This window comes from Patagioenas fasciata, chromosome 8 (genome assembly GCF_037038585.1).
Source record: "Patagioenas fasciata isolate bPatFas1 chromosome 8, bPatFas1.hap1, whole genome shotgun sequence".
NCBI classification, from domain to species: Eukaryota; Metazoa; Chordata; class Aves; order Columbiformes; family Columbidae; genus Patagioenas; species Patagioenas fasciata.
Window position 1 is genome coordinate 38,341,507 of NC_092527.1, and position 71,648 is coordinate 38,413,154.

Genomic DNA, 71,648 nt, shown 5'->3' on the forward strand with positions numbered 1-71,648 from the left:
AGCAGCTTCTGAATTAAATTCTCTGCTTATATGTGCAGGGATTTTAATGCTTCTGCTTCTTTCCTGCCCTGGGGAGGTGTGGAGGGATGAGCTTTCTCTGCGTTGCCCTCAAGGTGCCCATCACATGCAGTTTGGCTGTAAGGCAATGACTGCAGGGAAACCTCCTTCATCAGTGCTAATTGCCTGCAACTATCCAGGGGACATTTTTCCTTTTTCCATTGGCTGGTGATAAGTCAGGGATCGATGCTGTGATCTTCTCAAGCTTCAGAAAATGTCCATTGCAGGAGGTGAGCAAGGGTGCGCTCCCGAGGTGGAGAAGACACCCTTGTTTCTTAGAGTTCAACTTGCTCATGTGTTTGAAGTCCCAGCGACTGGAAAGCCTGGGGTTCTTCCCCAGGTCACACTTACAGGAACCTTGGAGAACATTCACTTATCTCTACATTACAGTAAATAATCCAAGTAGCTAATAAATATCACCTAATCAATCCCGTGTCATTGCAGACAACTCAGACGCTCATCCTCTGGGATAAAGTTTAATCATGGAAAAGCTCGTCTTGCTCGCTAACACGGGAGGTGTCAGCAGAGTAACGACCCCACCTGATCATGACCTCTAAGAAAAGTTGTCCTGCTAAGTTCAGTAACATCCCCCTTAAAATAGCACACAGGAGACATTCTGCATGTGGGTGGAATTTGCAATATTGAACCCATAAAAAAATAGTGAAAGCATTTTGGTCTACACTTAGTAATTGACTGTCCAGGCTTTTTCCTGTTCTAAACTGCAACATAACTGTTGGTTTTAACAAAACCGTCTTGTCTAAGGCAGAATTAATTTCTTTAGAGCAATGAAGTGGGGTTTTGTTCGTAGGGTTTTATTTCTGTGTGTGTATAAAGTTGCTGAGCTTCCTTTGCTCAGTAAAATTATCCATCATGAAAATGCAATTAGAAAAGTTAGGAATTGAGATCTTTTGGAATTGTTGAATATTTCTGCTTCATTGCCAGGAGATGCAAGCTGTGTATTTATATATGGGGGGGTATATATATGATAAGCATATTTATATCTGTATATTCCTATATATATAGACACATATTACTCATTTTGGTACTACTGTTATACACATGTGTTCTACTGGCAATTTCCATTCCTTGTAAAATAAACACCTGTTCTTAAAGGTGCGTATTGCCACAGGTCACCCACCAAATGTTATTTATTATAGCCCGTATTTTGAATAACTGGAATCCCAGCAGGAATTGATGTCCAAACCCTCTTAACCATTTCAGCGATGAGAATCACAAGCAGCTCCTGAGTAAAGGATTGGTCCAGAGGGGCCCACCAATGTTTTTTTCCCAGGCACGAAGACTGCTGTGAGAATACCTGCTTTTGAAAACTATGAATAGGGATAGCTGGAGGGGAAATACGTGCCTGTCTCATAATTCTGCTGGAATACACTGGGCTCCGGGCCAATTTCTAAACTGAAGGCAGTGGCATTGCATGGAGACTTTATTATTACAAATTTTAGACATTGCAGGGTAAACAAAAAAATAGATTATATCCTTTGTAATCCTTGCACTCCTCCTTTGTATTGCAGAAGAATAGGAAGTAACCGTGTGATCTAATCACTTCAGATCTGAAATTTACCAGCTTGTCGCCACAATTTTTTTCATTTATCACATTTGCACACTCCACAGAAAGGAATACTGAAAATATTGAATTGCTTCAAAGACAGTGAGCTCAGCTGAGATTTAAGTAGCCTCTGTACAATAATACAAGAACTATGATCAGCCTTCTACTTTAAATAAGTTTGGCTTTAAAATGATGTATTAGAGTCAACTTTATTTATGTTTCCACACACATAAGTTTGTCTTGGACATGAAAGACGGACACCTAAATGGTTTAGCGTGGAGACATGTAGCCCATTGGACTCATTTCCACTGTCTGCATAATTTTTGGGGGAAAAGCTACATCAGTGGCATCTGAGTTCTCCATCTCACACTGATCAATGGACACGCTCTGCATGTTTTGTTTCCCCACATGCATATTTCATGTGACTATTTCATGCTTTTGTGAACAGTGCAACTTACGGAATTTGGCTATTTTGAAAAGTTTCTATCTCAGCTTAAGCAAAGACACTTTTTTATATATCTGATTGTCTTCTCACTAAATTGCAAACATGGGAAGAATTAGGACATCTCACAAGGGAGAAAATCCAAAAAACTACAATATGAGGTTTGCTACCCGATTGCAGTATAATATATTCCCCCTTTTAAATGCAATCATCTTGAGTCTTGTTATCACAACGCATGGTTATTCAAACCTCATTTGGGAGGCTGGAGAAAGTACTTGCAGAATGGTTTTCATTCTGCACATGCATTATGAAACGCCTTTTAATTGCACGGCTTTTTGGTGGCAAAAAGGGCACAATGGTTTTGCAAAAGGGCTGTTCCCCGCTCGGTGCAATGTCAGGCCACATCCTGCCGTCATTTAACGAGCCGTCATGGTAGTTCTGTCAGCATGAGAAATGTCACATCACGGGGAGGGAGGCAGTGCTGGCCACTGTTAATTGTCTTACATTGACTTCAGTAAAACAACTGTTAAGTGAAAATCATTTAAAAAAAAAAAAAAGTATGAATAATTGTGAATGGAGTCCAGATTGAAAAGGTTGTGGCCGGTGCAGCTGTGGCCGGGCTGGGGTTTGGGAGGAAAAAGTTGCCATGGGGATAGTGCAGCATTGTGTGCGCTGACTGCAGCCTTATTGTTGTTGTGCTCCCGTCACAGCTTTGTTTCACCCTTGAGCACGGCTGTTAAATGCCAACTCAAAACAAAAATGTTATTTACACGCAGCGGCGCAGTTCAAATGATTTCTATTTTTAGGGATATCACGGCTTTAAGCTAGGAAAAAAAAAAATCTGTATTGCTATTTTGGAAAACACTAAGCATTTTTGTGTAAATGTAGTACATGCTTAGAAGAGAATTACTGTTAAAATTGGTTAAATATAATTTCTGGAAATGACCATTAGAACCACAGTGACCAGAGGCTTCGGAACAGTCTGAGGCAGCACCTGAGCCAGGGAGGAGTGTGGGGGAAAGAACCTCCACACGTCCAAACCGCTAATTCCTTTTAGCTGCACCCTCTGCATTAAATTTAATATCAAAACCGTGTGAGATGTATCGGTGTAAGGGCTGGGGGGTGACTTTCCCCCCTGTCAAGTCCAGGCACGCCACGGCCCGGACTACAACTCCCGTCATGCATTGCGGCGCAGCGCCTCGCCCCGCCGGCACCTCCCCCGCCGCACTACAAATCCCAGAAGGCACCGCGGCGCCCGTGCCCGCTCGCCCGGCAGGCGGTGCTGCCGCGCATGCGCACGGCGGGGCGGGGGCCTCGGCGGTGTCGCCGAGCTCGGTGGCGGCGGGAGGCGGCGAAGTTTCCTCGGAGGGAGCAGCGGGCGGGACGGGAAAGGGACGAGCCCGGCCGGGCCGGGAGGGGAGCGCGGCAGGAGGCGGCGGGTCCCGGCTCTCCTCACGGGGGCTCCCGGACTGCCCTGAACTCCAGTAAGTGGCGCGGGCCGGGGCGGGGGCGCTGAGGCGGGGCCGGGGGCTGAGGCGGCGGGGCCGGCCCGGCGCGGCACAGGCGCCTGGTTGATGCTCTTCCTTCCGTGCCGGCTCGGTGTTTGCGGGGCAGGGCGCTGTCCTGAGCCCTGACGCTTCTGCCTTTGTGCAGCTGCAGCCGCTCCGCGCTTTTCCTCGCTCCTTTTCCTTCGTTTTTCCCGGGAAGCCACCGCCTTGGCGTGGAGGCTCTCCCCGTGTGTCACCTCCGGGTCGTAATTGCCCTGGTAGAGCAGTCAGGGCTCTGTCACATCCCCACAGGTAAGACGATGATCTCATTACTCGTCTCTTTTTTTTTTTCCTAATTTTATTATTATTATTATTTTTTTTCTTCTCTACCCTTCTCAACTTCGCTGTTTGAGCACGATGGGAAGCAGCGATGTTATCTGGGCAGAGCTCTGCAGTGATGGTGCCTGGGAGGGTGTGGGCTCCCCTAGCACCCGCCTGCCAAAGCCAGGCCTTGCTGGGCTGGGCTCGCCTTTGCTACTGAAACCTCCAGTTGCTGCCTCAAGGAGAGCCCAGTGTGATTGGGACAGCGAACAGTGGTTCTGTGGAACTATGTAACCTCATCTAGGTGTTTGTGCTCTGGCAGGGGGATTGGACTAGATGATCTTTCTAGGTCCCTTCCAATCCCTGACGTTCTGTGATTCTGTGATTTACCTTTGGAAGGCGCTGATTTTGGAGAAGGCTCTTTTTGGAAAGCTGTTGGCTGTGCCAGCGATACAAACCTGCAACTCTGAGTTGTGTTCGAGCTTAGTTCTAACCTGGGCTGGTTATTTGCTGATTCAAGTGTCTTTAAATGGATAACTTGACTATAAATGAACATTAAACGGTAACTAATATTGTCAAATTTGCAGGTTTTAGTACATGGAAAATTCCAGATAGGCATTTGTCACGCTGCTAACTTAACACACATTTAAATGCTTCATGTATTGTGCAGTTCTCTTAGGTGTAACTAATGCATAACCATCATAAAAGGCATTATGTTGTTGCATAAAATGTTTGCAAAGTAACATTAAGAGGACAATAATTTCTCTTGGGAACAAGTTCCTGTTTTGAGGCCTTTTCTAAAAAATTAATTTTCACTAATGAATGTGCTATGATAGTTTATAAACAAGCAAAAATACAGTTTTTCTTCAAGTGCGGAAACGTTTATTAATTTGTTAGGCTGAGCATTATGAATTAGGCATGTACAAAATGGTGTTCCTTACCTATGTAAAGCTGAGAGGGAGAATTACTTTTTTATTTTTTAAGATTCTTAGGAGCTTGATCTCTCCATGCTTCACCTTTTTATGGAAGCCTAGTACTACTACTAGACATTCCTGCATATAATAAGCTGAATCGCATCGGGCTTTTTGTTGCCTTCTGACAAATTGCTTGCTTTAGTAAAAGAGGCTGTAATGTCTGTAAAGTTACATTTTCTCTTCTCGTTACCCAGCCCCACACACGACACTGGAAGACAAAGCCATATTTGATCACGCAGTTTGGGCCCATGAGGTGCCAGGAATGGCTTCTCCCTGTTGAATCCAGCAGGGTTCATTTTGGTTTTGTGTTGAGGTTTTTTTGTGTTTTGTTTGTTTGGGCTTTTTTTGTTTTGTTGGGTCTTTTTATTTTTTTAATTTTTAATTTGGTTTGCCCACTTCCCTTTTACACTTGGGCTGTGTTCATTATGATGCAGCACAAACACAATTTTTCCTGAGATAGAGCTGTACATGGCAACTTTATCTGGTTGCTCTATGATGAGTTACTTTGTCTTAGTGAATTTACTATGCCACACTTTTAAGGATGTAGTTTTTTAATACTTCTGATTTGAAAGTAGTTATGAAGTGTGATGTCTTGTATCAGCTTATTTCACAACAGAGTTACAGGTGCAACTTTAAAGCAAATTGAGTAGTCCCTGAGAAGGTCTATACATCTAATTATATATAAAAAGACTTCCTGAAGTTTTATCACTTGTTCTCATGAAGCTCCATGTTGAATAAATTTGCAAGGTGCTCACTGCATTCTAGTAAATCTTAACAGTGGAGTTGACTTTTAGGTCCCTGCAGTCTTGTCTTCTACTTCTCGTTGTTATTTTTACATGAGAATGTCACACAAGTAACAATACATGAAACTGTCAGGTATGTAAAGCAGAGAAGTGTAGAAGTGGCATTTACCTGTTTGTCACATGAGTAAGTGTTAAAAATGGGCTGAAATCTCTCATGGTAGAGAGAGATTCTTAGCCTGGTGGATATTTGGAGAAGAACCTTTTAGTGTAGGGATAAATAACCACTGGTGCTGCAGAAAGTGATCGTTCAAGACATAATACGTGGTGGGATTTGTGTATCCTAGATATTACTGAACACTGGACCGCTGGAAACAGCCTTGCATAAAAAGTAAAACTTTGTGTGATTTTCTTGTGTTCTTTTCAGAGTTACTAAATGCTGTGATTTTATTTCTTTAGTGTAGAAAATTAGTAAATTCTAAAGATGAAATCTGTCTTCTTAAGCTGTTTCTGTTTGTTTTAACTACAGTTGGCCTTATGTTCCATTGTATAGCTGTGCGTTTCAAGGGTGCAAATCAGGAAAAAGATGCACAGTGGGTCTCTGTAGTGTTTAAATGTTTCAGCAAAGCAGATGCTTTTCTATAAATTAGAGAATAGATGAAGAAGAACCAGTGTATGAAGAAAGTAGGAAGCATCTTTATGCTTTTCCTCCTTTCCCCCTGTACTTATTCTTCCTCAGGAGTAGTAGCTGAGTGACAGAGGACAGAAACACGTGTGGGAAATGAGGAAAACACTTATTACATATGAGAAGACCTCAAGGCAGGAAAAGGCCTTGGTTTTTCCAGGTAGCTGTGGCTTATTTCAGAAGGCAAGGGAGCTGTATCAGCAGAAATAATGAAGGCTGACTGGATGTCAGAGGGTTGGTGTAGAAGAGAAGAAGTGCAAAAGTCAGTTTTTATTGACTGTAACAGATTAGAAAGATCTTGAGGACAACACTGAAATGTGAACAGCTCTCTACTTTTAACACAGTCTCCAGTGAAGCGTTGAACATGGCCCAAACGGCCAGGCCTGCAAGATTCTTAATCTATTTTAGTAGATTTAGAATTCCATCGGTGTCTTTATTACTAAATGTGCCTGGCAATTTAAACTGACAATTGTAATGGTAAATGTAGTTACTTCAAAATGCAGCAAACCAGCAGCATTGGGAGGTGAGCACATATTATAAGTGAGAAGTTTCCTTGCAAGCTGTGCTGTGCACTTGTACCCAGCTGTAGGTCAGTGTTTGGCTAAACAATGGCTTGTGATACAAGAGCGTGTATATTTCTTGCAAGATTTTTTTTCCCCTGATAATTATGAACAATAGAAACATTCTTAGAAAATATTTACCGGGGTTTGGAGCCAAATAAACCATTGTGCAGTTGTATAGTTACATGAAAATATAGGATAGTAACTCACTTCAGTGCCAAAATATGGAAATTTAGGTAACTGACTTTAGGATAAAGCATTTTTACAAAGTGGAGCAAGTGCTGTAGCTATCACCAGGAAACAAATGAGACAAAAAATACAACACTTGCTACATGTGTTCCTTTGGTTTTGAACCCAAGTGCAAGGAGACCTTTCTAGAAGCATTGCTCTCAGTGCTTTATAAAACTATATAAGAAACATAAATACCAACATTCTAGTGACCTTATCTGGCATATAGAAATAATGTAGCTGCTTTAAAAAAACTGCCAGTTGAAGAGGTCAGAGTAACAAGTAAGGTTCAAGTTCAGGTTTTGAAGTTACTCTTCGGTGCACAGAATGACTGAAATGAATTTGAATACAAGATATGGCCGAGGTGTTTCAAAATTTTTTTCTATTCTTACACTGATCTCAAATTAGGACTTTGAAAATTTGTAAATCTGAGGTCATCTGGATACACACTGTAGCCAAACTTTGAGAAACATTTAGATACATATTTGTATATGGCTCAGTTTTATAAATAACGCTTTCCTGTTAGTACAAGGTAAAACAGCAGGGTTTTGTTGCTGTTGAGGAAGGAAGCTTGGTTCATTGTCTCAGCACTAAGCAGCATTTTCTCCCTCCAGGGACTTGCAGAAGCATCTAGAATGTGTAGGTGTTTCTTTAATCTTGGAGAAGGAACTTATTAAGCTTTCTGGTGCAGAACTGTATAAGCCACTTTTAACAGATGTTATCTGCACGAGTAGGGAGTTGCAGGTCTGGTAGACATTTGTGGCATTCAACAGTTTAAACAGTTTTCAGGTTTGAACATATGCCTGTGCCTTGAAAATCTGAATAGTTCCAGGTATTTTATGTGGAAGAAAGGTGATTTGACGGTGAGGTTGCTGCTCTGGGATTTGGGAAACAGGTTCAGCTCAGTGTGTTGCCAAAATCTTCCTGTGCGGCCTGGGACAAGCTGCTTCTCTGTCCCTCTGTTCTTATAGTGAAACTGCGGAGCAGGAGCAGCTCTCGGCCTCGCAGAAGTGTTACAAGGGTACGTCAGTCAGGTTTGGATGTGTTCAGGGGCGGTAGTAACGTGGGGCACATAACTTGCTTGTGCAAGGAGGGAGAGCTGGGAGAGACTGGCCAGGGTAAAAGCTGGAGTAGGCTCCAGGCAGAAAGGGTAAAATCATAAAAAAGGCGGGGGGGAGGGGGAGTTTTGACTGGAAATCTCTTGGATCAGTTAAAAACAGAGAAAGCAAGTCTTAAAACTTGAAGGAGCACTGCATTGCTTTGTTTGTTTAACAAGCTATAAAAACAGTGCTTAAAATACTTGAATGAACCAGGCAAATCTCTTCTGTGATTCTGCCACACAGGGAACAATAGCAAAACTGCATTCCTCTGTCAACTGTGCTTTTCTTTGGAAAATGGTTTTAATTCTATCTAACCGTTACATCCAAATTTTGTGGCTGTTAATTTTGTTCATTTTTTCTGTGGCATGATAGGTGGAATCTCTTAAATTCAGTCTGATTTATTAACTTTTCATGTGAAAGAGATTGAGAAAAGATAGCTTCTCTACCTGCCCACTCCCACAAGGGGGAAAAGAATTTGCAGCCACCTCTAAAAAAACAGTGTCTTCAGTAATTTTATAGAGCTAAAAGCATTTTGGATTTAAAATCCTTCTAGTGTAAATATAAGATGGTATTGTCATTGTTATAATCTGAAAATGTAAACTAGACAGCAATTACAAGCTTTGCAAATGTGTTCTCATTGTTGAGAGTCAACACTCCCAGGAACAGTCTCTCTATACTGGTGATAAATATAGGTGATAAATTCATTAGTTTAATATGTAACTGTTTTGATGTGTATGCTCTCCATGGCTGCCTTGGTACCCACCACATTTACATCCCATGTCCAAGAAAATTTGTTTGAACTTGTTCAGACTAGTGACTTAATTAGATGTTTTTCTGTTAAGTGCTAAAACAGTTACATGTCAGGTTTGTTGTAAGAGCAAGCAGTCCTCTTAAAACTGCACTTCAAAAGATGTTGTTAAATATATTGGTTAACTCTTTAGGGAGGCGTATAGTAATAAATGGAAACTTAGGCTGTACTAATAATTCATCTGAGTGATTTCTATAGTAGACTCGATGCCTGTACGTGCATTAGTGCTGCAAAGGTATGTAGTGGTGCTTCAAGGATGTTCTTGCTTCAGAAGTGTTCCTGCTTATTCAGGACTTCAGGCTTTGGTTTTAGTTTCTTTTTTCTATTAACCTTTTTTTTTCCTTAAATCAGATTCCCTGTAGATGTTGTCATTTATACTGTCTTGCTAATTTGTCCTGGTTACCTGATTTTACCGGTGGAGGAGCAGGATTTCTTGGGGAGCTCCATTTGTTCCCTTCTTGTGGGACAGCATGTTGAAAACCGGTCTCTTGCTTACTCTGGTAAGTCCAGGATTTCCAGGCATGTTGTTGCACATACGCAGGCCTTGTAGTTCTTTTTTAGAGTATTTCCGCCTCGCTGCCTATAGCCAGGCAGCGATCCTGCAAAGTGCCAGGAGCCTGATGACTTCCTGGTAGAATTTGGATTACTCTGTAGGTGGAGCATTGTTATTCTCCATAATTTACCCTTGGAGAAACACCAGCGTGAATGCAGAGCAACAGCTGTGCAGTAAACTGGTATTTGTGTCGTTGCACAAATAAGAGGGTAAGGAAGAAGGTCAGCAGCAAGGGATGGGCTGTACCTGATGCAAGGAGCTCACAGCTTGCTTCCAAGGAGGAAGGCTGCTGGAAATGAATTTTGGGAGAAGTTATAGTGAAGTGTGTGCTTCAAGTGAAGTGTTAGCATGCTGGCACTGTGCTACAAAACCTATCAGAGCAGATAAACTTGTCTAATATAAAATATTAGATATTTTCTCTATGTGTCAGGTGAGACTTTTATTAAATATGCCGGAGTGGAATTCCATTTTCTTAATTTAAGGAGTGTAAAAAAGACAAGAGGGAGGTCATGACTTGAAAACCTCGCTGTTTGATGGGAGCTTAATTTTCTCCCCTCACATGGTAAACAGGAGCTGGTATATGTTCTGTAAATGAATATTGGTTCACTTACATAAGACAGACAAAACCTTGTTCGTTCTAAGGAACTTTGGCTAAACTTGTGCTTACTGAAGAGCTCCGAGATTAGTGCTAATAGCTTGGAATCCTTGTGTAGTGTGATTGATAAGTAAGGTAGATTCTGGAGGAGATATCACACACAGTAGCAGGTATTTTGGCCAACATGGTGGCTTATGCAATGAACTGAACATCATCTGCACAGGAAAGTCCCATAGTATTAAAATAACAGTGAAGTGAGATCTTAATGGCAACAATTTTTCCCTCCCAGAGTATTAATGTAGACGAACCATTGCATTTTTTTAGTCTGCATTGAGTTTGCTAAATTAGATCTATAAAATCAGATTGGGTAATCAGTTGCTGCTTTGTGTGCTTTGTTTTCATTTAATCCTTTTCTGTTTTTAAAAAGAGTCAAATTAAATATTTACCTGATAGTGTTCTTTTCATTATTTGATACTTTAAAAGAACTCAAAAATCATTTATTTACAGTCCTTGTTAGACTCCACACTTTGGTTGTGAGCATTAAAAAATATAATTGTAAACCAGATTGTTAAATGTTATCTTAAACTTGTGTTTAGCTGGCCTGTAATAAATACGCTGTGCTGCTAGTAGACATCTGTAATGTGAAATCACAGTTTCCAGGTGTTCAGCTATTCAGAGCTGGCTTTGTTGTGTCTTAAGTATATACAGTTTAATGGAATTAGTCTGAGTGTGATATTCTTACATTTAAATTTGGAACTCGCCTTTGGATCTTTTACTACCACAATGCTCTCAAGTTTCCCTCTGTTTGGCTTCTACCCAATGTTTTCAGCACAACGTTTTGGTGCTAGTGAGACAGATAAATTAATTTTGAATGTACTAAAAAAATAATTAACACACTCTTATGTGCATGCTGTTATTTCTTCAACAATGTAAGAGTACTCTGAGAAAACTGAGGAAGATATTTTCAACTTGTTGGTTTCCTAACCAGCTGGCTTCTTTTTGTGTGTGAGTATTTTGTGGGAAGAAAGTCTGTTTGTTTGTGCCAGGGAGTTTGTACCCAGGACTCAGAGTGACACTTGGCAACACTGGCTCAAAAAATGGCCAACCAGGTACTAGTAATTGAAATTAAACAATTATTTTACTAATGAGTAACTAGTAATAATAGATAATCCCAATAAGTAATGTGCTTATTCCCTGCTTAATTTTTAATTTGGTTTAGTTGTCATGAAAGGAACAGTTTTTATAGACTAGTGCATGTAAGCATTTTCAATAACTTGTCATATTTGGAGTTTTACATATTATTTAAAATTTTGAAAATGCCCGTAATAATGACATTCAAAATAATTGTCAATAATAATGAACTCTGAACCTTCATTATTAAGCATTTTAACTACCCTGTAACTGAAATTAATAAGCTTTTAATTTTTTTTTTTTTAGGATTGTGTGAGAGAACTCAAAGGGAATTAGTGTGCCTATGTTTTGCTTTCCTCTGTTCTACTCATCTCTGGTTATATCTCAGTTTGAGTAACTTTTATTGCCTGGACTTAATATGAAGTGATGAAAACTGTACTTCTGACTGTTGTGAAAACCTTGTGTTATTGAACATGTTCTTTTGCTCTTTAACTTTCTTTTGCTTTATTGCTTTTTAAGCTAGTTATCACTGAAGTTATTAATTGATACATTTCAAGAGTGTCTTTTATAATGACCTCATTGCACAAGATGCTTCCTTTTATTTGCTTTAGCTCAGTGCATTTTGAGGGTCAATTAAAATAGTATGGAATAAAGTTGAAGTTATTTGATTTACTGAGGTCTGCTGGAAAAGAGAGAATAGCTGGATCACCCTGATTTAACAAGTCTGCTAGAAAACAGGACATCAGATGTGTTTTGAAGACAGAAAGATGACTAAGACTTAAATGCAAGATAAGAGTGAAGGTTTTATTAGATGATTCATCAGCACAGATGATGATTCTTCTATATTGTGGCCTGGCTGGCAGTTGGATTAGGTACTGGGAGGAGGGTGTATTGTTTCGTATGCCTCATATTGTGATCAGGGATGGGAGAGGTAAATGCTACTGGTGGTTATTTCACGCTTTTTAATTTTGAAGATTAACTTCTTATGCTTAGGAATTCTCTTCCAGGTGAATAGAGGCCTTTTGCAGCTGCATTTTTCTTTCTTCTTGATCACTTTAGAGGGGGAATCTAAATCTAGGGGACAGCGTGTCCCTGAGGCTTCCAGTTCTCATTTGTATATGTGATTAAAATGCTGCTAATAGTTTCATAAGCTTCTAGCAAATCAAGTTTTCTGCGTTTAACAGAGGAATACAGTGTCTGTTGTGTGCTCCAGAACAAAAATGGATCAGTGAAGGATCGCTGGGAAATAGAAAAGCTCAGTATCTCATTTTGAGACAGCCAATCCTAAATTATCTTCGCCTGTCATGTCATCAGAATTGTACCCAAGTCATCTCCCCAGCTCCTCAATCAGTGTTTTTCTGTCCTGTTTTGGGTATTTACAAAATTGTGGCTTTAAGGAGTTTGCGAAAGATGAGCGGAGATGTTGTCTCTTGGCTTAAATTATCTATATGGTGATCTGCTTCTACTGGAAGGTTTTCAAGGGGTTGAAAATAAAGTTTGAACAACTGCCCTGGAAGATCTATGTGGCTTGTTTTCAGAGGCGGTTCTGAGCTGGTTGTCTCAGGGTTGAGTTTTTCTTCCCCCCTCTCTTCTTTATTCTCCTAGATGTGTGCGAGAAGGAAAGCTTTCCTTGCGGTGTTCTTCAAGGTCTAAGCAGGACAGTGTGAACTCATCCCTCACCCTTGGGAGTCAGTAAATGGAGTGAATAGCCAGTAAAAGAGATGACCAACTGGGGAACAGCTGATTTACAGCAAGATAGTAATTGCTTAGGCAAAAGCAAGAGCACTCGATAATTAAGCTGTGCTGGAACTGCAGGAAGGGCTGGAGGTTGCTGGGGATGCTGCTTAACTTCCCTTTGTGGTGATGGAGCTGGTGTAAATATAATAGTAGAGCTTAAAAAGGGATGTGGGGAGGAGGGCTGGGCATGACTCATGGCATCATTTTAAATTTATCAAGTGTATTCTTAGGAATGTTGTTCATCCTTTCATAGAGGTGAATCAGTAGTAATGTATGTTTCTTAATCTTAGCTAAGAGAAAAAGGACCCCAAAGTCATTTCCTGTGGTAAGTTAAATTCAAAGCTGAAAGTGTCCATATGCTAATAGAGCAGCAAGTAAAGTGTTAGTTTGAATTAAATAAATAAAAACAATAAAATTATATGCAGAGCTTGGGGAAAACACAGGTAAAATAAAGCTAGAAGGCAATAAGGAGCAGTGCTTGTCTTGCTGTTTTTCTTAAGCTTTCCTGTGGATAGTGCAAAGCCTGTTGCATGGTCTTTTTATTCATACAAAGTTCCACTTTCTCTGGTAGAGCCAGCAGTCTGTGGTTTGTGCCTGCTTGTGGCAATCAAATGAGAGAGTGGGCAGTAGAAATGTTACCTTGCGTGCCACTTTAATAGTCTGTATAGTACAGACTTTGTACTTGAAGATATAGAGCCTGCAACCGAACTACAGAGGAGGTGAACTCAGGAGCAGGTGCTGGTATGGAAATAAGAATATAAATTCATGTAGGAGAGTTTCAGCAGTGTGTTATAAATGGTGAAACAAGATCCTTGTGTGGCTCTGCAGGTTCTAGTTGTGCAGTCATGCATTTAACTGGGAGAAGGTGATGTGTGATTTTTATTTATAGTGGTGCCCAGGCGGCCTTCAGTTTGTGATATCAATGTTGAGGAATGTTGGTGTGTGCTACACCCAGGAGGAAGGAGCAGCGAGAGGGGAAATCTGAGAGAAGCTGGGCTGATGAGGTGTGTACCTACTTAAATTAGTACACCGCCACTGGAAAGAGGGATGTAAGGCTTCAAAAATAAGCAAGGTGTCCTGTTTGGATTAGAACACAGCCCTCCAAAAAGGAATTTTAGGGAGTTTTCTGAATTCTTACATATGAGTGTTAAAATATTCCACAGAATGGGTTTTCAAAAAGATTTGAGGTTTTGATGGATTATGGTGAGAACCAAGAGGAAATGGGTCACAGGGATATTTATTCTGAAGTAGCACTATGGCGTTGACCCACATCTCCTCCCTCCCCAGTCCTTCCATTCTGGGAAGGCAAAATAAAATGAAGTTTTATGTTATCTGTTACAGGTTTGATGCCTTCAGCTTTTCTCTGTAAGAACTCAATCTTTTTATAATATTTGATTCTAAAAGTGGGCAGAATTATTATTACACTGTTTCGTGCTGCAGATCCTGCTGCAGAAAATAAGTGGACATGTAATAAGGGCTGTAAAACAAACAGATCTGGAGATGTTTATTTTATAATTGCCTGAAACAATAATTTAATTAAAAATAAATCCTATCTATTTAAGACAGCATCCATATTCTGAAGACACTTTGAAATTGAAGTTGTGGTGAACTGTTAGGCTGGTGATATTCCAGCCACATTTCATATGCTGAGGAATTAGTGTTGGAGTTCTTTAATTCCTTTTATGAAGTTTTAGAAGTAATGTGGTCATTCTGTCTTTGTTGCTTTTTTGGTCTGTCTGGAGTTACCAGGAAGGGTGTTGTAAAGGTAGTTTTGTCATGTGTGTTCAGTTGCTTTAGTAACTAGAAGAAAGGCACAAATTGATTTTTGTGAGTGTGCTACAAATTGTGGTTGGTTAATGAATGCTGAATAGAGTTGGTATTAATTTACAGTGGAATCTTGCCAGGGTGTAATATAATGGAAGCAGACTTTTAACACCGGAAACAATCGCATGATTTCATGTTTGATTTCATTATTTGATTTTATTATTTTATCATAAAGTCTTCAAGAGCACCAGTCTGGTAGATGTCAGTAAACCCATGAGGAGTTTCCAACCAATCTGAAGAAAATAGCAGTTATACAACATGAAATTATAAATAAATGATAGTTCACCCTGTATTTTCATCAGAGGACGAAGGAACCACAAATAGTATCATTTTGTAGGCTAGAAATTAGGTAGCAGTACTTTGAGATAGAAAACCTGTATGAATTTAGGTTTTTTTTTCTGTGAAAATTGGTATATTGACGAATAAGAGAAAGTTTCTGAATTTTGTCTTTTGCCCTGTAAAAAATATTTTAAAAAATATTAAAGTATTGATTGTATGCTCATAATAAAGTATTATGGGTATCCTTTTTGGTTTTCATAAAGATTTATTTGAAATATAGATACTTTAACATTGGGTTGGTTTTATTCAAGGATTCTTAATCAATTTGTATCTTGTTTCACAAACGAGTTTTCCTGGTTTCGTTTTCTTCACATCTGCAGAGAACTCGGCTTAAACCTGCTCACACAGGAAACCAGCCACCAATACTTGCTTTTTTTAGGCACAAGGCATTTCTGCGCTTCAGAAACTGTTGGTATTAAGCTGAAATTGTGCCCTGGAAGTGCTGTGTATTTTGTTGAGGGACCACCTGGCCCAATTGAGGACGATAGTGGTAAATGGCACATTTTCAAATTAATTTAAATGAAAATGTGTTGCCACATTCTGTCTGCTTAGAGGTGTAATTTAGAGGATAAGTCACCCTTAAGCTTACCCGTAGCTACAGATGTGTTACTTCGCTGTAAAGTGATCCTGAGCAAATTACTGATGAATATTTGGTACTATTATGACGTCTCATAGTGTGTGCAAGTGTTTGTTTTTGCTGTTAATTACGATTCGGTTAAAGAAGTTGGCTTAAACCTGTGACCTTTAAATTGGGAGACGCACACTAATAAAATAGAGATTACCTTAGGAAATTTTGATACTTTATTGAAGAACAAACCTGTGCCTTTGAAGTTTTAAACCATCACTGCGTACCTGAAATGTGGAGAGTCTTTTACTTTTTGGAGGTGGAAAGAAGAAATCAGTCAAGCTCTTAACATAAGGCTTATACCCACTTCATGTCCTTGCAGCTGTATGGAAAATACCTTGCGTCTTAAACAAGTGTGTTAACTTTGTTAGATACAAAAATGAGTATCAACTTAAGAATTCAATAGTTTGTTGCTTTGGGGTTTTGATGTTGTTGTTTGGTTTGGGGTTTTCTATATTTTAGTTTTTATTTTTAATGTAAGCTAAAATCTTGAATAGTCTGTCATCGCTGTGATATTTCAGTCTCTTCAGCTTTTTGCAACTACTGCTGAATTGAGTTTGTTAGATCTGGTCCCTGATGCTGGAATTAGTGGATCGGACTTGAGTTGGCACCGGGAGGTTGGTTTGGTGTTGAGCAGAAGTCAGTTTGTTACTTTACAGATGGAATTAAATGACTTTAAACTGTTTACTAGAAATTCTTCTAGTATGATCTCAGAATAATGATAATAGGTTTTTTTAAAATGGTTTCTCAAAGTGGTTGAAGCAAAATCTGGCTAGTATTCTAATTAGTCATACACAAAGACAGCTGCAAATACAAACATATAGCTACATATTGGTATATCTGATCCCCCAAATAAACATAGGCTTGTCTGTATATCTGATTACCCAAAACAAACACTTTAAAATGTACTTACACCACAGTAAAACATGATATATGGTTATCAATAGCTAGATACAGATAGTTATCAAGTGTCTGTTTCATTGTGTGTGTGCAAGTGTATTTAAATCAACTAACTTTAAGCAAGGAAATGGTAAAGGGAAACAGTTTCAATCAATATTAAAAACAAATTCCCATATCGCATAGTGAAAGCTGGAAAACCTTAATGAAAACTGTGACGTACTTATACTTTCTGTGTCTCATGTTAACACTAATAATTTTGAATACGCAGTATTTCTGAGTTCTGTAACTAAATGTAAAGAAAACCGAAGTGTTTAGTTCCTCCTCTGGGAAAGATTGGTATCGACCTGATTTTTATCGTATTTAAATATTGCTTTATTGCCGTTTTTAGATGTGTATGCAAATGTATCTTTAGTCTTACAAGGCTGGCTCTTCAGGTACAATGACGGGCCCTAAAAACTTAAAAAGGAAGCAAAAAAGTGATGCAATAACCTGCAACAAGATGGAGCCATAAAAGGTGAAGCAGGCAAAAGGCAATAGGTGGTCAGCAGTACAGAGATTTTTGTTTTAAAGGGAAAAAAAGGTAAAATAAACACAACCACCATCAAAATAAAAAAAAAAGAAAGCCTACCATGCTCAAACTTAGTACCACGTGAATACTGAGGACTTCAATTTGGGGCTAGCAAGTGTGTTCACATCTCTGTGGTACATTACAACTTCTTTTTGACTGTTTAATACATAGGGATGCAAAGACGTCTGTTCGTAGACATTGTTAGACGTCAAGTTCTTTTGTAGGAAAAAAGAGAAACGTGAACAACATTTCTAAAAGACTTTGCTGAATTTGCCTAAGCAAAATATGAAAAATTCTGTTGGACATGCTGACGAAGATCCTTTCTTGACCATGAAAGGCAATGTCAAAGAAGGAAGTGGAAACTGAGCTTTATCTCAACTTTGTGCAGCTTGTGGAGAACAATCTTGGATTATTCTTTAGTGATCTCATTAAATCTTATCTTAATGTTCATCGGCTCTTTACCGCATGTATCTTTGCACCTAGGGGGTTAGATATCCTAAGGATATGCTTCAAAGTAGTAAGAAAGACCTATCTAAAATTTCAGTGGCAGTGGGCGAAACAGCTGCGCTTCGCTTATTCTTCTCTAGAAACCTCTTTAAGCGATGGGCTGAAACTGCTGAAAATGTCACGGGGAGGTGCAGGGCAGGCTTAAAATTAGTAATAAGGAACTTCGCTTAACTTGTATGCTTTTTATTCTGCAGTGTGATGTTCAGGGTCAGCAATGCCTTATGTGGATCGTCAGAATCGCATTTGTGGTTTCCTAGATATTGAAGAAAATGAGAATAGTGGGAAGTTTCTGCGGCGGTACTTCATTCTGGACACACGAGAAGACAGTCTGGTGTGGTACATGGATAACCCGCAGGTGAGATGTTCTTGGCAATAGTTTTCTGGCTTCTATCAATTTCCTGCTTTTTTTGGGTTTGTTTTTAACTAATTCACTTAAGAGAAATTTGGTTTAATATTAGCTTATGGACCTGGAAGCCAAGAGGCAAAAAATTAGTTATGTAAATGAAATAATTGGAAATCAGTGTTTCTTCTTTGCTAATATATGCAGTATTTTAAAGAAAAAAACTACAGTTCATGTTTCTATTTAAAGCATTACCAATTGCACTTACTAGTAAAACATTAAAAACAACTTTAACATCAGTTAATTGCCAACATATGGAATCTATGTATTGACAGGAGCTTCAGGGATGAGATGGGAATCTGAATTTGATCCCATGTACAAATTGGTCATTAGCTATGAATCACGATGTACTATATTTATTTTCTATCAAATGTCTTGAGCATGTAGTGCAGGTTCGTGCAGGCACCAGGTGGTGCTGAATAATACAACCAGATGAGCTGAATCACATCCTAGTTTCCCTCCATGGGCCTTTTAATTCACCCCTAATTTTATGTGGAAGTGTGTGGTTTTCCTTGCATTGCATGGGTCAGTTAGCTGTGTTATATTACTTTACCTCAACAGAATCAGTCATTGAGAAGTGATATCTAATGATGCTTGCAGTTTCAATACAGTGTGAGTAGTATCTGGATGAGGAAAGCCTGTATCCATCATGATGGACAGCATTTTTTATATAAAAATTACTTCTATAATGTGCATGCATCCATGTATTTTCTAGCATAGGTGTCACTGCATCTAGGTCAGCTGAAAACAGCCCGCCAGAAGAATATTCCTGTACCCTGCTGCCAGGAAGACCAGAGTTAAAATGCACAAGTTTTACTGTTCACAGGAACCAACCAAAAAAAAAAATGTAACCCGTGCACAGCTCAATGAGTGTGACTCGTGACTGAAGCATTTAGCAGTTCTCAGTGAGGAGAAAGAAGAAATATTAAGACTAATATACATTGTTCAACATATTCATCAGTGATTTGGACGAGGGAATAGAGTGTACTATCAGCAGGTTTGCTGATGACACCAACCTGGGAGGAGTGGCTGACACGCCAGAGGCTGTGATGCCACCCAGAGACCTGGACAGGCTGGAGAGTTGGGCAGGGAAAAATTTAATGAAATATAACAAGGGCAAGTGTAGAGTGTTGCATCTGGGCAGGAACAACCCCAGATTCCAGTACAAGTTGGGGAATGACCTATTAGAGAGGAGTGTAGGGGAAAGGGACCTGGGGGTCCTGGTGGACAGCAGGAGGAGCATGAGCCAGCACTGGACCCTTGTGGCCAGGAAGGCCAATGATACCTGGGGTGGATTAGAAAGGGGTAGTCAGTAGGTCAGAGAGGTTCTCCTGCCCCTCTGCTCTGCCCTGGTGAGACCACACCTGGAATATTGTGTCCAGTTCTGGACCCCTCAGTTCCAGAAGGACAGGGAACTGCTGGAGAGAGTCTAGCGCAGGGCAACAAAGATGCTGAAGGGAGTGGAGCATCTCCCCTATGAGGAAAGGCTGAGGGAGCTGGGGCGCTGGAGCTGGAGAAGAGGAGACTGAGGGGTGACTCACTCATGGGGATCAATATGGAAAGGGTGAGTGTCAGGAGGATGGAGCCAGACTCTTCTTGGTAACAACCGATGATAGGACAAGGGGTAATGGGTTCAAACTGGAATACAGGAGGTTCCGCTTAAATTTGAGAAGAAACTTCTTTATGGTGAGGGTGGCAGAGCCTGGCCCAGGCTGCCCAGGAAGGTTGTGGAGTCTCCTACTCTGCAGACATTCAAACCCGCCTGGACACCTTCCTGTGGAACCTCAGCTGGGTGTTCCTGCTCCATGGGGGATTGCACTGGATGAGCTTTCCAGGTCCCTTCCAACCCCTGACATTCTGGGATTCTGTAATGATATTTGTAGTGCACACCTCTTAGAATTTTTAGTTTAGACTTTCTTTTATTTTTAATGCTACCATTCATGCAGAAATGAAAGGATACCTTGCAAGAGTCAAGGTGAAGCTTCTTGATTTGCTTGCACTGCTTTAGTTTTGAATAACAACAGAGTTTTTATAGATCTGCTGTGTGGAGACCATTCTTAATCTTTGAAGTGATGAAACTTCATTCAGGATGAGTCTGTGGTGTGTGCAGAACTTCTCTGGGCCCTTTGCTGATAAGGTGCTGTTGGTATCTGTAAAAATCAGTTCAGCTCTTCAAATAAAGTCTTTTTAAGTCCACCATTAACCACACATTGTTATTATTCTACCATAAAAATTGTAAAACTGGTGTGTGCTGGGATCAAAATCATTCTGATCAAGTAGAACTTAAATTTATTTATTTGGGCAGAATGCAAAGACTTTTTTAATTAAATTTCAGTGTTACCGGGCTATAGTAAACCTAACCTACTTCTTTCCTTTGAAGTATAAATGGAGTATAAACCAATTATTTGTCTGTCCCTCTGGCTCTGAGTAGCATGAGGCTCCTTGTTGTGATGTGTAACATCAAGGGCCATTTTGAAAGGAAAAATTGTGATGGGAAAAAGTATATGGAAAACAACACTTTATTTAAAGGAATAAAATGAGGAAGACTTTCAGCAGAAACAGTTAATAAAAAAGTTAAACCATGTTTTGTGGTGCTCAGTTCTTTAAATGCTGTATTTCTAGGCTACTGGCTGTTTGTGAGTAGTAATATAAATGTTAAGACTAATGTTTTAAGCAAGGATGTCAAAAAAACCAGCTCATTTTTGGATTGTAATGATACTTAGGCTTACCTGCAACTTTAGGATGTATCATGGTCTTTCCCTTTAATAAGGTTACTGTTAAATAAGACTATGATTTTTCAATCCATTTTGGAAAATACATGAGACGGCCTTTGAAGTATCTGACGTAACAGCCGAATGTCACTTCTTGTCCCTTCCGCCTGCCCTGGTCAAAATGCACAAGACGCCAACATCTGTTAAGGAAAAAGTATTCTTTCCGGATTTCCTGGATGCAGACCTGCAAGAATCCTTTTTCCTCTAGTAAAATACATAAACCCCTGAAACAATCACTGTTTGTATTGTTTCTTGCAGTCTTTCTGTTTTTAGTTGGTTAACAGATGTGTGTATAGTAAACAAGTAGTTTAGATCCTGTTTCGAGCATACATTGTGTATTGTCTATTAAAACATGTAGGATTTTCTTTTGGTTTGGGGAGTTCAATTATTTGCTTTTTAGGTGTAAACATTGATATGAGAATAAACTAGTTTCACTTTGTAACATACTATTTGTTTCAGAATCTTCCCTCTGGGTCTCCACCTGTTGGAGTTATTAAACTTACCTATATTTCAAAGGTAAGACAATATATTAAGACGCTTGTTGCTAAATTTTGGTGATAACTGCCAAGAAGACCTTGACTTTAGACACTTTTAAATGCCTTTTATGTAGCACTTTGCAAAACACTTTTTGCTTGTGTGCTACTCCTGAATTTTAGAGAAGCGTTTACAACCACTTCAGTAGTATCAGATTAAAATAAGAACAGACTAATTACAGTGTTGTCTAGGTTTGTGATTTCAAATGGCAGCTCTTTGTAATGAAAATTAATGATTCTGAACTGTGTATTTCACTTTTTGAGTGTTTGAATTCCAGTTGGAGAATAGACAGGCCCTTTATGAAGTGGAAGAGAAGTCTTTGGGTGTGATAATCCTCAAGTAGTAATGATCTTCAATAGACAGAACAGCACAAAGATGTAGAAAGCACTTAGTTCGTGAGACTCTGCATACACTTGCTTCCAAACGTGTCTGGAAGAAAACTCTCAATAAGGAAACCTCCATGGTTAAATTTGTAGCACATAAGTGGATAAAAAATAATTTACCTTTTCTTTCTGCTCATTTCTCATCCTTCTTTTGCTTTTGTAGTCATACTGCATCTTCCTGCCTTCCTTAGTTTGGTGTTGGTTTGCTTTGTTTGTGTGTGGGTTTTTTGTTTGGTTGGTTTGTTTGTTTGGTGTGGGTTTTTTTTAAATTTATTTTATTTTTTTATTATTATTCCTGTAAAAGGTACCATTCATGCTGGTTATATAGAGGAATGTCTGTGGAGACCTGCTTATGTCCTTCCTGGTTTCCTTCTGTGCTTGCTTTGCCCTAAACCTCTCCGTTGTTGTCTTAGAAATTCTAAGCTTGGTATCTCCCTTTTAAAGGGAGCGGGGGGGCAGCTGTGCCTTCTCACCTTCCAAGGCAGTTCAAGTGCGCTGTGGGGAGGCTCTACTTATTTTTCCATAGTTCGTCTGGTTATGTAGTAGTTGTTTTTGATGTAAGAGATGCGAGAGACTGCTTTGCCTTCTTCCCATCCCAGCTAGAAACGCTCTACAATGTAAAAACGGCAGCGCCTCTCAAAACAGGGCACCCCGCCCTCCTCCTCCAACTCTGCAACGTTTTAGAGACTCCTGATGAAAAGTGGCTCTTGTGCTTTTCGTATTAACGAACCAAAATGCAACTGGTGTCTTTGACAATATGAAATGTCCATAAATTTTTAATTCAGTTGAGATATGTAACTTTAAAATGCAAGTAGAAGTGTTATGTTTTCAGATTTCAACATTCATCTGGCAATGAATCCTTAAACTTAAGGAATAGGAGCATGCGACTTAAGCTGTCTCCTTACCATAGCTTGCATGTCTTGAACTGAATTTTATATAGTATTTTTTGTTATATCTGTACATATTTATGCCTAACAAGCTTGCTATGCTGCTAATCTTCAAATTTAGCTGCTTGAAAGAGGGGGGAAAATGTGATATCTGATGTATCTTTTATACACAATGACATTTATAATCTTAATTTCCCTACCAGGTTAGTGATGCAACTAAGCTGAGGCCAAAGGCGGAATTCTGTTTCGGTGAGTTCTTGCATGTGGCACGTGCATCAAGTATGTTCTTCAGAAATTGGAAACAAACATAATGTTCTTCAGTTCTGTTACTTGATACGGCTGGTAGTGTATTTTTTCTTCTTGAGTACAAGGGAAATGTTGGCTTCTGCATAAGGTATTTTTGTGGCTTTTCATGTTGCAGCTTCATGAGGAGTAGGTGAGAGCTGTTCTTCAGATGCTTGAAATTTTTGGGCCATTAATAAGCTAATCAAAAACAGTCGCTGTTTTCAGAAACACTGCATGCCTGTTAGCTATGAAGACAAGTAATTTAACTACTTAAATCTGTGTTACCGATAAAAGAGTTAGTTAAATTGGTCTAAAAATACTGTCAGGCAATGTTCTTGCGCTAAACTTCATCCTCTGTTGCTGCACTGAAGAAAAATAATTTGCTTGGGATACCTTCTAGGTTTATTGATACCTAAACTTGTTTAAACTTGAGTAGAGCTTGTAGATTTTTCTTACAAGTAGTTTTTCCAGAACTTTACCAAAATTCCAGATATTTTTGACAAGCAATTGGCATTCACAGAAGTATGTGTAGAGACTGGACTCGGCCTCTGCTCTGGTTATGAGTAACCATTCTTTATGGCTGCATTCACGCAAGAATTTTAGCTCAGATGAAGCTACTGAAAAGGCCTGAAGGTTTGATGACGTTTATTAAGGTGTCCTTTGACATGTGCAGTGTTGAACAGGCTGATAAATCACCTCAGGGATTCCAGAGCGGTTCCTCCCATGTCAGTTCAGTGCCATCTACTGATTCCTCTGCACATGCACGTGTGGAGCACTTTGTCTTCATCACTTGTAAAGTTTCTCTTGTTAGTAGGTTGGCTCTAAAAAGTCATAATGATCCAAGGTGCTGGCTGAAAGCTTTAAATGTTTCAGATTTAAAGCAGTTTTGATGCATTAGAGGAAAAATGGATATTTATTGTCGTATTTGAATACCAAGGGTTATTGTTTCAGTCAGCTCATTTTACTGTTCTGTATTTTGAATGTACATTTGCATCTAATAACGTTTGCTTCAAACCATCCACTTTGGGGAGAAAGGTGATAGAAGAGTAAAAATATCTGTTTCTGACATGTGTTTGCTGTTAATGCTGATCTGAAGAACTGTTTGTTCTGTTATGTATAGAGCAGAGGTGCCAAACTTATTTTCTCCAGGGTCCACATAGGTATAGGGTAATGAAATCTGTTCAGACTTGAGCTGCAATCTTCAGAGTGCTGGGAAGGTTTTAGTCGCTGTTCACTTTAAAACTAATTTCAAGAGAAGTTCTTAGAGTTTTTGAAGTACCTGGCCATGGTATTTCTTCTGTTATGCAGAATGTTTTTCCTTTTTGGATAAAGGTATGCTCGGTGTGGCTAGGTAGATATATAAACTGCCTAAAAATGTACTTTCTCTGCCAAGTCACTAAAGCGAAATGAAGTTTTGTGTTCTGTTCTAAAGTGTTTCATCCTGAGCATCATGTCCTCAGTAATCACTACTGTTTTTTTCACAAATAAAAACAAGTTGGTGATCATGGTTGTGTCAATGAGTTTGTTGCAAAGAATAACGAATACTGGTCAGAGCATTGAAAGCAGAAATTGTACAAGTCCCCAAGTGTAAAACGTAGTTGCTTGAGGAAACTGAGAAAAGGGAAATGGGGCTGTAGAGAACTCTGACAAAATTCAAGGCGTTATTTGTATGTGATAATAATGATTTAACAAATTCTATATGAAGCAAAAAAGAGGGGTTTTTTTAGAATAAAGCAAGCTTGTCGAATGGATGCATGTATCTTAAGATGACATATTAAAAAGAAGGGCAGCAGAAAACCTGAACTGGATTTTCCATCTGAAATCAAATGTTTTTATGATGCTGTTACGTTTGCTCTTAAATTTCAGTGTTGTTAACTTTTTTGTAATCATCTTTAACAGTTATGAATGCAGGGATGAGAAAATACTTTCTACAAGCCAATGATCAGCAGGACCTAGTTGAATGGGTAAATGTTCTGAACAAAGCTACCAAAATCACAGTAAGTGCTGTAGTTGTTTAGTGATTCTTTTAAACAGTGACTCTCTCAAGGTGCTTAAATGTAACCTTTGCCTCCAGTTTTTATGCCAGAATAGTGTTTTTATCTCTACAAACAAGTCTTGGATTGACTTTCTGAGTCTTGGAGAAACTGTACAGAACTCACCCTAAACTTGAGTTCATTTTACCTCTTGCTTTGGAAGTTGGAAAAAAATCTTTCATTACAACATGTGATCGTTTCTAATATTTTATAATTAATCATACACATTTAATATTAATTGAAATATCCAGAAGACACTTGCAAGCAATGAAAACTTACACATACATCTGGGAGTATCACTAAAATAATGAGCAATCATATGCTATGTTCCCAAGGCTCTCTCCTGATTTCAATACTCAAAGAAATATTAATGCATTGTTCTGGTAAGTGTTAAATTACTTTTCTGGTTTGTACCAGGACAGCTTGCTATCACATGACAGAAAACCCCATGTAAAACCTCAGTCTTTTCAGGAGGCAGAAGTTCTGGTTTTGTTTTGTCTCCGCTTTTGGGGAAGTGATGACATGAACTGTTTTGAGAACATACCCTTACAAAAGAAGGGGCTTTGAGCATGGGTGCACATGTTCCTATTTGTTGTCAGTAACTTTCTCATGTTTAGATTATATAAGGATGCTTCCATTAGTTGTTTGCATTATTTTAATGTAAGCCTTTATTTGGAATTATAAAAACATTACTACTAATAATAAATTAAAAAACAAAACAAAACACCACAAACACAAAGGCCTCTCACTTGGGTTTTCATAACGAGGGTGCACAACCAGGCTTGAATTGTTTGCAATTCAAGAAATAGTGAAATAATTAATTGCATCGAATCAGAACTTAGTCTGAAAGCAGTTTGTCGTGTGTTTAACTTGCATTCTAAATAGCTGGTGAAATCATTAGCATTTTTATCTTGGAAAAAACAAGCTTTGGCCTGCTAATCTGTTCAGAAGTTACTTAGTATGACCAGTGATTTAATCAAATTGTTAAGATCACTCAATTATTTTCATATGAGCATTACTTGCTGTAGATTGTAATCCTCCAAAATTCATTGCAATATAAGTGCTGATAATTTCACAATAACTATGGACCTTTGCAGTCTAGCACATTGTGCACCAATTTACGAGTACTGTTCAAAATGGTATTTGTAAGAGAAGGTGCTCTCAGGACTGTTTATACTTCTTTGTAAGGTGATTATTATTGTTTGAACAAGCAATGCTGGGCATCAGGTCTAAATTTTGGTCTAAATTGGTTCAATTTCAAGTTTTGAACATGTCAGCCTTGCATGGTTAATGCATTGTGTAAAGATGATTGTTCTGTCCCTTCTTTCTGAAGGAGTTTCAATGTCCTGTGTAAATATCCAGTCAATTGCTGGATAGAGTATTTTGGCGAGAGACTTTTTATCTCCTCTTGTTGAAGTTACTTCAGATTTACTATATGAATATTAGTGGTGACAGGAGATTATAAAAGAAAATGCCTTAGGTAACCAATTGTTGGTGCATTTCTTAAGTTACAGATCTTTACTTGCACAAACTCAGAAATTTGAGTGAACATTTTACACCAAGACACTTATTGGGGAAACTAAATCGCTGTGGTGTCTTGATTGTTTTAGTTCCACATTCGAGTAAATTATCTAGTAGTTAATGATAGTCCAAAACAGGCTCATTTGGGACAGGATTTAGCAGTATATGTAGGATTAATGGAGACAGTACACGCAATCTTCATGCCAAGTATTGGAATGTGAGTGCAAATGTCACACTGGTCAGGCCTTACTGGGCTGGCTCTGCAGACACTGGGGCTTCTCTGGTCTAAAGCGCTTATTATTATACTAAAACTGAAAGGAGGTGAAAAATAACGAACCAGTTTTCCCCACAAATTAGCAGTGCTTTTGGAAGATCAAGTATAGCACTTAATGACAAAGCTGGAGTTGATTTTTAGATTTCGAGTCACCCGGTGAAATGTCTTTATTGGCACCGGTTTTGCGTAGCCATTGCAAAAAAAAGTCATGTAAGCTCTTTCTAGCCTTTTACAATTAGAAAACGTTTGTTTGATCCTGCCGAAGAGAAGTGAAAAATGCTTGAATAACGATTAGGGCTTTTTTTAGGTCTTCATGAATTTTTTTATATCAATTATCATATTGCCCTTTCAGGTACCAAAGCAGTCTGATCCCTTGTGTCAAATGGATAACGCAAATCGTCAAGCTGAAAGCCCAGGTGGAAAGAAGCAAGTGTCTTACAGGACAGAAATTGTTGGCGGTGTTCCTATCATTACACCTACCCAGGTAATACCCTAAAACCAAGTGTGGTATCGTTTGATAGAGAAAGCTTTGTTGTTTGACAGGTGAGAATAAATTATGTATCACAATATAACTGTCAGCTCGTCACCTTCCTCGGAGGACTTATACTTTGTGAACCTTTTATTGATACTGGTGGATTTTTTTGTTTTGAGTATTTTATTCCCTTTATATACGATTATAGAGAATTATACAAGACTGCAAGGAATTACTTGAGTATTGATTTTTACTCTTTTTAGATATCAGTTACTATGCTGAAAACATTAATTAATTGTTGGCATTAAAAAGACAGAACTTTGGCATTGTTAACTGTCAGGACAAGTGGGTAAAACAGGAGATGATTAAATCAGCTGATTAGTATATACACTATGTTATTGGGGTAGTGAGGATGAGAGCAGATTGAAATACTGCAGAAGAGCCTTGTGAAATGGTATGTGTGAAAAAATAAGCAAGTGGAATTCAGTGGAAGTAAATGTGATGTAGGGGATTCTGCAAAAAACGGTGTTAGTTTTAATAGAAAATACTAGATTGTGGAATAACCATTTCCACTGAGTGAGAGGGAGGAGTTGCAGCTGCACTAAGAAAATATCATCTCGCTGTTCAGTGACAGTGCAGGAAAAACCCACAAATAGAAAGTTTTATTAGCAGAAGGAGGAACAAACCAGAAAACATCTTTGTTGCTGAATAAATCCTGCCTTGGCCAAAACCTTGATTATGGTGTCCAGTTTTGTTCTCATCTTAAAAACGAGAACTGGAAAGGTTCAGAGGAAGATTTCAGGGCTGATTGGTCTATGTAGAATGATCTCCACATGAGTGGGCTGGTGGTACCTGTGTGTGAAAGAAATAACTGAAGGAGGATATAAGAGCTCTGCACAATTGCAATCAGCAGAAGCAGATGGTGTAAACTTTCTTTTCCACTACGAGAGCTGTGGGCTTTTAAACAAAGCTAATGGTATAACCAGGTGAAACAAAGGGAAGGAGTTCTCCTTTCAGGGACTAATAATAAAATGTAAAGCACCCACTGCCAAAAGGTGATGTGGGTGTGAGGAACTTTTCTCAATTTGAGAGGTTGGCCAAGCTCATGGAAGAAGAATCTGTGCAGTATTAAAGATAGAGACCTGTTTCGGGAAGTTCCCTGAGCTGAAAATACTTACAGATTGGATTATTTTCATGTAAATGACATGTATACACCTGAACTGCATTTAAAAAGTTGATAAATTCGGATGTGACTTGTGGTCCTAGAAACAGCTTTTTCTTTGCTGTAGCCACCGCTAGTGCTTTGCACTTCAAATCGTATTATGTGTTTTCACTAAATACATATATTGATTTTAGGTCTGTAACATTATTCATTGAGTCTCATTGAGAACATTCAGCACTTTTTTAGTATAATTTATAAATAGAGCTTACAAGTTCTCAACCGGAGCCCTTGGAGAGTCTCATTAATTGTCTCTAGAAATCAGTTGAAATATTTTATCCTTTCAATCAAGTTAGAAATGGGATTTGTGGGCAGGGGATGATACAGTAATTTCCTTTTGTAACTAGTGTAGTTATTCTTAGACTTTTAGAAAAAAAACTGAGACTATTCTGAACTTTCCTGCTTTTTTTCTAGAAAGAAGAAATCAGTGAGTGCAGTGAAGGGAGCGATAGAAATTATTTGAAACGGTCACAAAGTCACCTTCCTTATTTTACTGCCAAGCATCCCCCAGATAATGCTATTATCAAAGCTGGCTACTGTGTAAAACAAGGAGCAGTGGTAAGTATTTAAGATTAATGTGATTCATTAAGAAAGAACAAAGGTCCTAAGGTGGTAGTTATGAAGTAGATGATTAAAAACAAAAAGGACATAATTACCAGTTAATTTAGCCCTACAGACAGTATTAATGATGGCTAAAGATAGAACTTACCCTCCAGTAGCACGGAATTCATGTCTGTGTTACTTCTTTTCATTACTTTCTTCGGTCTTACGTTGCTGGAGATGTTTTGGAGAGGGAAAAGTTGTGTGCGCAGAGATTTTCATGTTATTGTCAGTGTGTGCCACTAGTTCTTCTGTTCTATAGTTACGCAGGAATTCTTGTTTTGCTTGCTAGAAGCATCTAAATTAAGGCACAAGTTCAATGTGTCTATGTTTTTTAAATCGCTAAAATGTTTCAAAAAGCTCATTTTTCACTTCAGAGGAAGAACTGTACAACTTGTCAGACTGATTAGCGCAAGTGGAACTACTCACATGATGCCTTCTGAAAAGAAGGAACAGATAGTTCAGATTAAGCAGGAATAGTGTGTTTCATGGGTCCTCAGACTCATTTCATCTTGGGTTATCAAGCTTCTTTTTGTAACATGCATTTTTTTGTTAAAACTAAACAAGAAACCTTTAATGCATTGTCTTTTTACATTTCTTATGGGGTATTTGTGCTGCTGAGCTGCCACAGTTTCTGTGGCGATTGAGAAATCCTTAGAATAGAAAACAGATTTCAGAATATTTAATTTTTGCAGTTTAAAAAAATAATTGGGCAGAATTATTTTTGGAGCACTATATGTATGTACAACAAATAAATGTATGAAATATATAAAAGTTGTAAATATATAGATTAATAATTATAGGGATTATAAAGTATAATGTAAGTATAAGTTACAATTACAAATGTAGTTAAGTATATAAATAAGTAATAGAAGATGTAAATATATTTGTATTTTATATAAAAGTATATAAATATTTATTTTTCTTGTAACAGATGAAGAACTGGAAGAGAAGATACTTTCAGTTAGATGAAAACACAATAGGATATTTCAAGTCTGAACTGGTAAGTTTCCAAATGTGTTTTCTAATGACAGTTGCAAAAAAGAAATCTAAAGAAGCATACTTGTATTTGAAAAATGTGCTGTGCTGATCCTGCAAGTCAGTCTGTGCTGGAAGAACTGTTCAGGATTGGGAAGAACAACAAATTAATAGGATGACTTAAGTCAGACATCAATCTGCCTTTTAGAAACCTGTCTGTAGGGCACTGAAGAGCAGTAATAGGATATATTCTACAAGAACCCTGATTTTTGTATTAGTAGCTTATGTCACTTTGTAGTCACATATAATTAATGATGGTTTTGAAACAGCTGATCGTTATGTGGCGAGACAAAACTGTAATCTTGTAATTCTTAATTTAATGTTAGGATTATGAGGTGTTTTCTCATATAAACGATGGGATATTTCCCCACATGCTTCTTTCACCAGGGCAGCCACGACAGGTAAAGAATTCTACTGCTTAGAAGCAACACTTAGTTTGGTTTGGTTTTGTGTTCTTTCTTCCCTACTCATCTCTCTTGAACCTTTTGACCAATTTTGACCAAATCTTAAGTGCTTTTAGGCTTCATTTACAAATGAAGTGGCTGGTACTGGGGATGATCTGTTTTCCCCAAAAAGGAATCCCACATTTAGTAAACATGAGAACATCTGCACACAAGGAACAAATTTGGAGTTATAGAGTATTATAAATCAAGGAAAATTGAGTTTACAGGCCCACTGTGAGATGCAAAATGTCAAGAAGCCAATTTTTAGACTGGTTTTGAAGAAAACTTTTGCTTTACTTTTAATGAGAGAATACAACAGTAGCCAGAGTTTGATCTTGCATCATTGTCTTTGTTAAACTGTCAGCATAACACAATTCTTACACATTGCTTCTAATAAACCCTCTCTGTTCATTTTAACGTAAAATCTGAGTGCAGATTGCTCATTGAAGAATTGCACTATGAGAGAGCATACTAGAAAGCTGGTAGAAACACATCCGCCTTTCATGTTCCATCCTGCTCCTTTCCAGTTTATTTAAAATGAGCAATTTAAACTCTCTTAGTGCCCTCTAAGTGCAGTGTGAGGAAGGTACTGGACTGACCAGCTGTCAGACAGCAGCGAAGTAGATCCTGCTTCACCATTTTTACTGAAATCAGGTTTTCTTTCCATTTTGAGGGAGTCATCCTTCTTCTGAATAGATAGTACTGAATAGGCAGATAATACAGTGTCCTTTTATTGGACTATAGTGGCTAATCAGAGAATTCCATGGTTAGAAAACCTAATCATGATAATCACGTTTCATATAGTTTTTTAAACACTTAGGATCTGCCTTGTCTGAAACACACATGTTGGAGACACTTTACTCTGGAGTGGGAAGGGCAACATTTTCATACGGCACAACATGCCAAGAAGAAAACACCTGCAACAATTTAATCATATACCCATCAGATTTTATTTATCTCCTACAAACACAAAAAGGGTGAAGTGCTTTCTTTGGAAGATCTCAAGTGGCGAATGATTTCTTGCAGCAAAGCATGAGATCCCCCCATCCCTAATCATCTCCTGTTCCTAATGAGAGTAACACCAAGATAGGGGAAAAAATTGAAAAGCAATTGTTTGTGTTGCCTTTGTGGTTAAGAAGGCTGTAGCGTGGAGGTTTTATTCAGCCAGTGCAGCATCAGATTTCTAATTCTGGAAAGCTGCTTTCTGGTGGATTTCAGTTCCCAGTAGCCCCAGTCAGCAGTCAAGTGTGGATCTTGCTTGAAGTTTGTTTGTCTTGGCAGCCGGCCTGCTCACCAGTACTTCACATGGCTCCTACTGGATATCTTTTGCATCTGGAGAAATACATCCAAGTTCTCTGCTCTCCAAAATGTAAAAGATGGTGTGGGTGTTGTATTTTTGGTGCTTGTGTGTGTGTGTGTTTGTTTGTTTGGGGGTTTATGTTTGGTTGCTGTTGGTTGGATGGGGATTTGTAGTTGAAGGATGTATAGATTCTGGGGATATCTTTGTTGATGTGGTTGTTTGGTGTCCTGTCCCCACCTTCCCTTAATGATCTGCTCTATTTGGTTGGAGGAAGGGCCCTGGTCAGTCATACAGACAATATCAGATTTGGAAGATTATCATTTCTGAGCTGAGATCAGGCGTCTGTATTCCAGGGGCGGTCTCGCAGTTGACGTTTGATGTATTACTTTGAAAACTGTTGTAATGGATGAGTGAGCCCAGGAAGAGAGAACCAAAACAACTGAAAATATCAAGTTTTAAAACCTGTCTATGTGATCTGCTGTAAAGTGATCTAATGAAAACTATCATTTGAGGATGGTGATATTTGGGTGACTTTCGCTGCTTGCTGTAGCAACATAAATCTCTTAAGTATGCATAATAGAAATTATAGAGAAAACAATCATTCCAGACCTGACAACTTGTGTTTTGTCTATAAGCTGAAGCCAACTGAAGTAGCCCATTGTAATATTGCCTAAAGAAAACACATCAGGAGGTAAAACAAGTTGTTTGTTTGTGTTTTACTGCGACAACCGTGGGAAAATAACTCCGTATGACATTAGGCTGTCGTGGCAAAACCGAAAGTATTTTCTGTTTGGATGTTCTCATGTTTTTCATGTTGTGTGAAACTTGGACAGAATTGTAACACTTGGGTTTGTTACGGTAGCAGGATTTTCATACGCTTTAAGAATAATTGTTCTTTTACGGGTTCTGGTATGATTGATTTCTTCATATTTTTAATTGTATTGAGTATAGGATACAATGAATTTTATTTAAAGTTATGTCATGCAGTAAAAATAACAAGACACCTTGTATTATAACATTTCGTAGTAAATGAATATAGGAGCGGTTTTACTGAAATAAACTGCCTTAAGCCAGATCTAATTTTCTGATCTGGTTTGGGAAAGGGACAGGTGGTAAGGTGAATGTATGTTTTGGGGTTTTTAAATTCTTGATTTGTCCTCCTCTTCATTGCAAGTGCCATGGTTGGTTCAATGCGTACAAAAAGCAAATGTAATTTTGGTTGACACCATATTTTGCATAACTGGCTGCCTGAAAAGTCTCATTTAGAAAGTCTGCTGCTGTCAGCTGTCCTGACCTCTGGCTTCCTCACTGTATTCCGGTTGTTAGATATACTCTGCTGAATTATTTTTGTGTTTATTTTCAGGAAAAGGAACCTCTTAGGGTTATACCACTGAAGGAGGTCCATAAAGTTCAGGAATGCAAACAAAGGTGAGAAGCGTTGACGCGGTTCCATGGGGCTGACGCGGTTCCATGGGGCTGACGCGGTTCCATGGGGCTGACGCGGTTCCATGGGGCTGACGCGGTTCCATGGGGCTGACGCGGTTCCATGGGGCTGACGCGGTTCCATGGGGCTGACGCGGTTCCATGGGGCTGACGCGGTTCCATGGGGCTGACGCGGTTCCATGGGGCTGACGCGGTTCCATGGGGCTGCGCTGCCTTGTCACGGCCAAGTTGCTCATGGGAAGCAGCGGAGAACTTAGTGCATAAAGCTGGTTCTGAGCTTTCTGTATTTAGCGTGTGTTTCAAACTTGTAACATTGGGTATAATGTATTGGACAAGGGTGGAACAAAGGAGTAATGTGCAGTCATGAATTAGAGATGGATGGGTGCTGCCTGGTCGGAGGCAGCAATTTTAGGAGTCTGTAGTCTACGTATAGTGTCTCTAAACCTTTAGAGAACATTACCTTATGTTCAGTGTGTGAGTTCAGATGAGAACACTCTCTCCTGCTCTTTCCCTTCCACCAAGTGACAACATAGTAAGGAATGAATTTCCTTTGTAGTAGTTATGCTGGACATTATGGTTTTTCTTCTAGCAGGCTGCTGTTTTGGGCCAATACTTTACAAAGTCCTAACAAAATATGAATACGAAATTTAGCCATTTTACTAGAGCAAGAAAAGTTTTTAAACTGAACATGATATGGTTTAGAATGTTCCAATTAAATATACATAGCAGCATGGCTGTCACTGATAAACTAAAGAGTCTTAGGGCTACGATGAGGAGGTGGTGCTGGTTTTCTTCTTCTACCTGATATTTACCAAAATAACAGCACTATAGTGATACAGAAATGTCTTTGGACAACAAATGCTCCGATTCTCTGCACATCTTTTTAAAATGAAGTGGGAAGGTTGTACTTGCTGTTGAAATATTTTTGTTTCATTTACAGTGATATAATGATGAGAGACAATCTCTTTGAAATTGTAACAACTTCTCGAACCTTTTATGTACAGGTAATTTATGTTTTTTTTAAACTTTGGGCAAAACCAAGAGACTGCCACGCTGAAAGCCAAGAGCTGCTATTTTGCTTTTGTAGTTGTCTTTAACTATGCTGTGATTTTCAGAGGGAATGTGATCTGCGTTATATTTCAGAAAGATGCACATGAGAAATATTTCACGTAACAGCAAGTGTTATGTTGGTAGCCTATGAAAATAATAATAAACAATAAATCCTGATATGGTTGGTATTCAGGTCTTCAGACTCTGTAGGTTCAACTCAATATATTAAATCTTTCTTTTGAAGTACTGAATTTTTATGTATAGTAGTTGGGTTCTCAAGTCACTTGTCACAATAAATATCTACTAAAGTGCAGGAGCATTTGGATTTCAGTACTCATTTGATAATATGTATCCAGATGCACTTTAAACACTGCATCCTTACCATGTCACCTTCTAAATGTTTGGGTATAATACAGTTCACAAAGACTTTGCTTTTCCCAGCTGTTTGGGAATGTGATGCTGGAAGTAGTACTACTGGAAATAACTTTTGAGTTTCTGTTGTAGGATGAGAAAGGCCCAATTAGTTTAATACAGGCAACGGTGCCAGATGCTGAGTTATGAGCTGTCCTATAGTTGAATATAATTGCCATGTTGCAGATGTTTCTTGCTGGCTGGATGTGCTTGCTTAATAAAGTTGCAACTAAATTCTGGGATAGCTTTAACTTTTTATCTGTCTTAATCCCAGATATGTATTTATTCACTGTTAATCTGTTGCATTTTCGCACAGTTGTTCTAAGTAAATGTACAGCTGACCTCCAACAGAGACTGATTTTGATTTTCCTGTGACTGGTCAGTAAATACCCCATGGAAGTGCAACAGTGACTGAAATATACAGAACTTGTGTCACTCTTCAAAGATTAAGTGGATTCAGCAGATCTACTGTAGGCACTTTAATATTTTTGTTTACTTAAAGTAAAAATTGGAGTCTAGAATGTGCAAATAGTATAAAAATACCTACTTATTTTATATAACTATATACATATAGTAGTAAATTCAGGGTAAGACTAAGAAATGTTTGAGTTAAGTGGCTTTAAACAACAGGCTCATGAAGCAGGGTAAGGCTGTCATTTTAATGCAGATGCTCAGGACACTGAGAAAGTTGAGAGTTGGTGATGTTGAATGTAATGCATGTTGTTTGATCCAGGCGGACAGTCCAGAAGACATGCACAGTTGGATAAAAGCAATTTCTGGGGCCATTGTAGCACAGCGGGGACCTGGAAGATCGGCAGCTTCCGTATGTTATTCTGAACCTGAGAAAAAATGTGATTAGTTGGTGTTCACTTGTGCACATGAAGTTATAGTTGCTTTTCCTTTTGCCTGTTCTCTGTCATGTCCTGTAGTAACGTGGGATCTTTGCATGAACTATAATACAGACTCACAGAAAAGACTTTGTTTTTTTAATTGAGCACTTCTCTTAGTCTTACCAGTAGTGAACTTTATGTGCGTTGTCTTGAACACGTAGATAATATAAGTGCTAACCTAGAAAAAAGTCTAAGTTCAGTATGATCTTTCACTACTACTAGTCTGAAAGTAAAATTGAAGCTTTCCAATTCCTGCGAGGTGTTTCTGCTAATTGCAATCAAATGACAATATCCTAATTTGTTTTTAACAACTCTGACTACTGAATTGTCATTATCTATTGTTGATAGTTTATTGTATATGCAGATACAGATTCAAATTTAAAGTAGCTTCTCTGAGATGTCTCTGCTCGCATGAGTTAACGTTTGGTGTTGAAAATGCAGTGTGAACACCATCGAGCGTGAACACTGAACTGTGACAAGTCTTAAGATTTGCGAAGCCATGTGGGTACCTGCATTCCAGACATCTTTGCTTTTAAACTGTATTAGGTGTTCGGTACAAAGTACAATAACTTATGAGAAGTCATGAAGGTCACAGTGGTGTCACAGTGTCTCCAGGTATCTCCACAATGGAATACTTAACAGTTCAGATGTTGCAAGCTGTGGTTTTCACTTGCTGGCTATGGGATGTTTTATATTAAGCTGAATATATCGTTACCCCCATTATCTGAAATCCAATCATTTAAATCTGACTTTTGTATAATATTTGCATTGATATTGTATTTTTGTTAATTCAGTCTAAGCTCTCAGTTATTTTTTGTTTTGCAGCTGGGAGCTGCTTCATGCTTTTATTTTAAACTTCCTATCATCAATTTTGGTTCTTTTTGGGGGAATGAAAATACGCAGATAACTTTTTTCCTTTGTGTATGCCTTTTCTTTTTATCGTTGTGGGGCTAACTGAGCGATCCAGCTGTTACTGTCTGCATTACTTCTTTCTTTTTTCCTCTCTTCTCTTCTTTCCCCAAGTATAGGTTACTCTAATCTTAGCTTTGCACTGTGTTCCAGATGCGGCAGGCCAGAAGGCTGTCGAATCCTTGTATACCGAGGTATACATCAAGAACTGGTGAATGCAGCACGTATGTGGGCTCTCATGTAAACTTGCCTTCTTAACAGAGGGCTAGGACTAGAGACTAATTTGCACTATAAAAAGAAGTAAAAATAATGCTACTTGTTTTCATTACCATTACTGAAAACTAACTCATAAATTATATCATCCACTTACAGGCTTGCACTGTTTTTTTTCTTACTTTTAAAACAACTGGAAATTAAACATGGCAAAAACATCTATTTGTATTTCAAAGAGTACTGTATATTTAAATGTAAGTTATGTGATGTCATTTTCATAGGAAAGTATTAAAACTAATTTGCATGAGAGTTCATATTTCCATTTTACTTTACATTTTTTTGAAACTGCGCAAAAGCAAAATGAAATTTAAGCTACCCACAAACTAATACAGATGCGTGCACACAAAACCACCCACGTTTTAACTCTGGTAATTGGCAGGATGATACTGTAGCCTGATTTGCATGGCTTATAAGTCTCTGCATGACATTATTAGTTCAAGCGTAGAAGTGTTATAAGGTCTAATGGGTACATCTCAGGAGTAACGCAGCGGCGTAGTCTCTTAACTGTGAAATTACAGTCAGTGTGGGTAGTAAAATCTGAGTATCCTTCAGTAAAATTTAACAGAAAGTTTATTATAGACAACTTGTCCTGATATCCCTTACTTTTGGCCTATTGTACTGAAGTTAACAATAAGAATAGTTGGTAAATCACTGAATTGTATGTTCTAAAGCAAACGCTTTTTCTTAAAGTGGAGTGTCAAGTCAGGTATGAAATAAGGCTAAGTAAATAATACGAGATACTTCACTGAAATTGAATGCAAAACTGAAGTCCAAAAGAAGTTGCACAGCTCCTTCACCCTTAATCTAAATCAATTTATTAAAAGACATAACAGTAGTACTTGGCAGAATCCATTATGATTAAATTCATTAATTCATGTGGTAGCATTCAAAAAGAAAACTGCTGCGAAAATGAGGGCAGAAGTGGCAGCAGCTCCTGACGCAGCCGGAGGGACGTGTTTGCTGCATCGTCACACGCAGTTTGGATCGTATCACTTCACACCATATCCAGCACTGGTTTAGATATCTCTGGGTATTTGAGATATTGTAGATACGATGCAGAATCTGAGGAATTTTTTCTTCTGGAGATACAGCTGTAGGTAGGGCAGGGTATCCTAGGGCGTCTAAACTATGCTCTAGACATCTAAATCATTCCTAGGTAGCCTAGGAGCTTGTTTCTAACAACAAGTAAATGATGGAAGATAATTCTCACAGTATCAATCTAATAAAGTTATGTCTATGGTCAACAGAATGGCAGTTAAGAGTAATAAACAACAGAAAGTAACTTGACAATTAGAAGGAATAGCTTAAAGATCAGTTTCTTTTCTAGGTGCATTAATACAGCCTTGATAGTTTAAAATAGGTTTTGTTTTCACTTGGTCCCTGGAACAAATTGGGGAGATTGATACCCCAAGAAGAGGGAACAGTAAAATATGCATTATTGCTTCAGGACTTAGGATATGAGTGCCTGATGTATATTAATAATGTTTAAAAACATTTTTCCCTTGGAAAGATGTCACTTTCAGTGGACTTTAAGCGTGTATCTTCAAAAGGTTATTTAACATCTGAGTAAAAGGAGAAACCTCAGTTTGCTGGATTGTATTCTGAAGTCTAAAGAGCTGCTGAGGTTGATTTGAGAAATTTAATTTCTTCAAATGAAGCAACTGATGCTGCTGTCACATAGTGCTGTAAGCTCACATTTAATAACACACCGCCTTGAGAAAGCACCTGCCTCCTGCTGCTGTGGCTGATGCTTCGCTTTGTGTATTTTCTGTCTTGATTTTTTTGTTTTGTTGTTTTGTTTTCTGAGAGTGAAATCTGCAACTGCATCTTTCCAACGACGGCTTCACCGGACACGTGCTCTTCTTTTCCAGGAGCATCCCGAGTCTTCTTCCGAACCCAACCACGCTCTCCGTTCTGCCGCCCCAGCCCCAGGCGCCTCACATTCCGCAGCCGCTCACGGCAACCCTCTGGTCCCAAACCCTCACGCCAAATACCCTGCCTTGGAGAAGCGAGGATTTCACGAGTCTTTTACCAAGGCCAAGCCAGGGAGCTACAAGATCCAGGTTGTCGCTTCAAGAGAATCAACTTCCAAAGTGACTGAACGGGGCCTCTCGGAACCCCGAAGTAAAAATGGCACTCAGGAACAGGATCCTGGCCTTGTGGATCTGGATGATGCAAGCCTTCCAGTTAGCGATGTGTAGTGGTGGAAGCGTTTGGAGAATGATCCATTTGTTCGGTCCTCTAATTTCCTTGTTCGGACTCTTAACCAAAGAAAATTATAGGAAATGAGAACAAAAAAAAAAAGCAACACTGATTTATATATATACACGTGTGTGTGGTTCTGTGCACATGTGTATATATGATGTGTTTGTGTTTTGCCTTTCAGCGGAAGGTCAGCAATGGACCTTCCGCATTTTCTCAAAGGCTGATAGTAGATCACTTACTAGGGAGGGGCCAAACTGCACAAAGACAAAACCAAAACCGTACATCTGCAAGTAAGCAAGGTACCAGCAACTTTTCATTCCTAATCTGGCAAATTTACTAAATTTACAACTAATGCTATATTGTGGAGAACTTATTGCCAACAAATGTGATTATTTAATTTCATTTTGAACTACAGTAAGATTTTAGGCATATAGATCAGAATTGTTTCTCTCCATGACTTCCAGATACCAGGAAATGCACAAAATGTTTCTTCTTTTCTTTAGGATCAACAGTGTCAACTGATTTGTTATCAGAACAAGAATTCTGAACTCCCTTGGAATTCTAATTATGGTGCTGTAAAATTTCCACTAAAATAATATTTTGCCTAGTCAGCCTATTTTTGATGCACTCCTAAAGGCGGGTTAGAACTTTTTGCACATTTGGATTTGAGTGGACTGCATGTAGTGGTGTTTTTGGAGCGGGGAGAAGAGAAATTGGACTTTTGAATTTGGACACTTTAGATCTTTTGAACTAAGTAGGGTTTATATTGTGTTACATTAGGCTTTGCAGCAATTATTTTTCTTCAATGTCTAAACGTATCGTTCGATGGCTGTTTTGAGAACGGTTTTCTCAGTGCTGTGTGAACAGTTCTTGTTTCTGTATCGATCAGTGGAAGACCTCGTTTAGTTTTGTACTTATTGGTACCGAACTGTTCTTTGTCATGCAGTTGTGGCCTATGACTTCTGCTGCACTAAGAATCTGAGGTGCCTGTGGTTTGTTTCTTTCTCACCTTGTCGAAACACTTTTGGATTAGTTACGTACACAAACCATTCGTAATGGTTTTGAACGTGGGCTTGGAGTTGCTCTGAACAGAATAGTTCAAACCAGCTATTTAAGATAGAAATCTTATGCTAGGGATACCAGTGTTCTGGTATTGCACCTACTAGCTGTGCAATATTTGATTTTTAAAAGTATTTGTTGTTTGTGTACACTGTGTTATGGGGCTTCAGTGATGCAAATGAAAAGAACCTTTACATTTCAAGTATTGGAGTAGATTGAGCGTTGTACTTTTCATCGGTTCTGAAAAGCGTTGGCTTTAATCGACACCCCGCAAATATCTCATGCTGCTGCTTATTGTGATTCCAATTGTCCAGCTTCGCCATGACTGTTTTGGTCTCCTGTACCCTCAGATACATATCACACAGGTCCATCTTCTCTCCAGCTTCCAAGCTGACCTCCTGCTTGAGCTGTGGATGGCTTTACCACGTCCTTTGTTGATCCAAGGGTAGAATAATTGGTGTTACACCAGAATGACACATAATCTAACTTCAAAACCTTAAATTATATCAGCACCTTCTTTTTTTTTAATCCATAAGCTAACTAACCGCCGTGTCAGGGCAGCGGTGTTTGTAAATTACTGGGTTTGTTTGACTCTTTAGATACATGTGAAAACTAGCACAGAATTGGAAGTTACTGTAAATGTCTGAACTAGTATTGTAGGTTTTAACTTCTAGACAGATAAAACAATAGCTCTTTAAAAGCTTATTTTTTCACAAGTCCATTCTGTGTGGAAGACACTTGGCATTGAAATATTTTTACTGTAGTTTAACATCTGAAATCACTTCTCTGGTACAGCTTTCACTCTGCATGTTCATTTTATTATACTTTGGTATTGGCAATTTTACACATCGGGTGGAGGTAGCGCAGCTCCATTATGGGACTTACAAAAAGAGGAAAAAGAATGAAAAAAAGAAAAGAACTACTGTTGTAGTTCGGTAGCATAAGGAAATATTTGTGGTTGGTAATTGTCAGGGTCTCCTATTTATCAGTACTTTTATAAATCTATGAAAATTGTTAAATTATTTTAGAAACAGTGCTGTAAATATGTCACGTTTAAATTGTCAATAAATCAGTTTGGGTAACTTAAGATCTGACTGTGTTTCCTTGCACCATGTTAAATATTTTATCAGAACAATATGTTTCTTTTTACCACGTAAGAGGTTGGATTCTCTCTCACCCAGCTATAATGTCTTTTTAGTTTTCAAATCTGATCAGGTTGTGTAGTCTGGGAAAGAAATTAAACAGAATGAAATGTTTTTTCTTTTATTGCTCTTGGTTTCTTCTGTGGAATTTTTACCTGTTACGCAATGAAGTCGATCAGGTTTCTTATCAGTGGAAGGGAAGAGATGATGTGTAGAGGTGCCAGGTTAACCATTTGGAAACACTTGGGCACTGTCTGCAGGGGGGAAAACACAGAGCAAAACACAATATAACATGCATTTTTCTGGCATTACGCTGTTGCATAACAAAGTTTCTCTCTCAGAAATGCTTTCCTGAAATAATGGCACCTGTGACATCTGGAAGCACCTCACTCTGTGCAGCTGTGCGACCACACAGACATCTCTCAGGTCCGTTTTGCCTTTTTGTAAAGCAGGACAAGCTCAAGGTCCTGCCCCTGGGTCAGGTCAACCCCTGGTATCAACCCAGGCTGGGGGATAAAGGGATGGAGAGCAGCCCTGATGAGAAGGGCTTGAGGGATGAAAGGTTGGATGTGACCCAGCAACATGGCCAGCAGGTCAAGGGAGGCGATTCTGCTCCTCAGCTCTGCTGAGCCCCCCCTGCAGTGCTGCATCCAGCTCTGGAGCATAAGAGGAACATGGGCCTGTTGGAGCAAGTCCAGAGGAACCACCAAGATGCACAGAGGCTGGAACAGCTCTGCTGGGAGGACAGGCTGAGAGAGCTGGGATGTTCAGCTGGAGAAGAGAAGCTCCAGGGAGACGTGATTGCAGCCTGTCAGTATCTCAAGTGGGCCAACCAGAAAGCATAAAATAGGGACATTTTACAAGGGTGTGTATTGATAGGACAAGGGCTAATGGCTTTATACTGAAAGAGAAGAGATTTAGCTTAAATATAAGGAAGAAGTTCTTCCCCATGGGGGTGGTGAGGCCCTGGAACAGGCTGCCCAGAGCAGCTGTGGATGAACCATCCCTGGAGACATCCCAGGCCAGGCTGGACGGGGCTCTGAGCAACCTGAGCTGGTGAAGATGTCCCTGCTCATGGCAGGGGTGGGAATGGATAAGCTTTGATGGTCCCTTCCAACCCAAACCATCCTGTGATTCTAATCCATGTACAGCAATACAACTTATTCTTCCTAGTAATAAACAAACAACAGAATAAAATGCAATTACTGGCTGCAACTCAAACTCATTTAAAGGAGCTTAAAATGCTATTTCTGATTCATCTATCGAATTGCATGCATCTCTGCTGTTTAGCTTTCAACCTTTTTACCATCTAATTGTTTTCATAAAAATCTGAAATTATTTTTCACAGCCCATTGAGACCTGAACTGTGGTCCCTGAAATTACCTGGGCGCTCTGTCTCACTATGTGCTGTCTTGCATGTTTTCGTTTACTACGCACTTGCTGTTTCCCTTTTACTGTAGAGGGAATCAAATTGTTCTTTATGGCTATAGATTTAAACCCACCGTATTACAACAAGAAATTTGCCAAAGCTTCACTGCTAAAGCTGCAATCAGCACACCTGAAGATAAGAGCCAAAGGGTGATGGTCTGGGATACAACTTAACACATTGGAATGTGCATTAACCTCATGGAACAACAGGATGTCAGCACCACCTGGAGGCTCCAGCTTTAAAAATTATACAAGTCAGGTGTTTCTGAATTTTAAAAATCAATTTTGAAACTCCAGTTGTTGTCACTGGTTTACTCGGTTGTTTGTCTTTAACTCTTGCTCCTTGTAAGCGTTGACCAGCAATGGCAGCGAATTGGTTGACAGCAGAACAAGTCACCCTTTCTCACTGCTGTGTTTGTGATACCAGTTTACTCCTGAGGAAGCCGTGATGTTATAGGAAAAAGAGTGAATAATGAAAGCGTGAGGCTTCTTGTGATGCTACAGACTGCAAAAAGCAACAGTAAAAATAGTTGAAGAATAAGGAATTGAATAACCGACACTTTGGGGAACCTGCTTTTTCATACTACGTAAGTAACTAAGTAGCAAAACTCAAACCACAGCACTAATGAAATATATCAGTGATAAAGAACTGATATTTTCCTTTAATAAGCCATACAAGAGAAACATATTGCTAATAGCTATTCACTCTGGTAAGAACAGCCTTTTCTGAATAAAAAGCTTGTGTTAGATGATTGTATAAAGCTTGCATGCTCAAAACATTAATTATTGCTTGAAAGATGTGTCTGTCTGGCAGTGCAAGGCACTTTCTGTACTAAAAGGTTTTGAGCTGAGCTGGTTGACTTTATATTACCACAGTTTAAAAGCTCTGGAACCCATCTGGGGAACTGGTTATGGAGAACGATGCAGCTGGTCAAAAACACCTTGAAAATCTCCTGTCCGAGTTCAAGCTCCTCAACTGGAAAAGAGGCGTCTCTGCCGCTTTCGGGAGGTGAAGAAACACCACCCAAAGATACAAACCTGGAGGGAAAGCAGAGGAATGGGGGCTACAGACCGACCCAGGGGACAGCACCAGTTTGAAACCTCGTCCTTTATGTCTTAACAATCCTGCTTGTTGACTTGGAGGTTTTACAACCACATGTGTAGATTCAGGAGTCAAAATGCTATGTAGAAGTGAATTAGAAGTTTATACATCATCAGAAAGTATCTCCTGTTGTAAAAAATGCCTGTATTAGTAGAAAAGGTTGATATTGACCGGTTATTTTCTTTTTAGGCTTTATAAGAAGTCTATATTATAATGGATGGAGAAATTAATGAGCCCATCAAAAAGATGCATTTGGAAGGTGTGGGACAACTATTACTGTTCTTATAGAGATTCCATATTAATTTGAGATTGGAGAGAGGGAAGAAATGAAGGGGAAATTTGGGCAGGGCATTTTTAATCTAGAAGTTAATGAGATTTTTAAAAAATTAAGCCCTCTGTGCTATGTATAGTTTGACCTTTTATCAGTTTTGCTTAATGTCTTAATATTCACCTGTATTTTGGAGCACAACCTATATAACTATTTGATGCTCTAAGCCAGCAAGTGCTAAAGTATTTCTGAGATATTCCACTGAAGTAATGAAGGCTGCTCTCTGGAAAAGTGATTGGAATTATTCTCTAAGGAAAAGAAACTGGTGCTCGTTTGTAAAGGCATTTGTAATGATAGTAAGTAGCAGTCAGATCTTGCTCTTCAAAGCGGCACCTTTGACACTGTAACTAGGGATTAGCATTTAAAATGACACTGTAATTTGGCATATCAACGTGCCTAGTCAATGCATCTTCTAAGAATTCCAACCACATTCCTGCTGCCCTCATTCTGATGACAACTGAGCACATCAGGGCTTCAAAGTCATGGGTGTCCTCAAGAGCTGGCTGTCCCCTGCATGTCTTCATCTCTAAATTAAGATTAATTACAAAGTTTCAATGCTTGTTTTACATTCCCTGCCTTAGTGTGATACTCCTCGCTGTACAGTTGCCTTCTGACATCAAGGAAAAATCCACCTGTGCACAAGTACATATTGAATTTGTTCAGATTAGCGGTTGTTTCTCGGGGCAGGTTGCTCAGTTTCATGTGAGGCTTTCAAAGACCCCCTGATCATTCATTCATTTTGTAAATTATGCCCACAACTATGCTTGAATTCAGCACTGAATTCCCACCAGGAGACGAACATGTAGTTTGAAATTCCCTCTCAGTTCTCTTTCAAAGTAATGGCTTTTTTTCCTGTATGTAGCAATGAATCCAGGTCACCCTTTGAAAAAGTTTGGTTGGATGTTGTTTTTGTTCTTGTTGTTTAGTTTTTGTTTAGTTTGGGTTGTTTCCTTTGTTTGTTTGGGGTTTTTCTTCCTTTGTTTGTTTAGAGTATTTTTAAGGTAAATCTTTGTTTAACAAAATAGAGATGTCATGCAAAGTAGACAGGTCCTGGCTCTTTGGGGGGATGAGGGTAAAGGTGTCACATCCCAGCCGAAAGTATGCAGAATACCTTTTGTTTTCTCCTCACAGAAAATCTGGGAGAAAGCCATGAACGAATGAAGCAAAATGATAACACAGCCATAATAAACCCAGAAAAGCTTTCTGCAAGGTCCAAACTATTTAAGTTTGCCTGGAATACGACATTCCTGCCATCTCAAACTCGCTCCATTTGCTTCTCTGGATCCCTGACAGTCATCTCAAAACTTATTCCTTAAGGAGAATTCATAGCATTTAATCACTGGATGGAACCTCCTATCATCGAGTTCCATATGAAAAGTAAGAGATAAAATATTTTCCTACTTAGTCTCTCAACTGTATTTTCCAGACCATGTTTCTGGTCTCTCTGACTATTGATAAATGTCTGCTGGCTTGAATAGCTATTTTGTATGAAAATGCTGTGATGGAGGAGAAATGATGTCTGGGTTTATGATGTATTTCAGGTGTGAGGCACTGCTACGCAGAATAGGTGGGTAATGAACAAATGTATTTGTCGGTAAACTTAGTTATTAAAACGAAAAGGATTTACCTCAGTTATTCTGGACAGTGTGATATTTATTTTCAGTTGTGTGTACACCCATGTGAGACTTAGAAAATTCATATTATAAAAATAACTATACTTTAATACTCAGATTAAGATTCACATCCTTGACTTAAGAAACAAAAGCTGTAACAGCAGAAAGTCCTCAATACTCATCCACTTGTTTGGAAGTGAATTGCTATTGCTTTTCATGTAAGACCTTGGGCTATATTTTATCTCCTTTGCAGGGTTTAACCCTTGGGTATCTATCAGTAAATGCACTTCCCTTTTCTGTGCTATGGAAAAAAAATCTGGCTAGTTTATTATAGGTCTTCAATAGTCTGTAATAGAGTTTGAAGTTGATAATGCTGGCTGAATTGTGAAAAAAAATATATATACATCACAGAAAAGAGAAATATACTCAACCAATGTTTCAAATGTTGAGTGAGAACACTGGAAACTTGCAATAATTCTTGATGTAGTTTAATATTTAGCTTAAGACTTGCAAATTTTCTAAGTGGAACAGTTCAGTAAACACGCATGCATTTGCTTTATTGAGGTTTTGAACTGGGGTATTGACTTACTGAATTTTAACTATTCCAAGTGGGTTTCTATCAATGGGCTTTTGTTGATGTATTTTGAGCCTCCGTTCAGGCCTCACTTTTGCTCCCTAGAATGACCCAAACCAACGGATGCCAAGCAAAGAAAGACACAAACATCCCTGGAGAGAGGAGGACTGAACAAGGACTTTTCCCACTGCATGGAAATTCTTCCTACCTATGGAGCTGAGGCTCCAATGGTTCCAAACAGCTGCTGTGAGTTACCTGACGGAGACAGAAAAGCAAATGCCTTTCTGGGCAGGGTCAGACTGAACCCCATGGTAATTCACTGGTCTTTGAATGTTTTGTTCCTGCTTCCAGATAGGACCTTATATGAGCTTTTCTGAACCTGCATTTCTTGTATTCCAATGCTAAAAATTGTTCATTTTTCCTTAAAGACTGTCATTGATTTACTTCAAAATAATAATTAAAAAAAATCCTGAAGCTTATTAAAAATAGCCAATAAGTAATGGATAAACAATAATTTGGAAACATTTTACTATGATATCTAGCCATATTACCTTTATGTTGTTATATATACACGTTTAAAAATATTGAAACTCATAAACATTTTCAAACTTTCTCTTAGGCTTTTTAACACCATCATGCTTTTAATACTAAGAGAGTTTTGTTGTGAATTGTTCCAGGTTCCTACTTTGCTACTTTGGTCACTTCTGAAATCAAGTAATTTTCCTGAAATCTCTTTTATTGCACAGTGGAGCAGTTACCGGAAAACAGCAGATTTAAGGGGTTCATACTGGAGCTTTTATTGGGAATACTGGAATCTACGTGGTTTCCCACCTTCAGGCAAGGATCAAGCCGTTAAGTAAATTTTGTACCTTTTTGGTCACACTTTGATAGGATTTTATAATGTTCCCTGGTTTGAATGAGATGCTGCTTCCACCTGTGCGGGTTGTTAAAGATTATTCCACCTTTTGCAGGAGAAAAGACTCTGTTCTTCTGCGTTAAAGTAGTTCCTGGCATCCTAGATTCCTTACACTCAGCTTATCTAACAGTTAACAGCATTTCATCTTGCCCAATGGTTTGTAAAGTTCATTAGGTCCTTGGTTATCCGGTGCCTGATAAAGGTAACACTTAAATAATTACATATGGCTAGCCTGCCTGTTCGAAAGTTTAATTGGCTCGTAATTAAAAAAACTGGCTGTGCCCAATTTCCAGCTATTACTTCTTGTTGTACCTTTCCCTAGTGGTGTTGAAAATGATGATGTTTCCCTGGGAAGCTACTTCTGTGTGGTTAAACTGACTTCGTACGTGCTGGCCAAGAGGCTTCAGTCCATGGGCAGCTGCCGCATAAATTGGATCAGCTTGTGGGAGGATGGAAACGTCTTTTTCTTTTCTTTTGGTTGATTAACCTTCTGCTAATTGCTAATCCCCACCCCGCCCCGGGGCTCGGAGAACCTCCCGTGCAGTGAGGAGGGTGCAGAAGCACCCGGGAGCCGCCTCCCCCCGTCCCGGTGCCGCTGGGACCGCGACCCGTTCGGCTCCGGCCGCCGCATTCGGGAGCACCTGGAACTCCCGGCGGGATGCGTGACATTTGCAGACACCTGCATGGATCGCTTCACTCGTTCTGACCGCCTGGCAGCCCTGCTCTTCCACCCATCTCCTTATCAGATAGAACTCTTATCGGCGCCGACTTTAGCTCGCCTTTCCCGTAATTCCTTAAGTGGGGAAGAGCGTTCAACTCCACCCCTCCTTGTTGGCAGGAGCACGTTTATCACCGTTTCCCCCGTCCTTAATTCGCCTGGTGAGTGGTTTGGGGTTGTTATTTTTTTGGTGCCGCATCGCGGCCGCGCCTTTCAAAGCCAAGTTTAACAGCTCAGTGCGGTAACGGGCCATTCAAGTTTTTCCACAGAAAAAGACAAGGAGGTGCGGGGGGAGTTACGGCCCCGGGGGCGGCGGGGAGTGGGATATTGGTGCCCTGGGGGAGGCAGGAGGGGGGAGGCAGGAGGGGGGAGTCCCAGCCCGGGGGGGGCCGTGCCCGCCGCTGCCGCTCCGCCCCGCCGCTCTCCCCGGCCGCGCCGCCCCCCCGCCCCGCCACTTAAAGCCGCCCGCCCGCCTGCCTCGCTGCGCTCATCGTGCAACGCCGCTCCCCGCAGCTCCACGCCGCTCCCCGCCGCCGCGATGCCACTGTGGGGCTGGAGCCTGCTGCTGGCCGCGCTTCTCCCCGCCGCCACCGCCGCTCCGCCGCCTGTCTGCCCGGAGCGCTGCGAGCGGTCGCGCTGCCCGTCTCTGCCCTCCTCCTGCCCCGGCGGGCCCGTGCTGGACGCCTGCGGCTGCTGCCGTGTCTGCGGGGCGGAGGAGGGCGAGCCGTGCGGCGGCGAGGGCGGGCCGGTGTGCGGTGAGGGGCTCCAGTGCGTCGTGCCCCCCGGCGGCGTCCCGGCCTCGGCCACCGTGCGCAAGCGGGCGGCCGTGGGGCGCTGCGTGTGCTCCAGCAGCGAAGCCGTGTGCGGCAGCGACGGGCTCAGCTACGCCAGCCCCTGCCAGCTGCGGGCCGCCAGCCGCCGCGCCGAGCGGCTCCGCCAGCCGCCCGTCATCGCCATCCAGCGCGGAGCCTGCGGGCAGGGTAAGGGCGGGGGGCCGGGGTGGGTGTTGCGGAGCAGGGACCTCGCAGGTGCTGAGGTTTGGTCCCGTTGGTGTCTGTTTCCTCCTGGGAGAGAGGGGCGGGTGGTCCCGGCTCCGTGCTGTCCCGGCTGGTGTCTGGCATCGCGGGGACAGGAGCGAAGGGAAGGGCTGGCCTGGGCTCAAGTGCGGTATTCAAGTTCAGTGAGAAACTAGAGCAAGAATGCAGTGTTTGTCTTCGTCTGCCAAGCGCCAGGGGCAAAAAGAACCCCATTTCCAGCTTTAAAACTAAACAGCTCCTTCCTCCACCCCCACGCTCAAAGAGAAGTGATGCGGGGCTCAAAATTGGGGGAAGCCGGTTGAAAAACCCCATAAGCCAGTACGGATGAGGACCTGAATCCGACTGTGTGGCTCCAAAAAAGTTTGGAGGAATAACTTGAGCGCATTCCCCGTCCAGACGCTTTGTCACAAAGAAATGCCTTGGGAAATAAAGCCAAGAATGTAGAAACTGCTAAAATCTGATGGCAGCGAGTGAATGCGGCGTCCGCGGCTTTTAGCAGATGCACTGTAATTATTAATAATAGGTTTCCTGGAGAAGGGGATGCTTGCAACTAAACAGCGTGTTAAGCTGGCTTTAGCGTGTTTTGGTTTTGTTGTGGTTTCTTTTGGAGGATGGGAATGGCCGTTGAGAAGTAACAGGTGTTTTTCCCTCAGCATTATTATTATTTAGTATCTATTTTAGTTGAATCGGATGTAATTTGAGAACTTAGAGCTGCCGGACGGATGCTAATTATTTTGTAAACCGTATGAAGACACGTTGCTGGGTTATGAAACTGTGGCTCTGCAGATGGAGTTGCTGGACTGAACAGTGCAGGATGTGACCCAGCAGCGCAAAACTGCGCTGGCGATAATAAACGTGGGATCTTTACAAGGTGCAACCCCTAATGCAGGCTGGCTTAAAGCTTTTAGGCTAAGGCTGTGTATTCCTTCTAAGCCATTGGGCACGTTTAACAGGGAATACATAAAAATGAGCATTAATTAAGCTTTTATTTCGGAAGTGGTAGTCACCTTTCAGTGAAGTTGTTTCACTGAAGGCTGATTCGTGTGTTATAGGTTGTACCATTTCTGCACTTCTTTCTTTAAAAACAAATATTTTTCTAGATTTAGCCAGGTGAATGTTTTGAGGTATAGTGACTATATGTTCAGCTTGGGCAAAATATACTGAGCCTGCTTTACAGAACAGTTTTGGTATCAATACAATCCATTTTTTGTACCCTGGTTTTTCCCCTTGGTTTCAAAGCTGCGTTGTGCTCTGTGCAACGTGTCTGGCATTTACTGACACTGGAGACAATTGAAGCTTTCACACCACGGTTTCCTGATCTCCAGTACAATATAATTCCTTGTGATTTTTGTTCTCAATTCATGAAACCAATATTGTTTTCTCAGGCTTTTCTGCTGGACGTTTGCAGAATTCGGGCTGTGTTTGAGCTGGAGGGTAATACCTACTTCCAGTAAGTTGTATAGAAAATGCATAGGCCACATGTAGACCTTGTATAGGAAAACTGCTGCAGGAGACACGTCCAGTCCAGACAATCATTTTGCCCTGTTGCATTTCTGGTTGGAGCGAGCTTATCTTCTCTATCACTAAGGACAAAAGGAAGGTGCTAGAGAAGCTGACCAGTAGCACATGTTTAACCCTGGCCCAGAGCAGCCATTGCTGCAAGCAAAGCTTTTGTCATATGTAAAGAACCTAAAATAAAAAAAGAGAAATGGAGAGCAGGCTGTAAAGTGCTGCTGCCTGGAGCCAAATCGAACCATTGTTTTGAAAAGCCGTTTCCTAATATGTGACTCCTTAGTGTTGTTAAGTTTTGATTTTATTCTAAGTTCATTTCCAGGAGTGCTTTTCCTACCTAGAGGTGGCGTCATCTTTCGTAAAATGTTTTTTACTTTCCTAGTAACATACGTATATAAATAATTTGGTGAATGCAGTGCAATGGCCCAGGGAAATGAGGGAATGGGGATGGAGAGAAAGCTTTTGGAAAACGTTTTTTGTTGTTGTTTTGAAGTTTCACATCGCTTTAGTAGTTAGTCGAATAGAATATGGTGTACATTGCATAAAAAAAAGTAAAACTTTTTTTTTTAAATTCAATTTCCATCCAGTACAGTCCACTCCTGGTCCTGCTTTTGTTCTTCCGTGATTCTCAGTACATTTGTTCAAATACTGGGCGTGTTTATAAGAGGATGCAGGAGAGGCAGGGGAAGGTCACTCTGGGTCTGTGTGCACAAGGGGGATGTTTTCCCATGCAAAATGGGAATCCTGAGTCTTAAAAAGCTCAAGAAAAATGTCACAAGCCTCAGAGCTTATTCTAGGCATGGACAAAACAGGGACTATCTGGAGAAACCCCAGGAGCAGCGAGGGGGAAAAGCCCAGCTGTGGATTTAGCCAGGGAATACATCAGTTTAAATTGGTGCAGTGAGTGTGTGGGATGGGAGCAGGGCTGGAGATCACCCTGCCTGGGCTCAGCTCTGTCACAGGCAGGTGACAGCAGGGTGACGTGCTGTGTGGTGGCTTCTCAACCCCTTTCCTCAGTGCTGTGTCCCCATCTGGGGCTGTGTGCCCTTCGCTGCTGTCGCATCCCTTAGCATGGCCATGAGCAGCATAACCAGCCCTGGTTTTCATACCAAAACTGCTGATGGGTGAGCTCTCACAGCACCAGCCAGTTGTTTGTGGACCAGGACAGCTGAGCTGCAGCTTTTGCAAAAGAAATCTTCACTTTGCACAAAGCACACGAGCGATGCTGGCAGAGGACGTTCAGGCCTGCGAAGCACGTGCTGGAAGATGCTTGGTGCGTGTGTTGGTCCTGATGAACACACAAAGGCCACACAAAGAAGGTGACAGTCTTCTAAACATGAACCATGACCACGTAAAAATGATCCCACGGCCAGGAGCAAGATCAGGGCAATGAGACCTCAGTGTTCTAAGGTTCGTTGTGCTAGGAGGATGTTTTCTTTTTCTTCCGCAAATATGTTTTTGGGTCAGTTAAATCTCTCCTACTGACCAAGGGAGGAAGGCTTGGGATGTTCAACACACAACTTCAACCAGTTTTCCTTCCCCTGCTTCTCCCAGCTGATGCTGCAGGACAGTGCCCTTTTCTGCATGTTGTGCTCTTCACATTGTAACACACAAATGAACCCGGATTTCACCCTTACCCAGAGTAAGAAGAAAGTTCCTCATGGTCGCTCTCAGTTCCTAACTTTCTTCCACCCCTTTTTTGAACCAGATTTTTATGGTTTTGTATTTTTGTAAGACTTCCTATGTCTAATGCAGTATCCCAGTGACCTCAGCAGTTGTTGGCATCTGCCACAGGCAGTTTGTGCTTCTCTATCACAGACGTGCTCGCCTATGGTGTCATTTATGCAGTTTGATGCATGTTCTTCTGGTTTAGGTTGAGCAGGTCATTACAGCTTCTTTGGGGGAAGGTGGAGGTGAGTTTAGGGGTAACTCTCTGTTCTGGAAAGGCGTGTATCACTAACAGATAGGGGTTTTGCTGTTTCTTTTCATCGCATTATCATTTCATGGTTCCAGGGAGAAGGGGGCAAAATACATCACTCAGTTTCTGGCAAAGCATCCAACTTCATGTTTTGAAATGTACCAGGCAAAATTGCATCCAAGTGACTCTGTGTACTCATCTGGCAGAAGAAAATAACTTTCGCGGTCGATAAACCATTTGTCATTAACTGTTGTGTCCTTTAAAAGCAGCATAAGAATGAAATCTATGCAGCAGGGGATGGGAAAGAGCAGTAGGTGGATCTGCCTGAATTCCTTTGCCTGCAGCACGGGCAGGGCTGATGGGCTGAGCCTTGAGTGAATAATCGGGGCAGGGAGAGAAACTCAGCTGAGAAATCTGGGAATGCCAGAAACTAAGCCAGATATTTATCAAAAGTTGATGTTGTTGTTATGCACTTGGCTTTCAACTTGTTTGCTGAAAGATAATAGCAGGCACATGGTGGTTGGCCTGCTGAAGAAATGCTGGGAGAGCTTTGCAGGTTGCTTGGCACGTGTCAAGTTTATTAAAAATGACCTGGGAGGACCCGGAGTGAAGGAACTGGATGCTCAAATAAACGCTCCAGTGTTGTCCATTTTATTAGCTGCCTTCATCTCCCTCGGTTTGCTGTGTTTTGGTGGTCTGAAAGTCATTATCTGACTTTCCTCAGTCTCTTTTGCAGCAGCAGCAGAAGGGGAGGAGGAAGGGAAGAGGCAGCTGAAGGCAATGGAAATAAATAGCAACGTATTTCCAGAAGAGAACCAATTCCCAAGTGTGGGATTAAAAAGCGTTTCCAAAGCCAAGTGTTCAGCTCCGAGAGGAGGGAACTGTAAGAAGTGGTTTGTCTGGAGCAGCTCACCTTTTCCCCTTTCCGCATCTAGATTTCCGTCCCGGGAAGCCAGCAGTAATTCTGTAGTCTTTAGACTTCAAAGAGTCGTGTTGGTAAATACAGATTTGCAACAAGGAAAGATTCAATCCTTTCATCTTCGTGGCTTTGAAATTTAAAGGTACCTGTGGACTGGACAGGAACACTTAAAGCCATGAGTAAGCAGTCGGAGTCTTATTAAGCAGAGTTTGGATGCGATGGAGGCAGCGAATCCTGAGCAGTTAAGGGAAAGACTCTGCCCTCTGAGAAACAGGAGAAACTGGAAAATATTTTTCAAATGTGAATTTACGTGTGCTTGGAGTGAAGGAAGCAACATTCAAAATAGAAGCTGGGGTACTGTGGAACTCAACTTTTGTTGTAAATAAAGTCATTTCTCTCTCCCATAAGTTGCTGGGGCCTCTAGGATGCCTGGCTGGAGTTGGCAGTAAGTCCGACAGTGTCTGTAACTGTGCCCAAGTGAATATCTAATATTATTTTGGAAGCTGTGTTCAGGATGCAGAAAAAAGACTCCGCATGTCTTCTGCATACAGGTCATTGTGATTCCCAAGTTGGTTCACCTGCCTCAAAGAGAAGATTACAACCAAAAAAATAAGTCTCAACTCCACCTATGTTGAAGGGCTGCAAAATATTGCATTGATCTCATGTTAACTGAAGATGTTGACCTCATCTCTGTAGGTAACAAGGGACTTATAATATCTTAAACTTGTAAGACAGGTGACTAGTTATTTCATTTCAAAGGTTAGTGACTTGAGAAGGTTTTGGCTGCCGTATTTTAGTGACTGGAGATGAACTGGGCAGCCAGGCAGGGTAGTTCCTGAGTTTCTGGGTTAATATCAGATACCCTGGTGCACTGATAAGAAGCAGGAGGCTGGAAGCCAGTTGGGTTGTGCAATTCCTTGTGAGTGCTCTGCCAGGAGCTTTTCTGGAGACTAAATTGTGCGTGCATGTGCACACACACTGCAAAAGAATGCATACACGTGTGTAACCTGTAAGTAGATCACCAGCTTCTGCTTTTTTTGCATGCTGACTCTGCGAGCAATGTTCACGTGCTAGGGCTGTGCTGGATGTCATAGCATAGCTACACTGTAGGCACACTAAACTTTTCTGTGTTAACCAAACCCTGCTCTGTGTCCATTTTTTCCCATCCAATCCTATTAGGCTTCTCAGTCTTTCGATTTCCCTGCTCTTGATAAGGTGGGAGATACAGAACGCAGTGAAGAGTTCCTATATCCAGCGTTACAGGCTTGTTTACTACAAATGTTGATGAGATGGAGCTCATCAAATTAAAAAACAACTTAATGTTTCTGAGAGCAATTGGATTTGCGCATATTTTTCGTCACAAACAACTGATGGATTAAGTAATGCGTATTACATTTGATAACCACCCATAAATTTATCCGATGGTCTTAAATTTGATGCAGTTCCTATAGGAGAGCATTAGGAGAAGCTTTTCCAGAGCCTGATGTCATTACCCTGTTTTACAGATAACAAATCTGGGGCAGGGGAAGATAAAGAGCTTTGCTCAAGGTCAACCAGTAAAGCCAGTAACAGAGCTGAGAGCAAACTGAGCTTGTCTGAGTCCCTGCTCATTTTTCTGCCCCTTGCCAGCATTGCTGCTCCGTTTTCCATTACTTTTCCATTACTCTGTTTCTTCAACTTGCGGACTGCAGTTTTGGCTTCGTTCTGCAAATGGCATCAATGATCTGTCGATCTGCATCTGCAGAAAGTAATTTTGAAGAAGGAAAGAAGTGGGTGGACCGAACACTAATAAGGAAGAGAAACCCGAACAACCCTCTCCCCTCCCACTATCGCACCCCCAAAATAAATACAACCCCCCAGGAATCTCATATTCAACTTTTGTGGTGGTAAAGGGATGATTCAGTCCTTTTTTCCAGGACAACTGATGCACTGTTTGGTATGTCTGCCCATTCTGTATTGCAGATCTGTACGTAGACCTCTGTCTATAAAGGTAAAGCTTGGCTTACACTTGTTTTCATTTGCAATCGGACAGTTAAACTGGGCAAGCACAAACTGCTTATGAATAAAATATGAAAAATATTGAGACGATCCTTAAAATAAAGCAGAATAGGGATGCAGATCAAAAAGCCACTATGTAAATAGTTAATTCTGGATAGAGGAGCAGTGTACGGATGTGCATGCAAGAGAGCGAAACAGAAACCTGCTATTCTTTTAAGGAGGAACCATCCATGCAGTGGCGCAGGGCCCTGTGTGACAGTGGCAGTGCCACCTCCTCTCTGCAGTTCTCTGAACAGGATGTCAGCAGCACTCTCTGCGATAATCCAGGTTCATTTCCCGAACACTCGCTGATTTCTGATGTCCACGCTAAAAATCTGGGTGTTCTCAGAGTGATTCTTCAGACAAGTACGAAATCCCGTTGTTCGATATGTAGGTATTCTGTGTCTTTTGCCATATAGTTTGCTGTATTTATTTATTGCTCAATTCTGCAGCCCCAATAGGGAGGGGTTTGTGTTTTATTACTGTTTTGAGATTTCTTCTATAGATTTGATCCTTCTGCACATCATGGATGTGTGAGATGCAGCGAGTGGTGCAATCAGTGCCTTCTCCAGCTGCAGAGAAGCAGCATCTTAATAGGCTTTTTTTAGCCTTGGATCTTAATAGGCTTTTTTTAGGTTTCTTGTTAGAGAAAAAAACCCAACATTTAGAAAGCATGAAGACAAGAACTTGGTTTTGTTCCCTGGTGTCTTCATACCAGGGTTCCTGGAAGTTGAAACTAAGTCTCTCTTAAGCAGGGTTTTCTTCTAAAGATGCAGTGTGAAAGTTTCTCACGTACTTAAAATGGGACCCTCATGGTTTTATAATGTTAAGAGGAATTTTCGAGCTCGAGCAGCTGTTGGTTCATGTAAGATATAGGAATGACCATGTCATTGTTACCTAATAGGTGTTTTGGGGTTGTTTTGCTGGTTCTCTGCAATATGCAGAGCTGGGAGTTGAGTTAAAGGCGGGTGATGACCTGAGTTGGAAAGGACGTAAACTGAGCAGGGCTGGGAAAAAAGAGGAGAGGAGACGTTATTCCTGACTCATCTGTTATATTTTCAGCTTTCTGCAGAGAAGAGAATACCACATCTGCTTTAACCTGTTGACTGAAATATTCTTTTCATCTGCCTGCTGGAAACCAGGCAGACTCTTTTTTATAACTACCTGACTTATATTTCTTAATGTTTCCAGTTCAGGCAGGGCTACTGTTAATGTTTTTGAGCTCAACACTGTTTGCCCTTGTCCTGAATTGCTCTTCATCTTTACTTTTGTAGTGTCTGAGCATCCCCCTGCATCCCTTCTCGTCCCTCAGACAGACCGATGTACCCATGCAGGCCATGGCCACCCGGAGCTGTGCATCTTTGTCTGCTTATTTGCAATTAATTTGTCAACTCGGATGAGCCCGGGCTCTGTATTGTATTAATATGGCAATGCTGCTCCGGGAACAGCGTGTTCCTCCTGGCAGGGCCGCGTTCCTCCAGCCCAGGGCTCCAGCCTGCCTGTTTATTGAAAAAGTTGGGTCTCTTCCCACCTCACCGCTGGTGTTTACAGAAGGAATCGCAGTTTCCTGTTGTGTGAGATGGAGCTGTCGCTCCGCTCTGGATTCCTGCCCTCCCTCCTTACGCTGAATCGCTTTTTAACCTCAGCAGCTTGAAAGTCCATCGCTTTTGCTCGCCGCTTCTGTATTTGTGAGATGGACTTTTTGCAGGGGAAGCCAGTGCACTTCGGTTATAGAAGAATTTCTGGCATCTCTGTGAGTTTTTAGATAAGTATTTTCTCCCTGTGAGGTTCTACAAGGGTTGCTGAAGCCCAAGACTATTCCTGTGAGATAAAATACAGGTTATGCCAATTTTAAATACAAATGTAGGACGCTGAGGATTTAAATTACTCTTCACAAGTTGCACAGTGACTGAGTAGCACAGCTTAGACCAAGGTGTACAAACCTTGGGTGTTCCTCCTTCTGCACAACGTTCCAACAGTTTGACATCTGTCTAGCAATTCTAGTTGTAGCAGAAGATACTCTGCATCTGATTAATTTACTGCTTATCCTGCCTTGTAGACAAGTGGTAGGAAAAGCTCCTACGTGGCTAAAATGTTAAGTTTTATATCTGCAGTTATATAGGAACTTGCTACGAGAAAGCTGTAGGCACGTTGCCCAAAGATATTGCCCACTGACCTCTTTCAGTTGCAAGGAGATCCTGAATATCATTGGATGCCCAAGAGCTTTGTTTCATACTAAGAAAGAAGCTGGACTAACGAGGTTGGACCCAAGCTTTCTAAAGACTGTGCGCTTTGCAATTTAGTTATCTTATATACGGAAGAGTCTGCATGTGCAATTTTCTTCATGCAGCCTGGTCATTGATGTGTTACCAATATCTACCTTTGCTTATTCATCCATTTGCATTTTCATTAACTGACCCTCTTTAACTCTGATCAGGGTAAGCAATCATTTATGGCCAGTAGTTGGGAATAGGATGCCAATCAAGTCAGCTTTTATTCTTGAGAATATCAATTAAAATGCGCCATTTATTTACCTTCGTTTTCCTACTCAAAAGCGTTATGTTACACACTCCGATCTGAATGTTTTGTGTTATCATTAATTTGAGAGCTGTTTTGTTCTACAGATTTTGTATGGATTCCCTATTTTGTTTAGCTTGGCAGCTTTTTTTTTTGGTTTGTTTAAAATTGATGACTAAAATTAATGGTTTCAGTACAAATTTCAAAGCCTGTTGCTTGCAAGATCTCTGCATGTGACAGAAGCTGCCAAGAAAGAACTGATCATCTAAATATTATGATGAAAATGGACTTAATTTTCCCTTTTCAAGTCTGCATTCATGCCAATAGGCAGTTTTACTTTAAATCCTCACTTTAATCCTGCAGTGATTCTTGCTGCAGGAATTATTTTAAGGGAATACCGAATTTGTACAGTTTACTATTTGGTAGAATAAAATGCTTGGAATTTCTCCATTATTTAGCACTATGAATATATTTCTAGTTTTAGGGATGTCACAGTACAACAGATTCCTAGGATTACAGAGGGGAAAGAATAAGTGATGTTATAGCAGCTTCATTAGTAAGGTGCTGTGGTCCAAACCTTTCAAAATTCCCTCCATTGATCTGAGAGTTGTTCTTCAGCAAATCGTCTATGATACGTGGAATGTTGTTTCTTATTTTTGTAGTGTTTTCATTGCGTAGTAGCCTTTTTTGGTGCATTACACAATTTATCCTTGAATAGGAAGTGGAATATTTAGGCTTGCAGTTTTATGTAATTTAAAAAAGCAAGCGTGGCAGCAGATTGCCATACGTCACTTTTTCCTCGCGTCTCTCCAGCAGCCCTCGCTGATACCACCGCTTTCAGTGTGAACTCAGCACTTCTGCTGGAGTTTTAGTTTCCATAGTAGCGTCAGAGGTTTTAACGTTTTCCTATATGACACAAATTGGAAGTTTCTACAGACACCAGCGGCTGGAGTTTTATTTGGGAGGGTGGAACTTCTCCAAGTACAACTTGATGGTCTTGTGGTTTGTGTTAGGAGTCACCCATTCTGCCAGCCCAGAGGTTTGGTGAGTGTTTGAGCCCTTCTGGTTTTGTTCTGCAGAGAAACCCAAACCCAAGATGTTCTTTCAGACCCATGTGCACCAAGGGATTGTGTATCTGAATATAACATTAAGCGAGCAGCGAATACAGGAGCAATTAATCATCTATTTTTGGCAACCTGAGTGGCTTAATACATTTAATTAGCTCACAAACTTCAGGTTGCGGTGACTCTGCTTGTACTCTGTGCTACTGGGCAATGATTTTGTAGAACCACTTATGATCATTATGGAGTTAACGAGGAACGAGAAATTAACCATGGATCCCTGGATCTGAGCAATGTTTTCTTCTGCTGGCACAAGCCTGATGTTTACAGACCACGGACCCCACCAGTTGAGATGGTAACACAGGGTCTGATGCACGGGGTGGGGGTAAAACAGCTCTCCTGGCTGAGGATGGTACAGACATGAACCAAACACAAAGGGTGTTTTAATTTGGTTCCCCTGGCAGGACAGGAGCGTTGCACTTGTCCAATATGAAGTGTTTTTAATGATGACCCTGGAGATGGAGCTCCACCCCCCTGCAATTTGCATATGAGCATCCTCTTTAACAGTTAAAAAACTACAAATACTGATGGTTGCAGCTGTCTTGGATGATTACTGCTTCGTGGGAAGTTGTGGGGTTTTTTAAGCTTAATGGTAATGAGTTTTTCCTGCTGTTTTTAAAGAAATCGTAGGTTTGATTCCAGACTGAATCTGAGATTTTTGACTTAGGGCATGAGGGTATCTGGTGTAGCCACACAAAGTGAGGGTGGGAGACACTTGCTGGGGTGTGCCGTTTTTTCCCCTCCCTGTGTCTAGACTAAAAAGTCATCCCATTGAATTAGATAATTGTGCTGGTTCTGACTTCAGAGGTTGGAAAGGAGACATGGGAGTGTTGAGGATGCGATGGGCAAGGAGACAGGAACGGGCAGCGAGCTGAACTGGTCGTGATGGCTCAGAGCAGAACCCCCTTGACTGAAAGGGGGAAAACACATGAAAACTGGTTGGGAAAAAGGTCCATTTTTGCATGAGCTGTGCCTAAAGGTTCGTGTGAAGAGCTACTCCTATGACTGGTGGATCTATGCTGAGAGAAGACCTTCCAGAACAGCAGACACAGCTCTCACAATGGATGGGGAGAAGTTCCTCTCAAGGGATGCTTTGGAGATAGAAATCTCATAAGTTTAACTCAAAGTCTTACCAAAAGCAGCACAGATGAGTTGTAAGCATTAAAGCATCAATGCCACTTTGAGCAATGACCTAATCAGAACCTAGATCTTTATACTCTTTTTTGGCTCATCTTAATGAAAACAGATTATTTTGGTTGTTTACAGCTGGGTGTGCTCTTTTGCATGCCCCTAGTATTCTGTCTTGTCTCCTAGCATTTTGTTTACTGATATCAGCCCTGTTAATGCCAATTGGCAGAGATTTTCCTTCTCATTCAAGGGCTGACAGCCAGCACACCTTTGAAGTCCTTAGAGAAATAGTTGCCTTGGGAGTTTTTCATGCTGTAACCTATTTATGTTGGGGTTTTTTAGCCAGTTTTTGATCATTAATTGAATTCACAACAATCATCTTCATAATGTCATTAATAAAGGTTTCTGAACCATGCTCATGGGCATTTAGGTCGTTGTGCAATAGTTCAATAAAAACATTACAAAACACAAATAGTCGCCGCATATAAATAGAAAGAGGGACAGTCTGCAAAGATCAAAGCTTGAAGGTTTTAGTCACTGGAGCTTTAGACAAGCTCACCCCTCCATGTTTAAAAAGCATCCAACAAAAAAACTACAACTCCAAACACAAAATCAAGACACAATAAGACTCTATTAAGAACAAAGCTCCAGAAGGATGTCAAAAAAAATAATGAGGCCAGAAAACTGGGGAATCTTTATTTGCATTATTTCGACACTGGTTTTACTGAAGAAACTGGTTTTAATGGAGAAAACTACATTTTGGTGAACAGTTTAAGTATGGGATTCAACAGTTACCCATCTGCTTATGTACCTGTAAATCAGGATGGACACTGTGGTTAGATGCAAGTATGAGGATACACAGGCAGTGGGGGTTAAATAGTCAAAATTATATCAATCAAAACTTTAAGCTATTGCTTTTTCATTGCTTAATGGCCAAGCACAGTCCGCTGAACCACTGCAGAGCGTCCAGCTCCTTAAACCTGAAAACTTGGAGGATGTTGCATGCTACCCATTCCACTCTTAAAACTGTGTTTTCTACTAAGACTCTGAACTGGAAAATATGATGTAGGAAAGAATAGGGAAGTGTCTCCTGAGAAGTTCTGAATTTCACTTCTACAGTGGCTGGTGATAACTGGAAACTACTGTCTGGCAGTTGGTGATTCAGATCTCAGATAAGATCTTACACAGCGGTGGTTGCATATAGGAAAGATAAGTGCAGCTCTTGGCTCCCATGTGCATTGCTCAGCGATCCCAAAGAGCAATTAGCTATGGTGAGCATTAAGTATGTACATAATGGGTATGTGGTATGCGTGTACATATGTCCATTTTGGTCTCATTTTGCCCCCCCAGGGTACTTTTTTCTTAGAAGAAATTTTCAACATAATACATTTACTATAGTCTTCAGATTATATGTTGTCACATAGTCTTAAAGATTGGTTGATATGATTATTTTATTAGTGTTCATCAATGAATTAATCTGAATGATACTTTAGCTTCTGTTTATTTGCTTTAAAAAGGCATGTTTTCTATTTAAGTGGGCAGGTTTTCAAGATCTGTTGCAAAACTTGCGTTACACAATGCAAGAATTCCTAATACATAAGCAATAGGCAGGCGTGGCGAGCTGTCGTAAGCTTTTTAGGTCAGTGTGCCATGAATCAGTATTTATTATCTAACTTTTTCAGAGTATGAAATTTTGACCTTTTAAGAGTGCAGCTCAGTTTGTGACTGCACAAAGAGGCGGATTATACACAAAATAACCTCGCTTCTGAGGTCTTGGCATCCGTAGCCTCCGACTCAAAGCGAAGGCAACTGAGATGAAGCATTAGTAGTCTCACCATGTACAGCTTAGACACCCTTTCTCTTCTTGAATAGCTAAATGTAGAAAAAGAGAAGTTTAAAGGTATAAGAAAAGCTGTGTTTCCTGAGCAGCTCCCTCACCCGTAGGAGCGCTCTTTTTCAAGGGCAGGATGTGACCTTTGAGTGTCTACAACATTGTAACTGAGATTAAATCGTTTTAGAGGCAGGGATCAAAAAGCATATTGATGGATACAGTAGTGCCTTGTGGCGCTGTATCCCAACATCATGTTAATCCAGTCTGATAATCTGTCAAAGCTCCTATTTAATATGAATGAATACTTCCAAACTACAGTTCTTGTCCTCCTTTCAGTTTTCCAAAACATTCCCATTGTAGTTATCAGCGTTATAGCAATGATGTGGTTCACTTGATACTGGATATTTCTAATGAAGAGGACACAAATCCTTTCATAAATTGATGTTTGTCACTCATCAAGCCCCTTATGCCCTTCTGGCATAAAAGTCCAAGGAAAAGAGCTTAAGTGCATGTCAGGCAGAGCACAGAGTGCTTTTGGGGAAAACAGTAGGTTGAGGACACAGGTTTCCTGCCCAACATTCTTGCTTCATGAAGCAGATTAACGTCTCCCAACTGTGATCTGAAACTGCATAGCGGATTACGTGGTTAGTGCTGTGGCTGCTGTTCATGACTGATTGCATTCACAGGGTATAAATGGGGAAAAAACCTGTTCTTAATTGGTTGGTTAGTCTTTGGGTTGAGCTTCCACCAAGCTCATGAGGGCAGAGTTTGCCAGTTGGCATTGCTAAGTCACCTGAAACCCATCTTTGACCCCTGAATCAAAACAGTATCTGGTTAGTATAAAAACCAGCAATGTTCCCAAATAATTCCTCTGAATCTCCTGCCGTGGGTTTTTGCCTCCTGTATGTATTTAAAATGCATGTATTTGCATTTTATGCATGTATTTCCAGTCTGATTTTCAAATGATAAGGCCATTCAAGTATTGGGATGATTTTATAACATAGCCCTGTGTCTCCTTCTACAATTCTGCAAATAATATGTCCTGTTACACCGTCACAGGCACTTACATCATCCGCAAGCTGCTTACGGCTTTAATCTCTGGATGGATTTAGAAACCAAATGGCAAGGATGGAGCAGCACAACACATTAATACTCATCTGAAAGTCAACTGCAGTTTTGGCTTGTGCCTTTATAATGCGAGATGGATGCACTAGATAAAATGATTCCATAAAATGAACACTAGTGAAAACAGAGGGTGTTTCTTGCCTCTAGGGAAATACAAAATAACTCTTTGGGGTTTTTCAATTGCTTGGTTGCTTCGAATTTGGAAAAAAGCTTTGCCCCTGTGGAGGGGAAGCTCTGTCAGAATTGTGAGTTTTTTCTAGAGGTTTTTAGACATCTGATGGTGCAGACAGGTTTTCTGTTGGCCACAATGGGAGTTTGGTATTTAGTTACTTTTGAAAATCCCACTGACCTCTGAATAGCCAGTGACCATGAGCTTTTTGTATTGCAGCACTGCCCAGGAATGTGAAGCTTTGTGATCCCATTGTTCTCCTGTGCGTATCTATTTTGTAGCCTTGAGGGTGGTTCAGTAACTCACATGGGATCCACTCCTCTGTGAAGCTGATGGACCACAGGCCGTCACAGTGGCAAGAATACCTTGAATATGGTTGTGTAGGGCATATGTAATGTGCATCCACATTTAGGTGCCGGGCAGAAGCTGGTGGTTTGGGCTGTGTGGGGACATGGGTGGGAGAGGCAGCACAAACATCGTACCCAAGTTAAACTTCCACAGCAGCTGCTGGAGGCTTAAACTGGGGTCAGGACCTTGTTATCCTCGGCATTCTACAAATGCAGCAGCATGAGACTCCAAGAATCACTAGGCAGGAGTATTTTGGCAGAGGAACAGAGCCTGTTTGTTTGGAGAAGACCGTACAAGCCAAATAGACCATCCAGAATAGAAAAGAGGTGAGAGCAATATTGGAGGCATCTAAGTACAAGATGCCTTTGAAAGGAAGAATGGGGCGGTGCAGACATGGACCAAATTCTGACCTGACCCAGCGCCTCATCCGCGGGAACTGCTGGGGTGGGACGTGCTGAACCGGGGCTTTGGGGAGGCAGGGTCTGTGGATAGAGCCCTGCTTGGAACAGCAGATCTGCTGCCCCGTGGCCCGATGGCGTGTGCTTCAAACAAGAAGGTTTCATGGATCCGTTTATCTGAATGCTGAAGTATGTTGCCTCTTCTGTGCAAAGAGCCAGAGGGGAAATCTGGGGCCAAGGGTTGTGCTGCAGATGGCTTTTAAGGAAGGAGAAAGATAAAGATATCCACTTGGAGCTTTTTTTAATTCAGGTGTTTCGCAATGACCCTTCTCCTGTCACTTGAGGAACTCATGACATGTTGTCTGTTTCTATTTCAGGCCAAGAACATCCTAACAGCCTGCGGCACAAATACAACTTTATTGCAGATGTGGTGGAGAAGATAGCTCCTGCTGTGGTTCACATTGAATTATATCGCAAGTAAACAAGATGGCCACTTTTGATATTTGTTTTTTGTGCCAGAAATATTGATTGATGCTGTGTAATAGCAAAGAGCTTTTTGAGATGATAAATATTTGTTGTGTTTAAGAATTAAAGATAATTTAAGAGTCCTGGGAGACAAAAAAATCGTTAAACTAATGCATGTGCGTTATCTTCTTGATAGTATTAATTAACAGCAGATATCCTAAAGTGTTAAAAACCACCAAACTTTTTGGCCTTGTGTTATTTGGAGTGATTTGTGATCTCTCAGCTTTTTGCAGCACTAAGTCTTTATTTCTTGTGTCTTTTAGACTTCCTTACTCAAAGAGGGAGATTCCTGTTGCCAGTGGTTCAGGGTTCATTGTCTCAGAGGATGGGCTGATAGTGACAAACGCCCATGTCGTCACCAACAAAAACCGCGTGAAGGTGGAGCTGAAGAACGGTGAAACATATGAAGCTAAAATTAAAGATGTTGATGAAAAAGCTGACATTGCACTAATTAAAATAGATGCTCAGGTGAGTCGTTGAAGCAAGATACATTTTACTCCTCTTAATTTAGTACCCTCCTTTCCAAAAGCTATTGCTAATTTTCACATTGGAAGGATAGGCTGGTAGTTTAGTGGTCTGAGTTACAGAGAGTATCTGAGCTGGGTGGATGCACGTGTATAAAAGCCAAGTTTGTGGTTGGCAGTGGTTTATTTTATCACCTCTCACTCCAGTGCAAGCAAGTTCATAGCACTTCTGTATGCATCCTCAAAATAAAAACAATAGCATGGTTTGGTTGTTTTACACACACATGGACCCCCTGAGGAGAGGTGGGGATGTTCCCTTGTGGTTGTTAGAGGGATGTATTAATCTTTCTTGCGTGCCTATATTGAAGTCACAAGTGGCTTTTAGAGGATGAGTTTGTCCCTCTGAAAGGGCTGTACCACACTGATGTGGATACTAAAATGGAAAATGTCTTAGGAAGCATCTTGAACGTGCAAATTAAAGCCAGCTTGGAGAGATGCTCTTACACTGTGAGTGGTTTTCAGAACAAACGGGAATGCAACTTCCCATCCGCAGTCGTCTTCCATATCAAACATACATCTGTCAGTGTTATTCTGCCTCCTACACCAGCAGGAAAGCTGTCGTGCGGTTCTGCACACGTCAACCACGCAGCGGATGTGGAATATTGTGTCAAAATACCATGTAACGTAGGTGCAATTAGACGCATGTGACTGCTTGGAGTGCTGCTCATCTTGATTTCTCTTGTTTAGACAGTTAATGACGTCCAAGTTTAACAGGCAAGAACGTTTCATTTGAAACACATGACTCAGAAATGTGTAGATCTCGCAGTGTTGTTTTAGTTCAGACCTATTCCCCAGCGAGGTCAAAGGCGTTTGTGCCAGAGTTCATGACTAAGTCAGACGTCTGATACAGAACTCTTGGATGACCCAAGATATGAAGTGCTCCTGCTGCTCCCTTGCCACCTTTCTCATTTAAAAGTTCATTATTTTTTCTTATTTAGAAGCTTTTTAACAGCATCATGGCAGAAAACCTTAACAAAACCAAGACTGGTTTTTGCCATATTGTTTTTTTTTTCCCCCTCTGTTTTCCTGAGATAACCTATTTACACATTTAGCAATCACTTATTTTCTCATGTTTATATTAAAATAAGCAAAAGCAGATTTGCTGTAAGGGAGAACTGAGAACTGGCAGCATTACACTGAGTAGGATATGGCAGGGACTGGAGGCTGGAAAAGTGATTTAAAATTGGAAGCACAATGTGGTGGGGAAAGTAGACCAGAAACTGGTGGTGAGAAGGAAAGGACTTGAAGCAGTAAGAAGGAGCTTCAGAGAAGAGAGAAGCTGGTGAGTCAAAGAGATGAGACATTGAACTGATGCAACAGATCATTTTGAGGACTTAGGGGAAGAGCAGACACAGAGTTCTGTGTTATTTGATACCCTAAAGAAATGGCTCCAAAATTTGCCTGCTGAGCTGCTTGCGGGAAGGGAGAACCTGGAAGACTGGAAGAAGCTTGGAAAAAAACCTGAATGCAACCAGTTGATGGAAATCATTGCCAAACAGGACTGGAATTGGCGATTCTAGTTATGACTTGCAAGATGGCAAAAATTACTACTGTGTAATTAAATGATAATCATCTCTTCTTCTTCCATCAGTTTAATTGTTGAATGTGGCTGAGACCTTGTTTTGCAAACAGCACATCAGCATCACAACTTAATTCATTTATATGTATTTGCAAATTCCTCAAGGCAGGAAACTTTTTGTTTTAGAGCTGTCTGGAGCCAAGTCAGCTGCGTTTTACTTTTTGCGGGTGAAGAAGGGAGGGATTGACCCCGTAATATTCAGTTGCCTATGAGAAAAACGGTGGGTTTTAATGAAACTTGGGAAAGTTTCTCAGTGCCTGGAGGCTCTAAAAGCTCTTGTAGAAGGTGACAAGCAGGTCCCCACTGTCTTCCTCATGTAATGTCAGCTTAGCGCATCGTCTGGGTAGCAGATCAAAGTTCACACCTTGCCTTAAATTAGGTAGAATTTGGTTATGAATTTGGGTCTGATATACCCTTGTGTCCTATGTGTTGTACAACCCAGTACCTTGTCTGTTGTTCCCCCTTGGCCCCCAACTGTTGCATCTCAGGATAAGTTTGAGGAGACTTGGGGAAAAATTCTCGTATTGCTTGTGTTTTTTCTTGAATGGGAGAGCGGTTTTCAAGCCACATCTAGTGACATGGCCCTGGGAGATCCCAGTCCATGGTGAGGTCTGAGGCACCTTTGTTTGTAGACCAGACAATGCTTTGCACTTGAAGAATTAGAAACATGCAATTTTAAGTGTTCACAAAAAGTTAAAATGGAAACGTGATCAGCTGAGAAGTTGATTTTCAGACTAAAATTTCATGGGACACTTTTATATATCCATTCCATTTCAGTGTTTGAGCTTTCGTTTTTGCCTTGCAATCATTCAGATTCATAAGCTTTTTAAAACCAGAGGTAATAATTTGTTGAAGTTGAAAGGTATTTAATGACTAAAGTCAATGTGATGGTACAAATAACCCTTTGAAAATCTGGATGTGGCATGAAATCCAGCCCTAAGGATGTTTCTGTAGTAAGAGGTTAAATTCTTCCTTTTCGAATAAATAATTTGAAGGTGACATCAAAGATGCAGAATCTTTTTCCCTCTGTGTTCATGTGGCGTGTTAAGGCAGGATCTGAAGGATGAAAACTGTGCCTCTGTGGTTAGGAGCAGAGCTGGGCTTGAAGTATGAGTTCAGTCTGTCAGCTGTTTTTCCTAAACCTGTTAAGATTTTGCAGCAGCCTGCATGCTGTTTTTCTTCAAGGTGTGAACATCTGGCCAAAGACGTTACTAGAGCTAATTTGGCTTTGCTGAGTGCAATAGGAAATGAAAGAGGGTGGTAAAATCTGGGCACCAGCAAGGATGAACCGTTTCCCTGATTAAATTCTTCTCCAGGGAAAAACATCCTGCAGTCAACGAGGAACAGAAATCTTGGAGTTGTTTTTCCACCCCTAAAATATGCTTCTTTTTCTTTTCATTTTATGAAATAAACTGTATTTCTTGTGGTCATAGTGAGACACAACAGTTTGCTGAAGCGTTGAAAGCAGGAAATAAGCTTGGAGTAAATAGTGGTAAACACGAATGCAATATAACTATCCTTCCAAACGCAAACAGCTTTGAGGGGATGGCAATACTAGAAAGAAAGAGCCCAGTTGCAGACAATTTGGATATGAACATGCAAAATTTATAAAACTTCCCTCAAAAAAGTTGATCTTTGGTAGCATAGGTAGAGGCTGGGGAAATAATCCATCCTGCATGTGTGAAACTGCAGTGAGCCTGAAATCCATCAACCATATTGCACGACCTTCCAAAGCGAGCAGGTGCTTTTTGAGGTGGCAGAGCTTGATTATGACCAATAACTACCTTGTTAAATGAGAATGTGTGGCACAGCTGCAGCAAACTGGAAGCACCAGGAGGCGGGAAGACAATTTTAGGGTGGTTTAATGGACAAGGACAAGGTTAATTGCGGACAGAGTTATAAAAGAGCCCTGTGTCCAAAACCAAAATAGGGGAAGGTGGAGGTGGCCTTTGCCTGGAGACAAAGGGTCACCCCTGGAAATCAGTGTGTGCACTGCAGAAATTCTCTCTGAGCAGGTCCCTGGGGTTTGGCAGCGAGTACAGAAGGGGCGAGAACAGTGAATGGCTTCATACTGAGGAATTTATATATATATTTATACATACATGCTTAAAAACCAGCCATGACACACATCAGTGACTCTGAAATAGCGTCTGTGTCATGGAAAACATGCCATGGTTCCTCGATGTGACCAGTTACTGGCTTCTGTATCCCAGGCAGGATTTGGCATCTCAGTGATACAGCCGTAGTGGGTTTGTGACCGGTCTCTAATTTGTGGCGGTATTTCAGCCCTTTTGCTTATGATTTTTCCTGCATCTTCCTAATAACCACTTAGTTTGACACTTGTAAATCAACAAGATCTTCTGCCATCATCCTTTGGTGGTTTCGTGAGGCAATGCAGCCTCTGTATCTTTGTGGTTGGATGGGATTTGCTTTTTTCCCCTTGTGTGTACAAACTGGAGGAAGCGGGAAAGCAAACTTTCCTGTTTATGTATCAATATTTTAATAGCCTGCATTTTGAAAAAAAAAACCAAACAAAACACAACTCCTTGAATACCAGATGTGTCTTTTCTAAAATGCTCTTTTACTTTGAAATGTGTCGCTGGGTATTATTGCTTCCCCTTGGGAGCCTGAGGAAGCCCACATATTGCTTCCAGAAGTCTTCAAGACCCATAGAAATGAAAGAGCTTGTAAGAATCTCAGCTGTTTACTCGTGGGTTTAGGCAGCAGTGTTTTCCTGCCATCTTTGGCTCCTCGTAGCTCTTGCTGTGGGGATGATGTGCTGGTCCAGCTCCCCACGAAGCAAAATGTCCACACACCTCCATGGCGGGTCTGCCAGCACCGGAGTATTTGATTTTAAAGGAGAACAGTGATGTCTTGCCAGGTAATTCAAATCCTGGTGACACAGCAAAACAACGCTTCATGCCGTTTTATTTTGTTCTGCAAGCTTCCCATGCTCCATATTTAGATAATGAGACTCAGTGTTGTTTTTCTAACTATAGATGAAATACTTTTGGAGGCTCGTAATGCAGTTAACTAGGGTTTTCCATTTTCTTTGGCGTTTTGTCAAGCAGTTTCTAGATTGTCGATGATAGACTGCATTTTTATATGCTCACGGCCTGTGTTTTTGTTTTGCCATAACATATTCTGGAAGTTAAATCGTTCCATTAATGAGAACAGAAATGCGATTCCCAGGGAGGTTACACATTTTGCCGAGGTTACTTACAGCTGAATTAGCATACCATGCAAACATCTGTTTCTTTTCCACCTAAAAATAAGAAGCATGAAGGAAATCTGTCACCATGTAACACAAACTGAACTCCCAACGTTTGTCTCCTCTTTATTGGTTTGTTGAACTGCTTCCTGCAGACTGATGGTCTTCCTTCCACAAACGAATGGGATTGCAGAGCAGAGAAGGGATTTACTTGCTTTCTGTGCCAACATACAGGCAGATTCACTTATTTAATTGATGAAGAAGGTCCAGCTGAAACACCTACTGGTTATGACCATCTGTCTATTGGTGGTGGTGATGTGCTGCCTCTTCTTTTAGTTCCAGCGTTGATTTGTCAAAGCTCTGCTTATTTTACCTGACTTGAGCTATGCTGCTAATGTACCTCAGGTGAACATCTGGCTCCTGGCTGATGATGCTGTTCTAGACTTGTCGTAATATCTCGTGCCACAATTGCTGTGTCTTATTGTTGGGTCAAGCCATTCCTTGTGGTGGTGAGCAGCTCTCCATTTCGTGGGAGTTGTGTTTATCTAAGGTTTGAGTCAAATCCATATATAAAAATGTCTGAAGCCCTTTGGGATGAGAAAGGCTTAAAATATTAACACTAATTAATGGCTCCCTCTCCGTCTGGGTGTAAACAGTGAGTCATGTGCCACTTATGGTTTTGCATGTTTAGTCCTATTTCAGTGTACTTGCAGAATGCCCGCTTGCAGATTTGTTTTATTGAGTAAACACAGATCCCAGTAGGGCCCCGAGGCTTCATCAAATGCGAGAAGGAGGGAGGAGGGAAAGAAAAGACGTTAATGTGTTGCCCAAGGTCATGCAGTGAGTCACTGGGAAAACTGGGTTTAGGTGCTGGGTGTTTCTGGTTCCCTGTTCATTGCGCTGCAAGGCATTCTCGTTTGTCTGGGATTTTAATTAACTACCATGGCAAATCTATAGTTAACCAGACAGAATCACGAGTTATAACAGTAGTTACGTCATCCTGACGACCATCAGTTGTTATGTAAAAATTGAAGAGAGCTCGTTTATTAATTATAGTTATTAAGGGCCCTACACCTATGCATTTAAACTTGGTTTATAAGAACTGGCTTAACATCCAAGGTGAGAGCTTGCCAGCAGATGGGCATGAGGGCACAGGCAGGGTATTCTGATAAGATTCTGGTTGTAGTCACTGCTGAAAGTGCTTGCCCTGCATTTCCAGTGCTCTTCTCATGCACTGTAGAAGGATGTAGTTCCCCATCAATCACTTGATACCCTGGGTTTTTGACTGTTTTTCTACTGACTTCACTTCAAACCCACCTCTACAATTTAAATAAATACTTGAGGGGGTTTGCTAATGGAAAGTTTAGTTCTGAATGTGGCAATGCTATTTTTAAGCCTTTTTTTCAGAGAGAAACCCCAAGTTTAAAGCCACTGCAGCACATATATCCATCATAACCAATTCTCCATGGCATTGTAGTGGTACTAATGAGAATATTTACATGCAGTGCTGTTGATGCTCCCTGCACCACACTGCAAAATCACAAGGAATGGCATTTTGAGTATCACAGAATATCAGGGATTGGAAGGGACCTGGAAAGCTCATCCAGTGCAATCCCCCCATGGAGCAGGAACACCCAGCTGAGGTTCCACAGGAAGGTGTCCAGGCGGGTTTGAATGTCTGCAGAGAAGGAGACTCCACAACCTCCCAGGGCAACCTGGGCCAGGCTGTCACCCTCACTGTGAAGAAGTTTCTTCTCAAATTTAAGTGGAACCTTTTGTGTTC

The 71,648-nt window shown here is 40.6% G+C and overlaps 2 protein-coding genes across 11 annotated transcripts in view; both read left to right on the plus strand.

Moving 5' to 3' along the window:
* The first annotated feature begins 3,385 nt into the window (after positions 1 to 3,385).
* On the plus strand, positions 3,386 to 41,232 carry PLEKHA1 (pleckstrin homology domain containing A1). Of its 10 annotated transcripts, none has more exons than XM_071812222.1 (13): positions 3,386 to 3,547; positions 17,940 to 18,100; positions 21,376 to 21,432; positions 22,924 to 22,969; positions 24,905 to 25,002; positions 27,186 to 27,317; positions 28,939 to 29,082; positions 30,059 to 30,127; positions 33,269 to 33,333; positions 34,289 to 34,352; positions 35,543 to 35,632; positions 36,728 to 36,802; positions 38,689 to 41,232. In XM_071812222.1, exons 2-13 carry the CDS (start codon positions 17,960 to 17,962, stop codon positions 38,980 to 38,982), a joined length of 1,275 nt encoding a protein of 424 aa, XP_071668323.1. In that variant the 5' UTR covers positions 3,386 to 3,547; positions 17,940 to 17,959; the 3' UTR covers positions 38,983 to 41,232. The 10 variants fall into 10 exon arrangements, 9 of the variants coding, with proteins under 9 accessions (XP_071668323.1, XP_065699535.1, XP_071668321.1 ...); XM_065843463.2 differs by having other exon boundaries at positions 3,387 to 3,547; positions 38,753 to 41,232; XM_071812220.1 differs by having other exon boundaries at positions 3,387 to 3,547; positions 36,762 to 36,802.
* Positions 41,233 to 48,446: 7,214 nt separating this feature from the next.
* HTRA1 (HtrA serine peptidase 1) overlaps positions 48,447 to 71,648 on the plus strand; it is a 33,437-nt gene continuing 10,235 nt past the window's right edge. The window contains exons 1-3 of the mRNA XM_065843778.2: positions 48,447 to 48,946; positions 64,404 to 64,503; positions 64,815 to 65,019. Of these exons, the coding sequence (XP_065699850.1) occupies positions 48,505 to 48,946; positions 64,404 to 64,503; positions 64,815 to 65,019 (747 nt within the window). The 5' untranslated portion in view covers positions 48,447 to 48,504. The remainder of the gene's footprint in view (positions 48,947 to 64,403; positions 64,504 to 64,814; positions 65,020 to 71,648) is intronic.

Coding starts and splice junctions, on each gene's coding strand:
- PLEKHA1 (XM_071812220.1), top strand. CDS start 17,960: ATGCCTTATGTGGATCGTCAGAATCGCATTTGTGGTTTCCTAGATATT. Junction 34,353..35,542: donor CTCGAACCTTTTATGTACAG/GTAATTTATGTT, acceptor TGTTTGATCCAG/GCGGACAGTCCAGAAGACAT. Junction 35,633..36,761: donor CTGGAAGATCGGCAGCTTCC/GTATGTTATTCT, acceptor ACTGTGTTCCAG/ATGCGGCAGGCCAGAAGGCT.